This window comes from Erinaceus europaeus, chromosome 1, assembly GCF_950295315.1.
Source record: "Erinaceus europaeus chromosome 1, mEriEur2.1, whole genome shotgun sequence".
Lineage (NCBI taxonomy): Eukaryota > Metazoa > Chordata > Mammalia > Eulipotyphla > Erinaceidae > Erinaceus > Erinaceus europaeus.
Window position 1 is genome coordinate 41,439,704 of NC_080162.1, and position 72,089 is coordinate 41,511,792.

Genomic DNA, 72,089 nt, shown 5'->3' on the forward strand with positions numbered 1-72,089 from the left:
ATTTGTCTTGCTTTTATTCAAATGTGTCTACACAGCACTTAAAGCTTAGACTTCAAGTTTTAACTTTTGCCCACTTATTCATGACTTATTCATAAAATAACTCATAAACATCAACTTTCTTTACTACCACCAATGGTTTTTTTAAAGAAAATTAAAGTAAGATACACATAATACATAAAAGTCTATGAATGTTTTAACTGACTGGAATTATTGTAGAGGATCATTTCTTACATATCAACACATCAACACAGCCACCTTAGCATCAGATAACTCTGTACTGAATTCATTTTCATTTACATCTTAGTGGAGAATTTTGGTTGCTACTTTTTGAAAATAACTTACTGTTTTACTACCCATGGTATCATAAATTAAAAGCAAAAATAAAAGTCTTGCTAAAATGAAGCCTTTAAAAGGTACTGTAATCACTTTTTACATTAACAGACTCATCTATCAAATTCTATTTATATTAGATAAAGGATCCATAAATGTTAATGCTTTAATGGGAAAAGAGTAGTATTAATAGTTATTATTTTGATGGAAATTTAACCCCCAAGTATTTTTTTAATTTTGCTTGAACTAGATATGCTATTTAAAATCAATTATTTTATTTACAAACCATTAAATAAAAAGTCATACATTGAGATAAAACAAAAATGCTTAGGATGGTATTCAATTGATTTAAAGTGTCTACTCCATAAACCATGTTAGTTTAGTTAGTAGAAAATAACACACAAAGAAAAAAAAAGTGTAAATGCATTTACTAGGTAGAAGGCATCATATGTAGGAATATAGGATTAAGTTTTAGGTACAATTTTAGTTAATTAAATGTTTAGTTATTTTACTTGCTACTTAATATTTGTTTGAAATGTATTTGATATCAACATGTCAAGTTCCTCATAGTGTATATGAGCTCATAGTCTATGAACTTCATCAATAGATATGTGTGCTATAGTTTTGATTTAAAATATTTACTATATATGAGGATATTATGTCACATCTTACATTCTTGTGGATCTGGGTAATACTTTAATTGGACAGTAGTCAACTGATCATATTTACACAGAAATGCATTTGTTTATAGAGAAAGAATAATGTTCATTACGCATACATGTTAATGATATGAGATATTATGATGATGCACTCACTAGCGTTAAAAGAAGCATCTAGAGAAAGAAAGTTGAAATTAGACAAAGAAGAATGAATGAAGAAGGTGGAGGCTAAGAGGGTATTAAATGGACTGGCTGAACAAGAGAAGTACTGGTATAATAAACATATTCACATTAACTTAAGACACTAACAGACAGTACATATTACTAGCTATTATCAAAATTTAGAACAGATAATTGAAAGACTCCAGGTTCCAAGTTACCAATAGTGATTTCCTCCCTGCATATGGAATATATGATCAAATTCCTATTATGCCACCACTGGGGAAGGAAGAGAAATTGACTACTGACTAGTTCACCATTCATTCTGCCTCACATTCTGATGTTGAGCCAGCCCATTGACAACAGAGAAGACCAGGATAATTGACCACCACATTTGTATCATTGATCCAGATCTGGGCAGTATCAGAAACTTAGCAGACCTTCTGCTGAGGAGTAGGCAGGAATGTAGACTCCCTCTGCTCAGCAAAGCCCTATTCATCTCCATTGTTTTGTACAATTGTGTATTCTCAGCTATACATTTGGGATAGTGGTCACTAATTTACTAAGTCTAATTACTGATTCTGAGGGTTAAGGTTCAGCTCCATTGATTTGATTCTCCCAGAAAGATAGTTTTTAAAATAATTTCATTAGAGTATTTATAATTATTTATAATATTATCAAATAACATGTTATAGTTTTACATCATCCCCACCAGCAAAGTTAAATGTCCAGCTCTAAGGATAACCAGACATAAATACTCTTTTCACAGGGCTTACTATACTATTGTGATGATTAGAGCATCAGATGACTCTTCCAAGTGTTGGGAATGGGTGATCAAATGGATTCTAGTAACTCTACTCTAGTTTGGGAATCCAAAAATATTCTATATGCCTGCTTCCTTCAGGTAGAGAACTAGAAATTATCTCTTACCTCAGGCTTTCAATATTGCCTGACTGACAAATTGAAGTACTACTCATGGCAGTTGGACAGGAAATTTTTAAAAAATTCAGAAAGAATTTTGGAACTCTAACCCTTCCCTTGTGCAGCAATTGATGAAGTAGAAGAGAAATGTTCTAGTAGATCAGACTAAAACTAAGGACTCATTGACCAAAACTAATCAGACTAAAACAAAGGATTCATTGACTTTCAGTTTAAGTACAGTTCTATGTCAAATCATTTTCTCTCACTGTAAGCCATATTTTCTTGGATTGTTGACTAAAAGTCAGGTTTATAGTGAAGATCATTTTTTGCCTGTTCCAAATACAATTTCTGCTATGGTCTTCTTTAGAAACCAAATGCAATATGTAAACCTAGAGAACTAATGCCCATTTCATTTCTTAATTCTTGAATTCTATATATAGCCCATATTCTTGTTTCCAACTTTTTGAAACATTTTATGCTTGTTTTATCTAGCATATGCTTAGTTGTAGTGGGGAAGTCTTGAGAATAGTGAACTACAGTATGTTGGCAGATTTAAAAACTACCTCTATCTCTGTTAACATAATTTCCCTCTCCCACACAACTTTATACCTAAATTATTGTATATAATGCTCATTATCTTACGGAGTTTCTCAAAGACATAAAGTAGGTGATTACATCACTATGATGATATTTCACAAATCTACATACCCCCAGATTTTCCTAAAATATGCAGCTTGACTTAAAGACTTTATTAGATTAAAACTTGAGAATGTGGTTAATTTACAGTTAGATAGAAAAATTATCTGGTTGATACTTAATTAACTCATGAAATTAGAAAAGAAACATCGGGTATTATAAAATGTTATCCCAGTTTTATCATTACTCTTTAGTCAATATTATATAAAAATAATATTTCTTCATCTCTCTTTTGGTTATCTGAAGATAGCCCAAGATAGATTTTCTCACATTTTATAACTGTGCAGTAATTTCATTTTGTAAATACAATTATTTAACAAGTGTCCTAAGGGACTTCCAGAGGAATGACTATTAAGTAGCAGCAACCTCATTTTCCTCTCCCCATCAACTGGGAAATGCAAAAAAATTACCTGAGAACTCAATAAAATACAACCAGGATCTCTTCAAAAACTCACCAAACCACAGGTCAGTATAGGCTCCTGAACACAAAAGGGTTGAGGGATCAATTACCAGTACTAAACACCAGTACTCAGAGGCAGCAGGCACCAAATTAGATCTGCAGCTTAGACATACCACTTCTGGGCTCAAATTTTAGCAACAAAAGACTGTTAAAAAGAAAAAAATCACTTAAAAGATCACAAATTTACAACTATAACTTCTTGAGTCTCCAATGCTGTTGCTCCTTATAGAGGCTGGAACAGCAACAGAAGGACCCTATGTTGACATCAAGGTAAAAGAACCTGCCTGGTGGTAGCTGGGCAGTTAGTGCGGCACGTTAAGCACAAATGGCACAAAGCACAAGGACTGGTGTGAGGTCCCAGTTTGAGCCCCTGGTTCCCTACCTGCAAGGGGATCACTTTACAAGTGGTGAAGTATGTATTCAGATGTCTATCTCTCCCTCTCTCTATCTTCCCATCCTCTCTCCATTTTTCTCTGTCCTATCCAACAATGATGATATCAGTAACAACAATAATAACTACAACAATAGAACAACAAGGGCAACAAAAGGAAATAAAAAGTCAGAACCTGAAATGGAATTGGTGTATTGCACCAAAGTAAAAGACTCTGGGGTGGGTGGGTGGGGAGAATATAGGTCCAAGAAGGATTCAGAGGACCTAGTGGGGGGTGTATTGTTATATGGGAAACTGGGGAATGTCATGCATGTACAAACTATTGTACTTACTGTTGAATGTAAAACATTAATTCCCCAATAAAAAAAAATCAGGAAAAAAAAAAGATTTGGCCTATGGTCTGTGCATTAAAATTTTTGAGACATTCAATCAATTTTCCCCTATCATATTAATTAATTAGTAATTTATATGACTATGAGTTAATAGGAGTGTACATAAACACCATTCCCATCACCAAAAGACTATGTCCCATTCCACCCCATGCCCTCCTCCAGTGAAGCTGAACATTCACCCTTTCCCTCAACCCAGAGATTTTTATTTAGTGCCTTACTCCACACTCAGTCAAATTCTGCTTTGAGTTTCCCTTTCTTTTTTTTTTTTGTAATAAATATTTATTTATTTATTCTCATTTGTTTTCCTTGATTCTTATTGTTGTAGTTATTATTATTGTCATTGTTACTGGATAAGACAAAGAGAAATGGAGAGAGGAGAGGAAGACAGAAAGGGCAAGAGAAAGATAAACACATGCAGACCTGCTTCATCACTTGTGAAGTGACTCCCCTAACAGATAGGGAGTGGGGGCCTTGAACTGGGATCCTTACATAAGTCCTTGAGCTTTGTGCCACCTGTGCTTAACTTGCTATGCTACTGCTGAACTCCCCCCTTTCTGTTCTTTTTTCTCAGCTTCTGTTTATGAGTGGGATAATCCTATACTCATCCTTCTCTTTCTGATATAGCTCACTAAACATAATTCCTTCTAGCTCCATCCAAGATAGGTCAGAGAAGGTAGGTTCACTGTTCTTAATAGCTGTGTAATATTCCATTATGTATATATGCTACAGCTTTCTCAGACATTCATCTGTTGTAGGGCACCTGGATTGATTCCAGGTTTTAACTATTATGAATTGTGCTGCTATGAACATAGGTGACTAGTCAACAATTTCTTTGGCTATATATATATTCTTCTTTCAGCCACTGTATTCCAGATGCTGCCATGACACCAACTGGACTTCCCTGGGCATATGGCCTCACCAATGTGTCCTGGAGCTCAATTTCCCCAGAGTCCTGTCTCACTAGGGAAAGAGAGGGACAGGCTAGGAGTATGGATCAAACTGCCAAGGTCCATATTCAACAGGGAAACAATTATAGAAGCCAGACTTTCCATCTTCTGCACCCCATAATGACCGGGGGTCCATATTCCTAGAGGGATAATGAATAGGAAACCTATCAGGAGAGGGGATGGGATAAGGAGTTCTGGTGGTGGGAATTGTGTGGAGTTGTACTCCTCTTATCCTATGGTTCTTGTCATAAGTTCTTGTCATTTTTATTTATCTTATAAATAAAAATTATAAAAAATAAAAGTAAAGCTAAATGAACACATTCATTTAAAAAATCAAGGAAATAGAGGTCTTAAATGAAGTCATAGATAAGATAAGCTTAAAAGATAATATCCATAACCATTCATCCCACCCTCCAAAAGAATAGATATTCTTTTAAGTGCACATAGAACATTCTCATAGATAGGCCATGCATTGGGATACAATGACAGCTTTAAATACTGAAATGTTGGAATAATAAAATGTATCTTTTCTGACCATGAGGTAGTGATGTTAGAAACCAGCTACAAAAAGAAACAAAGAAATACACACAGACTATGTAGACTGAATAATAGACTTCTGAATAGTAGCTGGGCCATTAAAGAAATCAAAAGAGAAATTAAAAATTACTTGGAGCAAAAAGAAAATGTAAGTCCAACTACCAGAAAAGTTGCCCTAAGAGGAGAAATTCATAGCAATATAGGCTCATATTAACAAGCAGCAAAGATCTCTAGTAAGCTACTCAACATCATATATATATGATAGTCAACCTATACCTGGAGCCTTGGGAGAATCACTGTAGTTGCCAATGGAGAGAATGGGGATACTGAACTCTGGTTGTGGGAATGGTGCAAAATTGTTCCTATTATCTCATAATTTTGTTAATAAATATTAAATCACTAATAAAAATAAACTAAAAAAGAGAGGTGGAGAAGAAAATGATGAGCATGGTGATAAAAAGAAAACAAAAGAGTTTAAGAATGATTGTAAAGAAAATATTCCAAAGGAAAATTCAAGAGAAGGAATTTCCCTCAAGATAATTAAATTTCAGAAACAGCTTAGTAAGTATCAGAAACTCAACTGAGATTATTAGTAATTTCATTCTTTACATACGTCTTTTTGTATCTATAAACGTATCTTTAAAGAAACTCCTGGAGACTGAAGAATGATAAAAGGGAAATAGGTAACCAGTTTGTTAAAATATATGCAAATAATTGCAAAGACTATTAACTGCCAGGATAATCATGATTCAACAGACTAGTGATATTTTTGTTTTTTTGATTAAAATAAAGAATACTGTCATTTGTATTTGAAATTGTAGGTAATGTTTACTCTATTAGATTATTCTTTTGGACTAACTGCATGGAACGTAGCACTCAAAAAAAAAAAATACAAGTAAGCATAAGAAGCCTTTCCAAGATGATTTTTTTTTTTCCTCCAGGATTATTGCTGGGACTCGGTGCCTACACTATGAATTCACTACTCCCAGAGGCCATTTTTTCCCCATTTTATTGGCTAGAACAGAGAGAAATTAAGAGAGGAGGAGAAGACAGGGGAAGAGAAAAATAGATATCTGCAGACCGGCTTCACTGCCTGTGAAGTGACCCGCCTCCAGGTGGGGAACCCATGGCTCCAACTGGGATCCTTACACTGGTCCTTATACTTCACGCTACTGTCTGGCCCCTAAAATCACTGCTGAATAAAATGAAGCCTCCCTGTTAGTCTCTGACATGTAAAATATGTATTAATTGAATCAGCAATCCAAAATTATAAAAGAGGTATCTTTAGTTGCCTAAATTTGACCTAAAATGTAAAATGTTCAGTCAATAAATACTGGAGCAGAGCAGGCACTAATCCTTATCGCCATTTTTTTAAAAAAGGTTTTATTTATTTATTAATGGGAAAAGTAGAAGAGAGAGACAGAGCAAGAGCAAGAGCGAGAGCGAGACAGAGAGAGAGAAAGAGAGAGAGAATCAGACATAACTCTGGTACATTTAGTACTGGGAACTGAACTCAGAATCTCATGCTTGAGAGTCCAGTGCTTTATCTCTGTGCCACCTCCCAGATCAATCAGTAAATATTTATTAACTGCCTGTTCTGAAGTAACAGACTAATGAAGAATCACAATAAAAAGGGTCCTGTTTATGGAATGTACATTTAATGATGAGACAGACAAGAAAATAAACAATATAAGAGATGATAAAAAGAAATTGGAGCAAAATTAAGTATATAATGTGATAAGAAATGGCAGATACTGGAGATTTCATTCTATAAAGTGGGATACAGTCAAACTGCCCAAATAGTTTTTCCTCCTCTGTCACAGAATTCCCATTGTTAAGCTTTAGCCTCTGTAGAGAAACAATTTCAAAATTTAGTCCTGTTTACTTTAAAAATAAAATGATATAATATTAATAAAACTTATTTTTGAGCTTATCTGGAAGAGAGCAAATGAACACTAGATTTAATCTACTGAGTTTTATTTTCAGTGAATTGCAACATTGCCACTTTATTTATTTACAATAAGCAAAGTGAACAAGTGAGGAAGGAAGCTGGTCTGTCTCAGTTGATAGGGTAAGACACAGACAAGGTTGCTCAAGGACAGCTGTAGATTATACCAGGAGAAGCTTTCCAGTGACAGGCCAATCACAGTCACAAAACTGAGCTAGAGTTGCTCTTGGTTTTCTTGGTTTGTTTTTAGGTTTCTCCTCCTTTGCAGCCTCAGGCTGCTGTGTATTTCAGATGACATATTTGTTCAGATGCTTGCCTGCTATCAAGGAGAATTTAGTAAGCTCACAGTTGGATCTTTGGCTCAACTTGATAACCTAGGAGTCATACTTTATTTAGATTTTTCAGTTACACTCCTCAGTGGTGTCTTGGAATACTTAAGAAATGATTTCTCAGCAATTAGTCATTATTAATGTTACTGCATGAGAATTTATATTTCACCAATAAAATTGGGGAAAATAAGTTTTAAAAGACAATAGAAGGAAGCCAAGCAGATTTCTTTTCTGGTAAAAAAAAAATTCATTCTGATATTTCAATAAAACAATTTTTTTTCTGCTCTTTCATTTTAGAGATCTCCTTTTTGTAAGTAGTGAAAAGATAGCAATCAGTGCTTAATGGTTTTTGCCAAGTATTGATCCCACTTTGACTACCAACAAATTTTGTCTTCTTGAATGCTTCTTAATAAATGACTTGACCAGAAGTCAGGCGGTAGCAGCAGGTTAGGCACACTTGGCGCAAAGGACCGGCATTAAGGATCTGAGTTTGAGCCCCTGACTCCCCACTTTCAGGGGAGTAGTTTCACCTGACGTGAAGCAAGTCTGCAAGTGTCTAAAACAACAAGGGCAACAAAAAAGAATAAATAAATAAATGACTTGACCATACTTGCTAAGTCAGAAACCAGGAATAAACTTTGGCATCCTCTTGGGAAACACCAGACTTACCCAATTCTTTACAAAGTCTTGTCATTCTTTTCTGACAGAACGCTTTTAAGTTATCTGAATTTGTGTACGTCCCCATCAACACAATTCTTTTTTTATTATTATTTATTTTCCCTTTTGTTGCCTCCCCTTTTTAATTGTTGCAGTTATTATTGCTGTTGATGATGTCATCGTTGTTGTATAGAACAGAAAGAAATGGAGAAAGAAGGGAAGATTGGGGGGTTGGGAAGGGGGGCATAGACACCTGCAGAACTGCTTCACCTCCTGTGAAGGACTCCCCTGCAGGTGGGAGTCAGGGCTGGAACCTGACACTGGACCTTGCTCTTCTCGCCATGTGCGTTTAACCTGCTGTGCTATCGCCTGACCCACCCCACCAGCAAAATCCTAATCAACATTTCTTTATTAGTATTATTTTATTTATTTATTGAGTAGAGACCGCCAGTAATAGAGAGGGAAGGGGGGTGATAGGGAAGAAAAAAAAACAGAGAGACACTCGTAGCCCTGCTTCAGTCAAGAAGCTTTCCCCCTGTAGGAGGGGATCCAGGGGCTGGAACCTGGGCCCTTGCGCACTATAACATGTGCGCTCACCCAAGTGCACCATTACCCAGCCCCTTTAATCAACATTTAGCTTGTGGTTTACTTGTTAGAAACTGTAATTTATGGGATTCAGGCGCGAGCGTCAGCTCAGCAGCTTAAGTGCCTGTGGTACAAAGTGCAAGGTCCTATGTGAGGATCTGGTTAGAGCCCCCGGCTACCCATCTGCAGGGGAGTCGCTTCATAGGCAGTGAAGCAGGTCTACAGGTGTCTTTCTCGCCTCCTCTCTGTCTTCCCCTCCTCTGTCCATTTCTCTCAGTCCTATCCAACAACAATGATATCAATAACAACTACTACAACAACAATAAAAAACAAGGGCAATAAATAAATAAATAAATATAAAAAAAGTGCAATCTGTTATAGTCCTTCTGATCCACTATTACTCTAACACTAGAGGTCTTTTTTAATAATCAAAACTAATTATGTCAAGTATTTAATGTATTTTTCCCCTTAACCTTGTTTAAAAATAAACATGCAAGTTGGTGAGATACAGCACTTGGGAAGGTAACTGCTTTGCCATTCATGACCCCAGCTTAAGTTTGTGTACACTACATGAGAATACTTTACCAATGGAAGAAACTTCAGTGCTATCTTTCTCTCTCTCTTTCTCTGAACATGTATGCCTGTTAAAGCCCTGCTAACAGCAAAGAGTTAGTAAAAGTAATAGAATTATACTTTTACCTATCATAGATTTTTCAAAATATTTATTTATTTTTTTCCCTTTTGTTGCCCTTGTTGTTTTATTGTTGTAGTTACTGATGTTGTCATTGTTGGATAGGACAGAGAGAAATGGAGAGAAAAGGGGAAGACAGAGAGGGGGAAAGAAAGATAGACACTGCTTCACCGCCTGTGAAGACCTGCTTCACCACCTGTGCCACTCTCCTGCAGGTGGTGGTGACAGGGCTCAAAATGGGATCCTTACACTAGTCCTTGTGCTTTGTGCCAAGTGTGTTTGCTTAACCCACTGCTCTACCTACTGCCTGACCCCCACTTCCATAGGTTTTTATTGCTTTTAATTAGAAAAGAAAACACCCTTATTATAGACATACAAAATCCTCCTCTGCTGACTCGTCAAACTTTCCATCTGTCTCTGCAGGCTAGCTCCTCTCTCCAACAAACTACTATCTTTGACCATAGGGTCTTTGCACCAGTTATTTCACCAACACCTAATAGTTTTCCTTTTCTTTATCTCAAACATCTTTCTAGGATTTCAAAAATTTTGGAAGTCTTCACTGTCTTGTGTATCACAGTAGGAATCTTAACACCAATTCACATCTAAATGAATGATAATAGACATTGTGTCCACTGCATCCTCAGCAATTTTCACCTCACAGAAACTCCTTGTGCTTAAGTTGCTTCTTATATAAATTAAAAATAATGGTATGTACTTTTTCATATGGTTTCTTTAATCATTGTTGTTACTGCAGTTGCTGCTGCCTGCTGCAGTTGTTGTTACTGGGACTTTACTGTTCTGGGCAGATGTTTTCAGACAGAGAGGGAGAGACCAAATCCATAACACCAAAGTTTTCCTCAATGCAATGGGGACCAGGTTCAAATATAATGTCACACATGGCAAAGAAGGTGCCCTTCCTGATGAGCTATCCTGCCAGCCAAGGTTTCTTTAAGTATTAAAGCTGATGCATCAGCTTCTTAGAATGGTTCCTAATCGGGCTGGGGTAGATAGCATAATGGCTTTGCAAAAAGACTCTCATCCCTGAGGCTCTGAAGTCTCAGGTTCAATCCCCTGCACCACTATATTCCAGAGCTGAGCAGTGTTTTGGTAAAAAAAAAAAAAAAAAAAAGGAAAAAGAAAAGAATGGTGCCTAATCTACACTAAAACATGTATTTGATCCCAGAAACTGCCATTGTTGTTTTACAAATGCTATTCTCTAGGATGTGGCAGTCTGCAAACAGTGTTTGCCTCACTTATCTCAAGGAGAATGTAGGACTGAGCAGTTTTTTAATATAGATGCCAGATGAGGCAAAGTTAAATCAGCCTTTCACAGTTGAATTGAAAGTTTGGTTCTGAACATCACACCTAATTGCATAGCCATTCAGAACTCTTGCCATAGGTTTGCTTTCTAAGTACTATTTAGTTGTATAGCATTTCCCCCAGAGGCTGACAGAGAGGAATTCAACTGAAGCATAAAACTTTAAAACAACTTTATTATTTAATGGGAAATGCTGCATTGCTGTTTAAAATGTCCTCATGACTGACAATCCCAACATATCATTTCAGGGCATCATGACTAATCCCAAAGACAATAAATGATCAATGACATTTTCAAGCTGAGAAATTATGACCTTTGTTTGGAGCTTCCTATTGTTTTAAACTCAAATTGAGTCATCTTTAGGAGTGAATTAAAAAAAAAAACAGTTACAAATTGGTAGCTGTCTAATTTGCAGGGAAATTTACTTTGCAAATATGGATGTTCTTACAATCCAGCATGGCTAATGGCTGGAAAATCAATGGCAAAAACAATGCACACTATATGTAGATCCCCTTGGCCAGCTGGGTGTTCCCATCTCCAAGTTGTAGGGTTTCTAGGTCCTCACAAGTTACAGTTACAACTTTCTCAGGAAAACTTCCCTGGGTTTGGGAGGAATGATCCCACTGGAAACAATCTGACAGATCATCTGTTTCCTTTATGGAAGATTCACAGTCCCTGATAACCATTACATGTTGTGAAAGCAGACCTTTCTTTCCTTCTTTCTCCTTTCTTTCCTTCCTTCCATCCTTCCTTCCTTCCTTCCTTCCTTCCTTCCTTCCTTCCTTCCTTCCTTCTTTTCTTTCTTCCTCCCTTTCCTTCATTCCTTTGCTCCTCCTCATCCTCCTCATCTTCCTCATCCTCCTCCATCTCCTCCATGTCCTCCTTCTCCTTCTTTTCCTTCTTCACCAGAGTACTGCTCAAGTCTGGCTTATTGTGGTGCTGCAAGGATAGGGGTGGAGGTGGGGTAGGAAGGGGGTAGACAAAGATTTTGATGCCTCGGGCATGAGAGTCTCTTTGCATAACCATTATGCTATGCTCCCTCACCCCAAAACTTCCCTTCTCAAACTAGGGCTGAGTAGTGTTAATTCTCTGAGTTACCTGTGGGGTTATTATATTGGTTCAATCTCCAGAATCACTATAAACCAGAGCTCAGCTATGCACTGATAAAATAAATAAATAAATAAATAGCCATGTTTGTTTAGTTTTACTCTTTCCTCTGTGTTGTCTCCTTCATATCTTTCTGGGTTTCTCCTTCTCAATAATTCAAAATGGGTCTCTGACACAAATTCTTTTATTATTATTATTATTATATTTATTTATTTATTTTAACCAGAGCACTTCAGCTCTGGCTTATGGTGGTGCGGGGGATTGAACCTGGGACTCTGGAGCCTCAGGCATGAAAGTCTGTTTGCATAACCATTATGCTATCTACCCTCTGCCCTCAGATACAAATTCTATGGTGTGCAGAACATGTGCCTGAAATTCCATTGAGATTATTTCAGTTATGTATATCTGAACAGTGTAACTATGAAGTATGGGCTCTACATTGGTTGGGCATGTGTGTGCTGAAGGATTCAAGCCAAACACAAGTGAAGAAACAAAACAAAAGAGAACATAGACTTTTGGTCAGCGTAATGCAATACCTGCCTGCTTGATCTAGTTCTGGTAGTAAGAAGCAGAAAAATCTCTTTGAACTTTGAGATCTAAATATTCATATTGTCTAGATTGTTTTGCAAATTTGCCTAAAGAAAAAAAAATGCAGCTATTTTTATGGTCTAGATACTCCATGCTTAGACTGAAGAATCAAGAAGTCCCTGGAGTAATGAAATAGGAAAAGAGACAATACAGGTGACCATTTGGGACTGCTTCAGCAAAAGAATTTTTCCTGGATTGAATCAGCAGAAAATGATCATTCACAAAATCTGACAGATACAAAGAAACTCTGCTGAAAGAGCACAAAATAATTTTCAAAGCACAAAAAGTACAGTAGGAAAAAAAGTCATTGGAAAACTAGCTTCTCAGGTACTGGTGTTTGTACATGTTTAAGCATTTTATCATTATGATGATGCCTTGAGCATCTTCAAATAAAAAAAAAACTTCGTTCCATACTTCAAGGGATATTTTCATGTGTATGAAATCATAAAAATTCATTTAACATTTAATTTTTTTGAAATTATGATTCTCAGTGAATATTTTTATTTTGCTTGTTACTTATTCTCAGTAATTGGAAACTAGAAATTTAAAAGTAGGTCTGCAAAAACAGTATTTCTTTCCTATAGGCAGAAGCAAAAGTCAAGCTTTAGCTTCTAAACAATGTCAACACCTACACTTTATTAGAAGCTAGAAGAACTATTCAGAACATGCTAAGCATTTTAGAAGCATTTCCTGTGTACAGGGAAACCTGGAAGAGACTTTTAATTTTTAATATGTGCTTTCAGAACTATAAATATTTAGGAGAAAAGTATAAGAATAATACTAATTAAAAGAAGAAGTAATGTTTATAAAATCCAGTATAGTACTTGAGATAATAACTATATAATTATGTTTACTCACTGAGCATCTAACTAGCTTAGAATATTTCATATCCAGAGAGTTCATAACTAATTCAATTTTTTAATGTTTTTTTTGGTAAATATTTTATTTATTATTAGATAGAGACAGAGATAAATTGAGAGGGAAGGGGGAAGATAGAGAGGGAGGGAGACAGAGAGACACTTACAGCCCTGCTTCACCACTCGTGAAGCTTTCCCCCTGCAGGTAGGGACCAGGGGCTTGAACTCAGGTCCTTGTGCGCTATAATGTGAGCACTTAACCAGGTCCACCACTGCCTGGCCCCCCCTTTTTTTTAATATTTATTTAATTCCCCTTTTATTGTTCTTTTTTAAAATTTCTTTCTTGGGGAATTTATGTTTTATATTTGACAGCAAATGCAATAGTTTGTACATGCGTAACATTTCCCAGTTTTCCACATAACAATACAACCCCCACTAGGTCCTCTGTCATCCTTTTTGGACCTGTATTCTCCCCTGCTCCATCGACCCCAGAGTCTTTTACTTTGGTGCAATACAGCAATGCCAGCTCAGGTTCTACTTGTGTTTTCTCTTCTCATCTTGTTTTTCAACTTCTGCCTGAGAGTGAGATCATTCCATATTCATCCTTCAGTTTCTGCCACATGATTTTTTCAAACTCCACTCAGGATAGGCTAAAAACAATGAAGTCACCTTTTTTAATAGCTGAGTAGTATTCCATTGTGTATATATACCACAACTTGCTTAGCCACTCATCTGTTGTTGGACACCTGGGTTGCTTCCAGGTTTTGGCTATTACAAATTGTGCTGCTAAGAACATATGTGTACATACAACTTTTTGGATGGGTGTGTTGGATTCCTTAGGATAAATCCCCAGGAGAAGAATTGCAGGGTCATAAGGTAGGTCTATTTCTAGCCTTCTGAGAGTTCTCCAGACTGTTCTCCACAAGGGTGGACCAATTTACATTCCCACCAGCAGTACAGGAGGGATCCTTGGACCACACAACCTCTCCAACATTTGATGCTGTTACCTTTTCTGATGTATGACATTCTTACAGGAGTGAAGTGGTATCTCATTGGGGTCTATTTGCATTACTCTGACAATCAAAGACTTGGAGCATTTTTTCATGTTTTTCAGCCTTTGGATCTCTTCTGTGGTGAATATTCTGTCCATGTCCTCTCCCCATTTTGGGATGGGGTTATATGTTTTCTTGTTGTTGATTTTGGCAAGATATTCATATATTTTGCTTATTAAACTCTTGTCTGATTCATGGCATTTAAAGATCTTGTCTCACTCTGTAAGGGGTCTCTTGGTTTGGGTAGTGAATTCTTTGTTGTGCAGAAGCTTTTTAATTTGATATAGTCCCACAGGTTTACACTTGCCTTAGTTTTCTTTGTAATTGAACTTGTTTCACTGAAGATGTCTTTAAAATTTATGTGAAAAAGGGATCCACCTATATTTTCCACTAAGTATCTGATATTTTGTGGTGTAACATCCAAGTCCTTGATCCACTTGGAATTTACATTTGTGTTTGTTGAAATATAGTGGTTCAATTTCATTCTTCTGCATGTTTCAATCCATTTTTTCCAACTCCATTTGTTGAGTAGACTCTGCTTTCCCCATTTTATAGTCTGTGCACCTTTTCAAACATAAGATGTCCATAGGTGTGTGGGCTTACTTCTGGGCTCTCAATTCTATTCCACTGGCCAGTGTGTCTATTCATGTCCCACTACCAACCAGTTTTGATTACAGTGGCCCTATAATACAATTTGAGATCTGGGAGTATGATGTCTCCAGTTCTGTTATTTATTCTCAAGATTGTTTTGGTAGTTCTAGGTCTTTTCAGGCTACAGATAATCATTAGTAGCATTTGTTTTATTCTCCTAAAACATGTGGTTGGGATCTTGATGGGGATAGCATTAAATTTGTATGTGGCTCTGGGTAGTATTCATTTTGATGGTGTTAATACTTCCAACCCATGAACATGGAGTATCTTCCCACTTCTTTGTGTCTTTTTTCTATTTCCTTGAGTAGTGACTCATCATTTTCAGTATACAACTCTTTCACTGATTTAGTTAGGTTTATTCCTAGATATTATTTTTTTTATTTTTGCTATAGTAAAAGGAATTGATTTCTGGATTTCAATTTCTTCTTAGTGTTTGCATAGAGGAATGCCACTGACTTTTGAATGTTAATTTTGTAGCCTGACACCTTACTATATTGCCTGATGATTTTCAAAAGCTTCTTGCTGGATTTCTTAGGTTTTCCTATATATACTATCATATCATCTGCAAGTAGGAGAGTTTGACTTCTTCTCTTCCAGTTGGTATCCCTTTAATTCCTTGCTCTTGCTGGACTTCTATGGCAAGAACTTCCAACAGTATGTTGAATAATAATGGTGATAGTGGGTAGCCCTGTCTAGTACCTGATCTGAGAAGAAATGCTTCCAGTTTTTCACCATTGAGTATGATGTTGTCTGTAGGTTTGCTATATAGAATCCACTATCTTCAGGAATTTTCTATTTATTCCAATTTTTGTAGTGTTTTGATCATGAAGGTATGAAATATTTTGTCAAAGGCTTTCTCTGCATCTATTGATATGACCATGTGGTTTTTGGTCTTGCTTTTATTGATGTGGTGGATGACATTGAATGATTTACTTATATTAAACACACCTTGCATGCCTGTGATAAACCCCACTTGGTCATGATGAATAATCTTTCTAATATACTGCTATATCCGGTTGGCTAGAATTTTGTTCAATATGTTAGCATCTTTGTTCATCAGAAATATTGGTCTGCAGTTTTCTTTTTTGGTTGTGTCCCTGTCTGCTTTTCATATCAGATTGTTGTTGACTGAAACAACAGAAGTTGGAAAGGAGTATTCCAGTGACTTAACTCTTCTGGAAGACTTTTAAAAGTAGAGGCATTAGTGCTTCTTTGAAGGTTTTATAGAATTTATTTGTAAAACCATCTGGTCCAGGACTTTTATTCTTGGGAAGATTTTTGATAACTGTTTCAATTTCATTAGTGGTGAAGGGCCTGTTTATATTACCTAATTCCTCTTTATTTAATTATGGAATTTTGTAGGTATCTAGGACGTTGTCCATTTCTTCCAGGACCTCTAGCTTGATGGCATAGAGTTGTTCATAAAAGCCTAACATGATATATTGAATCTATTTTGTTACCCTGTTCTGATACTGTTTTAGCTTGTTCTTACCTCAGCTATTTCAGCTTTCAGCTCTCTAATAACCTTGAGGTAATTAGTGTTTTCTTCCAGAGTCTCATTAGTTGTTTCTGCATTTCTCATGACAATTCTTTCAAACTCTTTACTCATTCCTGTGATTATTTCCTTAACTAGTGTTTGGATGTTGACCTCACTATTTTGTGATCCAATCTTTTGGGGGCTTTTAGCTGGACTCTTGTCCTGGTTCATTTCTCCAATATTTCTTCTCGTTGGTTTAACCATTCTACATAGTATTTTATGAGGACCTTCTGTCAGTGCTTTCCAAATTACTGATCACTATAGCCTGGATTGACTTGTGTCTAAGTAAGGTACTTAAAGTTGTGGAAATTAACAGTTGTTTCAATATTATTTTAATCCCTGAGTTGGAGTATAGTGGCTTTAAAAGCCTCTTTTGTTCTTTTTCTTTCTTTAGGCTATGGGAGCATGAGGACTTTTAAACTAAAGGTAGGCTTCTTAGCTTAATCCTTTACTCTTGACCAAGATATTATCTCTCTCCCACACTAAACTGGGTACACTACCTAGCAACAAATTGTTTCTTTCTAATTATTGGTTTCTTCTTCCTCAAGGAATACAGACACATTCATTTTTAGTAAGGTATACAACCTTCTACAAACATCTTTCTTAAGAAAATATATTTCCTTATTACTCACCTTTGATGCTGAGGAATTATTCTGATGCAGTCTCCGCCCCCAGGTTTTACCACGCCCTGCAGTATCCCCTTCAACCAATCCTGCCCCCACACGTCACCCCTGGTTATTTCCCAATAAAACCCCCCTGACCCCCACCCCCGCTCTCTCTGGGCTCTCCGCTCCCTCTCTCCCTCTCTCTCTCTCTGGGCTCCTTTGGGTCATGCTCTCTCTCTCTCTCTCTCTCTCTCTCTCTCTCTCTCTGCATGGTGAGGTAGTGGGGATGGCCATTGTCGGCTGATTCCAAGTGGCCTGAGCCACCCCCCCATCCTATAATAAAGATTTGTGTATCCCACTTGCTCCAGACCTCCTCCTCTCTCTTCTCCGTGGTGCAGCCCAACACCTGGCAACAACAACATCTGGTGCACGCCCCTGAATGGTACAAATTCGGGGCCTGAGATTTTGTGGACCACTCCTGTTTTAGAATGAGGTCACCCTTCTATGACAGTCAAGATTGGCAATATTCCTTTTAAATTTTTGATTGACACGGGGGCAGAAAAGATGATCTTAAGGCAAGAAGAGGTTCCCCAAGATTGGGAACTGCTCCCTGGATCCAGTATACATAGAGTAGGAGGGGTGACTCCATCATTTCGCACACGAGATTCGCTTGTGTGGGAAGACCTGGAAGGCTCTACCGGACACTTCTGCCCTTTGGTAGCTGATATTAGCACCAACCTACTGGGCAGAGATCTTCTGGAATGTCTTGATGTTAGGATATCCACAGATGCCTCTGCAGAGTGTAACACTCCTGTGAGACCAGATCTAATCAGCACCCCCAATACTAGCTGCCACTGTACATATGCAAACTCCCTGCTTAAGGCTGGCTTTCTAATGAGCCTGTCTGGGTGGAACAGTGGCCTTTACCTAGGGATAAACTAGAAATTTTAAAAAAGCTCGTCCGAGAGCAGTTGTCCTTGGGACACATTCGTCATTCTCGAAGTCCATGGAATACTCCTGTCTTTGTGATTAAAAAGCGCTAGGGAAAATGGTGCCTCCTTCAAGATCTCCGTGCAGTAAATAAAACCATGCAGGTCTGGGGCTCCCCCCAAAGGGGTTTGTCTCTTGCTCCTGCAATTTCCACAGGAATTCCAATCATAGCTATTGATATACAAAATAGTTTTTTCTCTATTCCCTTGCATCCACAAGATTGTAAACTTTTTGCCTTCTCTTTTCCATCTATTAATAACACCAGCCCTGCTGATAGATTTTAATGGGTGGTGCTACCCCAGGGTATGGCCAATAGTCCTACAATTTGTCAGGAGGCTGTTAAATCTGCACTTTTCCCATATATTCATAAGGGCCCTAATGTTTTTCATTATACAGATGATATTTTAATGTGGGGAAAATCAGATACAGATCTCTATGCCTTACTTGATTTTCTCATTCCTGCATTAAAGAAAAGCGGCCTTAATGTAGCTCCTGAGAATATACAGCTAATTCATCCAATATCTTTCCTAGGTTCAGAGATTTCTCTAATGCAAATTTGTCCCTTAAAACCTAATGTCACCTTTCCTTCTAACGTTACTCTTGCTTCTTTACAAAGCTTTCTAGGAAATTTAAATTGGCTTAGGGAGTATCTCTACCTGCCTACAAGCTGCCTCCAACCACTGTTTGACCTGTTGAAAGGGAACAAACAGCCCTCCTTAAAATGTAAGTTAACTCCTGAGGCCTCCTTGGCACTGGAAAGGGTTAACCAGGCCCTCCAGGACATGCACCTTGTTCTATTCTCCCCCTCCTCTCCGGTAAACCTTCTAATCTTTAACTCCACCCCCACAGTAGTAGGGGTATTGTGGCAAGACCATGGGGTCCTCGAGCGGCTTCACATGCCAGTAGGAGGAGCTCCAAGACTCATCACTGAAATAGACACGTTAGCATTCATGGTTCGCCAAGGGAGAAATTGGTCTGTGCAGGTCTTAAGGAAAGAACCAGATTTAATTATCCTGCCCTTATCTCTCACAGATACAGAGTGGCTTATACGCCATCATTCCCATTTTGCCATAAGCTTCGTGGGGTTTCCAGGACAAATAGATAACCATTTTCCTTCTAATAAATTGATAGCTTCTTTACCTCTTTTGCCTCTACTAGCACCTAAACTTTTCTCTCAGGATCCATTCCCTCTGATCCTACAGTCTTTACTGATGGCGGAAAAAGGGGAGCTGCTGCCCTTATATATTACCCAGACAAACAATCTCCTAAACCTCTCTTTACTGAGCTTCCTGAGAATTCCCCTCAGTACAAAGAACTTTATGCTGTTTTCCTTGCTCTAAAGCTGTACCAGAATCCTTCCACCTTTTTTCTGACAGTGTGTATACTGTTAACTTACTTCCATGGCTTGCTCGTTCTTATGTGAAAATTGATGACAACCCACTTTCCCCTCTCTTGATTCAAATTGCCTCTATGCACCTTCATTCCCACAGCCCTCTTCCTGGTTCCCTGTCCGAAGGGAATGCTGCAGTTGACTGCCTTGCCTCCACAGGAACTTTCCCAGTCTCTGTCTCTGATCGTGCTAATTTTCATTCTCTAACCCATGTTAATCTTAAAGGCCTTTGAGCTCAATTTCCTTATGTTTCTGTACCACAGTTAAAATATATCCTCACTACATGCTCTTTTTGTGCAAGTCTCATAAAGACACCTGCTATCCAGACCCTTGGTGTTAACCCCCGAGGCTTAAGAGTTAATGCTATTTGGCAAATTGATGTCACCAACATACCAAACTTTGGCAAACAAAAATATGTCTTTGTCTCAATTGATACTTTTTCTAAATTTATGTTGGCTACAGCTTAGACAGGAGAAAGTGCTAAAAAGCTTGTAAGCCATATGCTCTCTTGTTTTGCTGTTATGGGGGTCCCATTATTTTTGAAAACATACAATGCAGCTATGTTTACAAGCAAACAATTTAAAGATTTTTGTTCCCTCTGGAATATTACTCATACCATGGGCATTCCCTACAATCCACAGGGACAAGGCATTATCGAGAGGGCCCATCAAACTCTGAAGGCTCAATTAAATAAAGATAAAGGAGGAACATATCCCCCCAATATCCAGCTAGCAAAAACCTTAACTACATTAAATCTCTTTAATATTTACAATAATTCGGACCTACCTCCTATCATTCTTCACTGGCAAACACCATCCATTAAGGTCAAATGGAGAGACCCACTCGATAAAATTTGGAAAGGGGTTTCGCATGTGTTTTCCCTCAAAATTTCTCTAAACCTGTCTGGGTTCCTGCCCACCATATTCCGAAAATACCCACAGGATGGCGCTGTTATCCCTGAAGAACAAGAAATACTACAAGAGGACCAGATGCAGGATACATCCCAGGATCCGTAATACGACATGGCAGAACCTACAAAATCTGGCTCACAGAGACCTCTCTCCTACCTTTTTCAGTCTTATGTTATAACTGGCCAGTTGTGTTTTGTGAGTGAGTGTGTTGAATGACAAAATTTTTTTTTTTTTGCATGACCCATCTGCTCGGAGTACTCTAAAAGGTAATTGGCTTTATATAAAGATGCTGGACGCAGCCAAAGTTTCTGGAGATGTCCAGAAACATTCCAAAATTTTTGTTTTTCTCCCTCTTTTTATTTTTATATATAGTTTTGGTATATATGTACTTGTTTAGTCTTAAACTGTGTGACTAATGACAGATATAAATTTGTTTTTAAAATGATATGTTATTATAACAAAAGTTCTTTTTCCTCCAGTGTGTTATAACTAAATGTTTATGGGTATGTCTCAAGTTTGGTAACACTAACTTAATGGACAAAAGTGTAACCCTACAGCTACATTATTACCAGATAAGGTAAAAATTAATTTGCTAAGGTAACTAACTATTTAAGGTAAAAGTCTAAATGCTTAACGTGACTATACATTCCCAAAACTAAAATATAAATTCTCTATACAGGACACCTTTGGAGGGCCCCCAAAAGTGCCTTGTAAACTATCTTGTGGAAATTAATCCACAACAGATCTGGCATCAATCTGGCACTGTAAATGTTAAAATCATTGTCATGAAAATGCGTTAACTCTCTAAGCAATTTGAGTCTGTTTAAAATACATATTTTAACTAAAATTGGTCTCAAGATCCTGCTGCAGAGACTGCTACAGAGGTCACATTAGATGACCTTTAAATAAAATCATAAAGATATTTAAACCAATTATAATCATCGAGGTATCAACTATAATAAACCTCTAACTTGTTACAAGTTCAAATTAACCACGAGAAGCAGATTGTGTTTCTTTCACAGGAATCCCGGAAAAACCTTCTGAACCCCTGCACACCCTGACGTCACCCACTAGACGGCACAACTACAGTGACACACCCCCAGAAACCCTAGATATCACTCAACGCGATCTGAAGAACCTGATACAGTTCCAATGACAGAACTTTCTTAATACCTGCTTGCCTTTCCTGCTTCTGATTTTCCTGTCACATGTTGGCAGTTCCAGCTGGCTATCTATAGAAAAGCAGAATTCCAGCGGCTGACTTTCCTCATGCAGTGTCTCATCCCCTGCCAATTCTTCCCCTAGCCATCTACTTTGGACTGAGACTTGTATCGGACTTGCTGGCATACCCTATAGACATTTTACACAATTTTGAAGCAGCTTATTTCCCTTCATGCTGCTGGTTTTTATAGACTGATCCTGAGTAATTCATAGACTTTTATAGACTGTTTCCTTGAGGACTATACAATGCCAAATAGCCCCTCTGTTTGGTGGGTCATGCCCTCCTGCCTCCCCCTCATTATTTACCTTCGCCCCTTCTCCCCCCAAGCAGGGAACTTTCCTTTTCACACCAACCCTTCCCTTCACATCACACTGACTTTTACTACTCCCCTACTTGTCCCTTCCTGTTTTGTTATATCATTTAGGTTTATGCCCAAATGGTTTCTGCTCCATGATAGTCTTTTACAGACTTTGAACCATCTTATGCTATTACTAGGTAGAAAGATAGAAAAGATGTAGAGATATTGTGAAGAGATGGTTGAGCAGGCTGTGCTTAAACCTATGAGATGAGTCCCTCCAGGTAAGTCTCTCTCTCTAAAGAGGGGTTGAGCACAGGAGGACACATAAATCTCACAAGGTTAGCAGCCATTTAAGCCTTCCCTCCTCCACAGAAAGTCCTACATCTTCCCACCTGAGCACGGCACTCCTTAATAACATTTAAGCCTGCTCCATTCCATTTTTCTTTACTGTGTCCTTTTAGATATAAAGGGAAAGGAAGAGATGTTTCTGAGGAATTATTCTGATGCAGTCTCCACCCCCAGGTTTTACCACGCCCCGCAGTGCCCCCTTCAACCAATCCTGCCCCCACACGTCACCCCTGGTTATTGCCCAATAAAACCCCCCTCACCCCTCCCACTCTCTCTAGGCTCTTGACTCCCTCTCTCTCTCTGGGCTCCTTCGGGTCATGCTCTCTCTCTCTCTCTCTCTGTGTGTGGTGAGGTAGTGGGGACGGCCATTGTTGGTTGACTCCATGTGGCCTGAGCCACCCCCCCATCCTATAATAAAGATTTGTGTATCCCACTTGCTCCAGACCTCCTCTCTCTCTCTTCTCCGTGGTGCAGCTCGACACCTGGCAACAACAACACACCTCCATGATATTTGCTTTAGATTAATATTAATTATGCATTGGAAAGAAGAGGGAAACTTCTTTTTTAAAGAATTTTATTATTACCTTTACTTATTTATTGGATAAAGACAGCCAGAAATCTAGAGGGAAGAGGGTGATAGAGAAAGAGAGAGACAGAGACAGAGAGACACCTGAAGCACTGCTTCACTACTGTGAAGTTTCCCCCTGCAGGTGGAAACCAGGGGCTTGAACCTGGGTTCTTGTACATTGTAACATGTGTGCTCAACCAGGTGTGCCACCACTTGCCCTGGGAAACTTCGTTAATCATGCCACGCCTGATAAGCATGCCAACTTCTCTGGCATAGTCTATTTGCTTGCTACCTAGGCAGTTTCCCTTAATCTCAGTCTGTGCTGACTTCTGGCTTCTATAGATTGCCTGCTTGTTCATTAAAAGTTAAAATTTTTCTGACATTGATAATAACCCTAATGTTAATGATGTCATAGCTGCTTTATATTTATAAGAAGCTTTTGAAATGTGATTTTTTGCATTGGCAGGCATATTAGTAATTTCTTTGTTTCCACAACAATAGGAAACCCCAATAAAAATGTGGGCCAAAGAACTGAATAGACAGCTTTACAAAAGAGAAAGATGACTGTGATTGTAGAACAAAACCATGAGAATTCTTTGTGTTGGTGATTACACTCAATTTTATATCAACGTTAGATACATTGCACATGTGAAAAAATTGCATTTAATCTAATACAAGCACACACAGAGGCACACATACCAATGAATTCAAGTAAAAATGAGGGTATTGAAATAAGACTGGAATATTGGAAAATAATCACATAAAAATTATCAAATATCTGAATGCCAGAAACTCTAAAATTCATAGGAGAAAATATTGGTGAAACACTACAAGATCTTACCATCAAAGATGTATTTAGATATTTGAGCTGTGGGCATGTGAAATGCAAAAAAAAACCAACCCAGCAAATAAATGAGATTATATCAAACTAAAAAAGCTTCTACACATTGAAAAAAAGCTACACAAATATAAGTAGGAAACTCAGTAGCTGAGAGAAGGTATTTGTATATCACACATCAGACAAGTGATTGATATCAAACATCTGTCAAGAACTGGTATAGTTCAACTAAAGAAAAAAAAAAACAGTAAAATGTGGCCAAAGAACTGAATAGAGGATTTTCTTTAAAAAAAAATAACACATGACCCACAAACATAAGAAGAAATGTTCTACTTCACTTATTATCAGAAAAATGTAATTTCAAACTATACTGAGATTCCACTTCACACCTACATCAACAAATCAGGAAATGATGGGTGTTGGAGAGAGGAGACTCTATTGCACTGCTGGTGGGAATGCAAACTAGCACAGCTTCTCTGCAAGACTGTATACAGAGTATTTAAGCTAGTTAAAAAAATAGGAATTTCTTTATGCTCCAGGTTAATACCACTCTTAGGTATTCATCCAAAGGACACACACTAATTCAAAAGGACATATACACTCCTATATTCATAGTTTCATTGTATATAGTAGCAAGAAACTGGAAGCAGCTTAAATCCCCATTGACAGATGACTGGTTAAAGAAGCTTTGGATAATATACTCCATGGAACACTAATCTATAGTAAAAATTAAAATAAAGTGATATTGTGTCTTTGAGAACAAAGTGGAAAATTAGATGCAAGTGGAGGTGAATATGTTTAGCAAAATAAATAGATGAAAGGAAACTACCAGATGGTTTCACTCATATGTGGAATGTAGAAAACTAGAGATCTGCAATACACGACAAACAACAACCAAAAAAAAACAGCAAGAAAGAAACTGTCTCTAAGAATTTTTTGTGGTAAATATAGTGGCTACCATTTGGAGGGTGAGGGCACAGAATTTTGGCAGTGGGTGTAGTACAGAACTATACTTAGAATATTGTAACTCACTATTAATAAACAAATCACACACACACATACACACACAACATACATTAGTTAAATTTTTTGAGTCCCGTAAAATTTTGAGTATATTATTACTAGTCCAATATAGGTTTGAAAATAGATAAATATGGTGGATAATTGCGCAGCTAGTGCCAAGAGTTTCTTTTGCTTAATATGAAGAGAAAATATCATAAACTCATTACTTCAGGCACTTCTAAAATCTTACAAACTGTGAATAACTTTTATTTTTTATTTATAAAAAGGAAACATTGACAAAACCATAAGATAAGAGGGGTACAACTCCATACAATTTCCACTACCAACTCTCTGTATCCCAGTATCCCATCCCCTCCACTGATAGCTTTCCTATTCTTTAACCCTCCGGGAGTATGGATCCAAGGTTATTGTGGGTAGCAGAAGGTGGAAGGTCTGGCTTCTGTAATTGCTTCCCCGCTGAACATGGGCATTGACAGGTTGATCCATACTCCCAGCCTGACTCTCTTTCCCTAAAGGGGCACGGTTCTGGAGAAGCGGAGCTCCAGGACACATTGGTGGGGGTTGTCTGTCCAGTGAAGTCCAATTGGCATCATGTTAGCATCTGGAACCTGGTGGCTGAAAAGAGAGTTAACATACAAAGCCAAACAAATTGTTGAGCAATTATGAACCTAAAGGTTGGAATAGAATAGTGCAAATGAAGTGTTGGGGGTGGTCCTCCATTTTGTAGATAGCTAATAGGCACATTTTAGTTATATTCCAAAGGGCCTGTGGCTATACTAGGTTTTTTCCTGATCCTGAAATCTGATATACATTAATGGAGACAACTGCAGATCTGCTTCACCACTTATGAAACCTCTCTCCTGAAGGTGGGTAGCTGGGATCTCAAACCCAGATCCTTGGGAGGATTCTTACATGTAGTACTATGTGTACTTGACTGGATGCACCACCACCTGGCCCTTAAATAAATACTCTTTACAAGGAAAAATGATAATATATGTATCAGATAGAAAATTTAAACAAATAGACCTATTAGGTGATCCAGGAGATGGCGCAGTGGATAAAGTACTGGATTCTTGACCATGAAGTCCCAAATTCAACCCCTTCAGCACATGTATCAGAGTGATAACTGGTTCTTTCTCTCCTTCCTATCTTTCTAGTGAATAAATAAATTATTTTAAAAAATTGACCTATTAGTATGTAATATATTTTTACACTCTCTCAGAAAGTGATAAATCATTTCATGCTAAATCTCCATTGATGAGATTCTTTTTTTTAAAATTATTTATTTAAGAAAGGATTAATGAACAAAAACATAAGGTAGGAGGGGTACAACTCCACACAATTCCCACCACCCAATCTCCATAACCCACCCCCTCCCATGATAGCTTTCCCATTCTCTAGCCCTCTGGGAGCATGGACCCAGGGTCGTTGAGGGTTGCAGAAGGTAGAAGGTCTGGCATCTGTAATTGCTTCCCCGCTGAACATGGGCGTTGACTGGTCGGTCCATACTCCCAGTCTGCCTCTCTCTTTCCCTAGTAAGGTGTGTCTCTGGGGAAGCTGAGCTCCAGGACACATTGGTGGGGTCTTCAATCCAGGGAAGCCTGGCCAGCATCCTGGTGGCATCTGGAACCTGGTGATTGAAAAGAGAGTTAACATACGAAGCCAAACAATTTGTTGAGCAATCATGGATCCCAAGTGGAGAGGAAGTGTTAGGGAGGTACTCACTGCAAACTCTAGTGTATTTCTGCTTTCAGGTATATATTTTGCAGTAGTTTATGGATACGTGTGCACATAAGCTCTCTCTCACAGAAACTGGTGTATATCTAGGTTATGGGACTTTGTTAGAAAATGAACTACCTGAGATGAAATTAGAGTGTACTATAAAAGGAAAGGTCTCACCCGAGTAATGAAGCTGAAGCATTGTCATTCCACACGTGAAGTCTCTGGACACAGTCTGAGGTGAAGCATGTTGAGGTGGCAATCGTTGCGTTGGTAAGGTTGTGATCGGCGGATGCAATATTATTTGGTTTGGATTGAGAGATGCATACGGGAAAGTGGGCCCTATCCAAGGGTTCCAGGACTGGGGGAAGTAGGGGCTCTATAGTGGAGTTATGTTATATAGGAATTATGTTAAGTGAACTAAGTTATATAGGAATTATGTTAAGTGAACTAAGCCAGAAAGATAAAGATGAGCATGGGATGATCCCACTCATCAACAGAAGTTGATTAAGAAGATCTGAAAGGGAAACTAAAAGCAGGACCTGATCAAATTGTAAGTAGAGCACCAAAGTAAAAACCCAGTGGTGAGGGGTAGACATGCAGCTTCCTGGGCCAGTGGGGGGTGGGAGTGGGCGGGAGGGATGGGTCACAGTCCTTTGGTGGTGGGAATGGTGTTTATGTACACTCCTAGCAAAATGTAGACATATAAATCAGTAGTTAATTAATATGAGAGGGGGAAAATCAATTGTATGTTCAAAGTTTCTCAAAACACAAACTGAATCCTTTTAATATATAGGCTGTGTATTTGATATGCGGACTCTCTCAAAAGCCTAGACCAAGTAGATTAGAAGCATCCAATAGCACAGCTATATACAAGATACTGGATACTGTACAGCAAACCCTAACAAAAGGACTTTTCAAAGTTAACCCAATTACCAAATAATGTGATGATAACATTAACTATCGATTGTCTTTTTGAACCCTAAGACAGCAGGAACCTCACATCTCCACTATAGAGCCCCTAATTCCCCCAGTCCTGATGAGTTTCTTTTAAAGGTTTTTTATAAAGTTAATTATAAAACTTACACATGTGATACTGGAAATAGTGCACGGGATAAAGCATTGGACTCTTAAGGATGAGGTTCATCTCATTCTCCATTCAAGGCATTGTATATATCAGAGTGATGCTCTGGTTAGCTTTCTCTCCCCTTCTATTTGTCATTAATATTAAATTAATAAATTATTTTATAAAGAAAACATTAAGAATATCTAACTAACCTTACTATAAAAATAAATAAATATGTTTATTTTTTAAATTTTTTTATAGTCTTTATTTATTAAATGGGTAGAGACAGCAAGAAATTGAGAGTGAAGAGGGTGATAGATAGGAAGAAAGACAGAGAGACACCTGCAGCCCTGCTTCAACTTGTGAAGTTTTCCCCCTGCAGTGGGGGCTAGGGGCTAGAATTTGGGTCCTTGTGCATTGTAACATGTGTGCTCAACCAGGTGTGCCACCACTCGGCCCCAGAACAAAGATATGTATTAGAGACAGGCAACATAATTAAAATTTTGGTAACTAAAATTATATGATTTCTTGAATTTAAATATGTGTCTACTAGTTAACTTTTCATGTTGGCTTATAGGGTAATAGATAGAAAGTAGAACATTATAAAGTAAAAAGTAAATAAAGAAATAAAATAAAATGAAACCCAAGGTCAACTCCCCAAGCCCCTGATGCAAGAGTTCTGTGAACAATGGAACGGTACTTCAGGTATCTCCTTTTCTCTACTTTCCTATTTATCTTTTTCTCTATCAGGGAAAAAAATAATAATAAAAGCATGTAAAAGAGAAAAAAGGCTGCTGGGAATGGTAAAGTCATTTGTAGGCTCTGAGCCTCAGTGATAATCCTGGTGGCAAAACAAAGTCAACAAAAGCCAAATCAAAAAAAAAGGGGAAATCTTTGTACTGGAAACTGGTCAAGGGGCTTCATATTTTCTCATATAACTTCATTTGAATCTAAAATCATATGAATAATATTTTAATTAAAATTTAATTAGGAAGCAGAAATATGCCTGAAAGTGCTGGAGCCCAAGGGATTAATGACAACAGCCATAGAGATTCCCGGTTCAATCCCTGACACCAAAACCTCCATGGGCAAAGGAATTGGCAGTACTCTGGTCTTTCTATCACTATCTGTGTCATAAAAATAGATAAATTATAAAAAATTAAATAGGGGTTGAGGAATTTGCACTAGTGATAGTGCAATAGATTTTTATTTTGAGACACCAGAGATAGCACTACTGTTAGGAACACATTATTATTGATGATAAGCAAAAATAATCATGGGCTATGTATATAATTAGCATACTGCCAACACATAAGCTTATGATAGACCTATAGCAAAGGATGTAAACTCGAGAGTGTTTGTGGGTATAAGAGATTACTTATGCAGCTGGAAGAAGTTCAGCCCTTTTCGCTTTTTGCCTTTTGCTCCCTTTGTCTACTGTTTCTGTCTCTTCTCTTGAAACTAACTTGATGCCATTTCTCCCAGGACTAGTGTGTGCTGTAGTTGAATGTTGGAGAACAATGCTTAAGGACTGTGGCCAGTACCACATGGATGGTTGGTCTTTCCCTGTTTACCTATTTTGCTATCATGGTGAACTAAATTTAAGGACTATGAATCCTGCCACACATCTAGCTAGTATTTTTCTCCTGACTATTTTCCCATCATGATTTTTATATACCAAATAAACCTGTCATTTTTATAAACCCCAATAAAATTTCCCAGAAGTTTTTACTTTTTCTATAGCTAAATAGTGCTCTGGTTAAAGAGAAAGAGGGGTAAATAAAAGAAATTAAAAGTGAAATATAAAGTTCTATAGAGGAAAAGTAAAGTTAGTGTAAGATGGGAAAATGGGGAGAGAGAAGAGAAGAGGAATGGAAAGGTAAGGAAAACAAATAATGGAGACAGGAAATACAGAAGCACAGGAGAAATTAAAGAAGAAATAATAAAAAGAGGAAGAGACCAAAGAGGAAGTGGAAGGAGATTAGAAAAGAACAATAAGAGGTGACAAGTGAGATGAAAAGGAGAGGTAGAGGTAGAATATGAGGTAGAATATGAAGGAATTTAGTGGGAGTTGTGCGGTAACACAGCGGGTTGAGCGCACCAGGTGCAAAGCACAAGGACTGGTTTAAGGATCCTGGTTCAGCCTGGAGAGCCAGGCGGTGAAGCAGGTCTGCAGGTGTCTATCTTTCTCTCCCTCTCTCTGTCTTCCCCTCCTCTCTCCATTTCTCTCTGTCCTAGCCAACAACAATGACAACAATAATAACTACAACAACAAGGGCAACACAAGAGAATAAATAAATAAATAAATATTTAAACAAATAGTAAAATAGGAGAAAGAGCAGTGTGGAGTGTTTTTGATGACTGTAAGTTTCAAAGGAGAAGTATCACAACTCAGAAGAGTCCTTCCTGGTTACTTAATCTCATCATCACTCAATACATTATCCATTTGGAACATACAATACTCCTTAAAATGGGGGTTAAAAAATTGCAAACAAACAAAAGAAACTCCACTTCCATAGTTAAACATGCTTCAGAAATACGTAACCTAAAATGGAAGACTGGCATTTCGATTGCAGTAGAGTCATTTGAATAATGGCTCACCTCTAGAGCTCTAGAATATAATGACTATTTCTCTGGGGTCTTTAAAGTGAAATTCAACACAATTAATCCAAAAGGGAGTTAATACATTCATAATGTTTTTGAATACTTGGATAATCCTTTGTCTGTTTGCCAGCCCTCTATGTGAAAGGGCAAGCTAATTATAACCCAACTAGTTCTTCAGTGGGTACTCACTAATTTGAAAACTTTGTTGTCTAATGAAGGAACCTACTGCTATTGAACTGAGTGACTACAGGTAGAGAATTTGACCATTTGGAATCTGGTAACCTGCTTTTGTCATCATGATGGCAGAGTGGTACAGTTTATGAAAGTAATGCTTTTAGAGTCAAGCAGATAGAACTTTAATTATCATTAGAAGGAAAGTCACTTGACCTCAGGAGTGTAGACACTTTATTAATGGGAATTAATATTTCCTACATTTTAGAGCCATTACAAAAATAGAGTATTGTTGGGGTTGGGTGGTGGCACACCTAGTTGAGCGCTCATGTTACAGTGTGCAAGGATGAGGGTTCAAGCCCCCAGTTCCCACCTGCTGGGGGAAAGCTCTCCAAGTGATGAAGCAATAAAAATAGATTATTATTATACATGGGGACCCAAATATATGCAATTTTAACAAAAGATGACTTGCCCCATTTCTATCTTGAAAGGAGTTGTACTAATAAAGCTAGCTATTATAACCAATTAGTATGGGACTTAGAGTGACAGGTACAATATGAAATAAATAGTTCATCCTCACTGTACTTCATTTTATCATTATGAAACTGAGGTTTAGTAAATTTTCTAGGATGCCACAGGATGCATGCTTGAGAAGTTATTTGATATCTATATCTGTTTTTGTAAAGCTATACAGACTTTCTAGTGAAGGTCTACTTGCCTTATTCTCTGGTTTGCAAGAAGAAATGAATAGAAGGGTAGAAGGTAGAAGTATGGACGGAAGGAAGGAAGGAAGGAAGGAAGGAAGGAAGGAAGGAAGGAAGGAAGGAAGGAAACCATGAAAGAGAAATACATATTTCTTATTACTCTATGCTAAAGTATTAACTCAAGTCTGCTAGCTATGGTTATAGAAATAACTTAGCCGTGCTAAATTAACTACTAAAGAATGTTTTGACATAGGTGGTGATTCTCAGAGGCCAGATTAGTCCTTTTAATCCTTTTTCATTCTGAGAGGGCTGGCTCATGAAGAGCAGCAATCAGGGAAAGAAATCCAGCATTCAGGCAAGATAATATTCTTCATCATCCAACAACCAGAAAGTTTAAATGACTGCTTCTCTTGTTTCTACAGTTCACTCCAGGTTCTGTTTTAACAAATGTTTCTAGGAGTGAGACTGGACAAAACAGATGGATACTACAAACCCTCCACAAACTGTATTCACTTTATTCTTGAGGATTCATATTATGAGATTTTTTTCCATTTTCTTTTCTGACAGCTCTGATGCCCACTCTAATTCGTCTTCTCCTTCTCCTCTTCCTCCTTTTTTTTCTTCCTCTTTCTCCTTCTCCTTCTCCTTCTCCTTCTCCTTCTCCTTCTCCTTCTCCTCCTTCTTCTTCTTCTTCTTCTTCATTTTTTGTTGATTCATTCCTAAATACATTTGCCTCTATCAGCTCTTTTGGTGCCACAAATATATTTAATTTGGGATTGTTTCAGGCAGGTTTTTCCCCCTCTTATTTCAACATTCCTGTAAGATATTAGACTTTAACTCTCCTTCTTTTCTATTTTCAACAATGATTATAGAGTGGTGAGACATAGTGGGTATAAAGTTATATTTTTGTACCAAATATAAGAACCTAGTTCAATTATAACTATGTTGACATATGTTTTCAAACCATTTCACAAACACACACTAAAACAGAATTCAGCTCAATAGTTAAAAGACTATGGATAGATATATTATGAAATAATGACTACATTATTAATGGATAATAGAACTATACTTGCTAATATTTTGGTAAATATAAGAGGATAGTTATTTCCTTATTGATAAATTTTGTTATCTAGCACAGTCTATAAAATCAGTCAAACGTATACTAGGCAGTATTAAAATTTTTATAATACCTTGGTCATAACTTGAAGGTACCATGTGAGACAAGCCAGAAAGCAAAGACCACTACCAGATGACTTCATTCTTAGGCCAAACCTCAGAAAAAAAATGACAGTAAACAAAAACATAAGATGAAACTTGGACTGGGTGTGGTGTATTGCATCAAAGCAAAGAACTCTGGGGATGGGATAAAGGGACAGTGAAGTCCTGCTGTATGATGGGGGAAGGGTCCTTCCGTTGTGGGGAGGGAGCGTCTATTAGACCTATCAAGGGGAGATGAGAAGTTGTGTTTATGTGACAAAGATTGTACTGTTAACCATTAATCCCCTCAATAAAAATAAAATAAAATCATTCAAATTTTAGAAACTGTTCATATCAACTCACAGAATAATGGAAAGCAATACCTCTTTTTTTTTCATGTGCTATCATTATTATCAGGGATGACTTCTTTAAAACATATTCTAGAAATCAGTAAGATATGGAACAGGTGGTGGGAATGGTGTTTATGTACACTCCTAGTAAAGTGTAGTCATATAAATCACTAGTTAATTAATATGAGAGGGGGAAAATTAATTGTATGTCTCAAAGTTTTTAAAACACAGACTGAGTCTTTTTAATATATAGGCTGTGTATTTGATATGCGGACTCTCTCAAAAGCCTAGACCAAGTAGATCAGAAGCAAACAATAGCACAGCTATATACAAGATACTAGGTACTGTACAGCAAACCCTAACAAAAGGACTTTACAAAGTTAACCCAATTACCAAATAATGTGATGATAACATTAACTATCCTTTGTCTTTTTGAACCCTCAGACAGCAGGAACCTCACATCTCCACTATAGAGCCTCTACTTCCCCCAGTCCTGGAACCTTTGGCTAGGGCCCACTTTCCCATATGCCTCTCCCAATACTTATAAATAATATTGCATCTGCTGATCGCAGCCTAATCAACACAACGATTGCCACCTCAACATGCTTCAGCTCAGACTGTGTCCAGAGACTTCACTTGTGGAATGACAACCCTTCAGCTTCATTACTCGGGTGAGACCTTTCCTTTCATAGTATTCTCTAATTCCATCCCAGGTGGTTCACTTTCTAACAAAGTCCCAAAACCTAGATAAACACCAGTTTTGGTGAGAGAGAGCATAAGTTCACATGTATCCATAAACTAGTGCAAAATATATACCTGAAAGCAGAAGAAGACTAGAGTTTGCAGTGAGTATCCCCCTAACACTTCCTCTCCACTAATCCAAGCTTTGGGTCCATGATTGCTCAACAATTTGTTTGGCTTTGTATGTTAACTCTCTTTTCAGTCACCAGGTTCCAGATGCCACCAGGATGCTGGCCAGGCTTCCCTGGATTGAAGACCTCACCAATGTGTCCTGGAGCTCAGCTTCCCCCAGAGACCCACCCTACTAGGGAAAGAGAGAGGAAGGCTGGGAGTATGGACCAGCTAGTCAACGCCCATGTTCAGCGGGGAAACAATTACAGAAGCCAGACCTTCCACCTTCTGCAACCCACAACGACCCTGGGTCCATGCTCCCAGAGGGATAGAGAAAGGGAAAGCTATCAGGGAAGGGGTGGGATATAGAGATTGGGTGGTGGGAATTGTTTAGAGTTGTACCCCTACTACCCTATGGTTTTGTTAATTTATCCTTTCTTAAATAAAAATAAATAAATAAATAAAAATAATTTTAAAAGATATGGAACAAAATTTATTTAGTTTTGTGAGACTTTATTTTCACAAGAATACATACCTGTGGTACAGGAAGATCTCATTAAAATTTTATAAGTGGCCCTAAGGTAAATATTTAGGTTGATTTTATGAAGCTTTCAGAAAATAGTTATTAGAATTTTCACTACATGATCACAGTCAAAATGATAAAGTAAAATAGAGATTTTTCTTAGTACCCCTCACAACATGATCAAATTGAAATTTCCAGTCAAACATTCCTATGTAAAATCCATTTTGATTTCTCATTTTCTATTTTATACTTGGACACTTTTTCTGAATAGAGCTTAAAAATAATTTTGGGGTGTCAACTTCCCATCTTAATATCACAAATTCATTTATTTTACTTTGGTTATATATTTTTCATTGCTTATAGTAAGATCCACTTATCAGTTATACTTTGTAAATGAAGAAAATTGTTGAGAATATTATTAATAACTTCAATTATCCTCACTAAATTCTAAGGAAATCATTTTCCCAAAATAGTGATAATTACAAGATAATACCCATAAATGTTGAAATAGAAACTGAAAGAAAAGTGGGAAATCTATGCTAGGCATTGTGTGCTTTTCATAGTGCAACATACGTAATACTTGATAATCAAAAGTCAATTAATAGGCTAACATTTATAAATGCACACTTTAATTAAAGTATGAAGTACATAAACAATTAGGTAAGCTTGTGGATAAGCTGACCAAGATACATAAATTAGGAGGTGCAAGTGTCCTTCTCAATTTTCTCTGTTTCCTTTTTACAAAATATTTATTAAAGTTACTTAATGTATAATTTGTCATTTGGAAGTCCTTTATGATAGACTGTTCTTTTGTCTGATGACAGACAGCAGCCACATGTCATTGATTATTCTAGGCCTCCACGTTGGATATATTCCCTTTCTTCTTGAGACACAAGTTTCCTTCTGTATTTTTGAGGTAATGTTTTTAGTATTTCTGCAGTGTCTGGTGGACCCTGGTGCATCAACCAGTCAGATGTTTTACTTCCCTTAGAATGCTGTGAAACTGAAGAGTGAGATGGCAGTCCTGCTGCTCCCAAAACTTCTGACACATTGGGTTTAGGATTGTCTCTTCTATCAGAAAAACCTTATTAATGGAGTATGTGGCTTGACTACCTGAATGACCTGGCTGGCAGATGCCATCTTGCTGCCCATCATGACCCCCCAAAAAGGGGGCAGCTTGCAATAGCTTATTTTAAAATATTTTATTGCCACTAGGGTTATCTCTAGGGATAATTTTTTCTTTCTTTTTAAATTTTTATAAAGACAAATATTTAGAGGTAAGGGGGGAAGGCTAGGAGATAGCATAATGGTTATGCAAACAGATGCTCATGTCTGAGGATCTTGAAGTCCTATGTTCAGTCCTAAGCAATACTACAAGCCAGAATTGAGCAGAGCTCCAGTCTCTCTCTCTATCTCTCCCTCTCTCTCCCTCTCTTCCTCCCCTTCACCCCTCCCCCCTCTCCCTCTCCCTTTCTCTCTCCCTCTCCCTCTCCATCTCCTTCTCCCTCTGTCCCTCTGTCCCTCTGTCCCTCTGTCCCTCTCCCTCTCCGTCTCTCTCTAGGGGTTATTGCTGGGGCTCAGTAAGGGTACTATGAATCCACTGCTCCTGGTGTCCACCCCCACCTTTTTTTCCTTTTTTATTTTATTATTATTATTTTTGATAAGACAGAGAATCTGAAAGAGGAGGAGAAGATAGGCCAGGAGAGAGAAATGTTGATTGATAACTGCAGACCTGCATCATCACTTATGAAATGTTCTCACTGCAGGTGCGGAGTGGGAGCTGGAACACAAGTCCTTGAGTGGGTATTTGAGCATGGTAATATGTGTGCTTAACTAGTTATACCATCGCCCACCCCACCCCTCTCATTAAACAAAAAAAAGAGGCGAGAGGGGAACAGAAGAGGAGAGAGACACATGCAGCACTATTCATTGCTTGTAAAGCTTTCCTGCAACAGGTTGAAACCAGGGGCTTGAACCCAGGTCTTTTTTGCATGGTTATATGTATGATTTACACCTGGGCATTTAATCTATTTCATTTATTTATGTTTTATTCAATAAATATTTACTAGTCCTCTATTGCCAAATAATATACAGGGGAAAAATATAGTGCCAGTCCTCAATTATTTATAGTAAATAGAGAGAAGACAGACAAAACTGAAAATAAACAAGGATGTATTTACACTCTGTCTACTCTGGATAACAGGACGTTTACTGTTTCAGAAGTCTGAGAAATCTACAATTATGTATGCTTTTCAGGTATATTAACTTAAAAGAAAGAATTTTTTCTCATGCTGTTTGACTCCAAATCAGTCCCATTTCTGCAGTAATGCCAGGAAAAAAGAAAGCATTATTGTCAATGTTTTATTATAGGCAGAAACATTGCTGTTTTTCATTACACAAAGCACTTGGGGGTACCTGAAGTATGAATGCTGACAAAGAGAAGCCAATTCTATTCTCTGTTCCATTGATCTGCAAGGAAAATAATTCCAAAGATACGCTAGTTGGGAGGAAAATTGAACTTCCTGGGTTAGCTTTATAATGGCATTTCTAAATAGAGCCATCTACATAAGCACTGTTTCCCAAGATGGATTGACTCACATTTCCATGATGAAGTACACTTTCTTTGAGAGTGAGAATATGGTCCTGAGAGCAAAGCAGTCTTTAGAGGTTGTAACCTGATTGTTAGACTTTCTTTTCTCCTTGAATACTTTGAGACACACAAAAATCACACTGCATTCAGGACAGACGTCTATGTTACTCCTATTTATATTGAAATCATTATTTATTTTAAAACTTTAAATTAACCAATAATGTAAAATATTACTTGATTTTCTAAATATATATGAACAAAGATATATCAACACATTAATACTTGAATATCATGACTATGTATAACATGTATATAATGAATTTCAAATTAGTGTGCTTAAATAATTTTGATTCAAAGCATCTTAACCTAAATTGTCCACAATTATAGGTTAATAAAAACATGACACCTATCAATAACTATGATAACCTATTAGGAAACTCATTTTTAATTATGTCTGTGCATATTATCTTTGGGCTTAGTTATTAAAACATTTATCTTAGTTGGTATTTTTTTAATTATCTTTACTTATTTATTGGATAGATAGCCAGAAATCAAGAGGGGAGATGAGGCAATATAAATAGAGAGAGATCGAGAAACACCTGCAGCATTGCTTCACCACTTTTGAAGCTTTCTCCTGAAGGTAGGGACCATGTACTTGTACCTGGGCCCTTGCACATTGTAACAAGCACACTTAAACAGGTGTACCATTCCCCAGACCCTATCTTTTCCTCTCTGCCTCTATCTAAAAAAAATGCACCAAAATTTCCAAATGAGGAAAATGAATCACTTTCTTGTGACCAAGGTCACTTAGTGGAATCACTGTTGTGTGCCAGGGAATAATCATTCACCCTCTTAAATTCTTTTACTAGAAGGACTGGATAAATAATGCAAACGATGTTATGCAAACCAACAAAGAAAACCAAATCTCATTTTAATAATAATATGCTTGGAAGGATTTTCCATGAAATAGGGAAGTGAGGATATTCTCAAAATTGTGCCTTTAGGGTTCTGTAATTTTATAGGGGAATGGGGATTAATAAAGAAGTGAAAAGTAATCAATGATTACTGTCTATTAGAAACAAATAATGGCTAGGACTTGTTAAAGAGACGTTCACTTTTGTAAAAAGGAAATAAACTCAGTCTGGAGAATCTAGAGGTCTGCTCTGGGTCTGTATTTTTTATCTTAAATAGCCGACATATCATAGAAGAGTTTCTTGAAAACATCTGTTTAAGTCACTTTCATCAAAAATTGGGCTGCATAAATTCCTTGGTTTGTGGCTTCCCTTTGCTCCAAAGAAAACTTTGCAACTGTGTGAATATTAAACTGTAGGTATATTTCTACACGTAAAGATAATAATAATGAGGAGGAGGACAACAACATAGGAACAGGAGATACTGTCCTTTGGTTCATGGGATGATTTCAATCAGGACACACATTAACTTAAAGAGGCCATTGTAGCTTTGTCATTCTTTATCACTGTCATCTGACATTCGTTCATAAATAGTGACATGAACAATCAGGAGCAGCTTTGTGGTTGAAGAGAATGGAGGGACAACCTGGGACAGTGCACTTGATCAATGTCACTACTGGTGTCAAGAGATGGTCATTACTCTCAGGCAGATTTATTGCCCGGGTCAAAGCAAATTACTTTCTCTTCCTCTAGCCCTGGCTGTCTAGATTTTTAATCTTTCTCTTGTAGCTTGCCTTCTTTCTTGCTTGAGGCCTGACTAAGGGCATCACCACCCTTTTTCTTTATTAATTTGATCGAGGGCTGTCAATGAACTTAATATTAATATGTTATTAGTTATATACAGAGTTCATGAAAGTATAAAAGTTACCCAATTAAATGATTAAAATTCCTAAAATTAACAAAAAGTTCTCTCCCCTACTCAATCATCTCTATAATTTTTAGTTACCCATTTACTGTGTATTCATTATAAATTGATATTGTCTGTTTCTATCACCAAGATTCAATGTTTAGTCATCATATTAAGTACATACAAATATTTACCAATGAAGTATTTTATATTAATTTGGTCTGTATCTATTTCAACACTACTGGTTCAGTAATAAGCTTCTAGTACATACAGACTCTAGCTTAATTATTTTTCCCCACAGGTGTTATTCCATAAATGTGGGCATCTGATGACTGATGTGATCTAAGACTTCCTGAACCAGAGTACAAAAACTCAGTTACCCCACTTGCAGGGGGAAAGCTTCACAGGTGGTGAAGCAGGCCTGTAGGTTTCTGTCTATCTCTTCTCTATGTCCTCCTCCCCTCTCAATGTCTCTCTCTCTCTCTCTCTCTCTCTATATATATATATATATATATATATATATATATCCAATAAATAAAAAATTAAATATTAAAACAAACCTCAGTGACTAGATTTACCAAGTGCCCCATAAATGAGTGACTTGACCTTAGTAGATAGAATAGTAATCATTACTTAAAAGAGAACATAAACATAATCTTATGGGTATAGTCAGCTTCAAATTATATCCAGAAACTAGAACCACCATATAAATATATAAATGTATTTATATTATATATATATATTAATGTGTTTTATCCGCTTAATTTTATTGAGAGAGACAGAAAGATACTAGAGAACTGCTCATCTCTTGTTCATGGTGGTGAGGATGACTGAACCTGGTGCTTAGAAAGTCTTTTTGCATAGCCATTATGCTATCTCCTTCACTTAAAAATTTATATTAATAAGTAAAATTATAATTTTAAATCATCAAAAGCATTTAATGAATCACACAAGTTAGCCTAACTTTTTCAGGGGAAACTAGTTTTCTGTTACTCAACTATTACTCCTTCTTCCATTCCTTCTTTCCTTCCTTCTTTCCTTCCTGCCTGTCTGCCTGCCTGCTTGCCTTCCTTCCTCCCTCCCTTTCTTCCTTCTCTCTTTCTTATCTTTTTATTAGATAAAGATAGAGAAGGAAAAGAGGGAGAGAGAGAGCGAGAGAGACCACACATCAAAGCTTTCTTTAATGTGGTGGGGTCTGGACTTGAACCTGGATCATATAGAAGCAGAGCAGTACACTAGCTAAGTAAGCTACTTTGCAGGACCTATTTTAATTAATTATTTTTAATAGCTCTTTCTTCAGTCATCCCATGACTGGTGACTCTGGAATTCATTTCCTTCTAAATCTGAAATCAGTGCTCAAGAGTTGATCATGATCTAATTAAAGGTCATAGGACTAAGCCAAAAAGAGAATGAATACTGGATGTTTTCACTCATAGGCAGAATTTAAGAAATAAGGACAGATAGAAAACAAAAAGTAAAACTCAGACTGGGTTTGATATTTTGCATCAAAGCAAAAGATTCAGGTGATCAAGGGCAGGGCACAGATGGGGGTTGGGAGTGGGGTTGGGGTCCGGTTTGGGATGGCAGAAAAGTTATAGGCAAGCGTGTTTTACAGACACATATCATGGGGAGATAGGACACTGTACTCATGTGTCAACAACTGCACTATGAATCATTAATCCCCCACAGAAAAGTCAGCTCTCAATTATTATTTTTAAAATTTTATTTTTTAAATTATCTTTATTTATTTGATAGAGACAGCCATAAATTGAGAGGAAGATAAAGATATAGAGGGAGAGAGAGAAACATTTACAACACTGCTTCACCCCTTGTGAAGATTTGACGCTGTAGGTGGGGACCAGGAGTTTGAACTCAGGTCCTTGCACACTGTAATGTATGAGCTCAACCAGGTGCACAATCACCCAGCCCCTCAGTTATCTACTCATAATGTTTCTTAAGCACATCATGTTTCACTCACATGCTATGTCCTGTAAGTACTTTAATATTTATGTGCTTGTCTGCCTGTTCTCTTCCTTTACTAGAGAGCTCAGTCATTATTCTTCTTCTTCTAGCGTTTGCCCTTCTTCCGTAGCCAGTCAACAGCGTCAGGTTGAAAGCTGTCAGGAGCTGCTTGTTGCTGGCTTTGAAAGTGACTGGGATCCATGTGGATTCAGTTGGCTAGGAAGGATCGTCAGTTTCCCCAATGAATGGGTACTCACGGGATGCACCACGAGAAGGTCGATCCAATGCATCCCGGTCATTATGATCAGATAATCAGATATTATTTACCTCTATAGATACATGAACCTCTCTGTAGTTATGAACATTAAAATCAGTTAATATGCTCAACATGAAGCTACAGAGTTCATACTATGAGATAGATATAGTTATTTGTGCTGTGTATGGAGCAGAGAGTAAGTAGAATGAATTCCACATTTGAGTCAAGTAAGGGAATAAAATCAAGGATGTAGCAAACTTAAAAAGCATAGTCTCCACACTAGTCCATAATAACAAAATATTGTCTTCAACATTTATTATTCTTTTACACACATGGCCAATGAACAGAAAGGGTTTGAGTAGTCACGTTGCTTAGAGGATCCATGATGTCAAAGAAACAGAAATAAACCACCCAGCAGCAGTATCATTGAAGGTTAGATGTCATTCCTTATTTCATTTTAATCTTCTTTAACATTAAGCAGTTTTTATAACTAGCTACTTCTTAGTGGTGATAACTTGAACTTATATAACTATTACCGGCAGTTCTGAAAGCACATTTCCTTGCATGATTTATTTTGACTCCATTAAAATACTGTGAGTGAGTTAATATGATCATATAGGTCTTTGCAGATGAGAAATTCAGGTTCAGAGGCATTAAGTGGCTTACTCAGAGTCATATGGCTTGTCTGGCAATAAACCAATTCCTAATTCATGACCCAGCATTTCACCACAACACTCTATTACCTCAAATTGCTATTATGACTAACCCAAACCACTTCCTATTCAGGTGTGCCTCTTCATATGGGAATTACTGCAGATGAGTGATGCAATCGCATACTGTAATTTATTCTACCCATCATTAATCAACATTAATTTATTTTTCACCATGTTTATTTTCTGTTCATTCTGCCTTTTTAGCCCCCCAAACCTAGTTATCTGATATAATATTTATTTTCTTTCATTCAAATATTTGTCAAGGAAGTACTTCAAACAACATAAAAATGCATTTCTTAATACTATGAGTTCCCCAAATGGTCCAGATTTACAATTAAAAAGGTCAGCAACTATTCCAGGTCAATGCATCGTGCAAAAGGTCTAGAAGATAATGTCTGAGAATCTGAATTTTAAGCACTTTTCCCTAATAACTTTAATGCAGCTATTTCACAGAGGAGCCTGTGTGTAATGGTTCTTGAATCATTCATTCATATGTAGCATCATTTTCTTGAAATGCCAAGGTTCTCAAACTAAGGACCTTATGCTAATGAGGTTATAAAATATTCTGTATTTGTGACTGAAAACTTTTGAAATTTTTAAAAAATTATTACATATGCATATATACTATACATACAAATTATATACAAAATACATTTGTTTATATATGTTCATACGCATATTTGTGAAGAAAGGCAGTTCTAGAAAGTCAGGATACTTAATGCCTGTAACTTAAAGAGTGGATTCTGTGATGTGAATGATAGGATCTAACACTTGTCTAGATAATATTTTTCTGCTCAGGAGGGAAAAGAGGAAGGATAAATCTTATTAGATTGTATAAAGGAAAATAACATTTCTTTTGCCTTTTTGACCAGGTCTCAGGAAGAGTCCCATAAATATGAAAGGTCAACTTATCAACAGTAGAAGTCCAGGAACAGACAGTTTTACAAAGGAATACAACAAAACCTTTAAGGAAGAGTTAGCACATACACTTTTTTAAAGCTTTTCCGAAAGATTAAAGGCACAAGAATACTTTCTTTCACCTTCTATGAAACCAATATCACTCTGATACCAAAAGTAGATAGGGACATGACAAAAAAAAAAAAGAAAGAAAGAAAGAAAGAAAAAAAAAAAAAGAAAGAAAACTACGGACCAATATCTCTGATGAACACAGATGCTAAAATATTGAACAGAATCCTAGTCAACTGTATATAGCAGTATTAAAAAGATGATACATCATGACCAAGTGGGATTTATCCTAGGAACACAAGGCTTGTTCAATATATAAATCAATAAGTGTGATTCACCACATCAGTAAAGGAAAAATAAAAACCCATATGATTATCTCAATAGATGCAGAGAAAGTCTTTGACAAAATAAAACATCACTTCATGATCATAACAGTGCAAAAAAATGGGAACAGATGGAAAATTTCTCAAGATGGTGGAATCCATATACAGCAAACCTACAGCCAACATCATACTCAGAAGTTGGAAGTATTCCCACTCAGATCAGGTACTAGACAGGGATGCTCACTACCACCATTAATATTGAACATAGTTCTCTCTGTAGCAATCAGACAAGAACAAGGAATTAAAGGGATACAGATTGGAAGAGAAGACATTGAACTCTCACTGTTTACAGATGCTATGATAGTGTACATAGAAAAACAATAGTAGAGAATGCTCCATCCTCTGAAGGGAGGCTGGACAACACTCTGTGCTACACTTGAGGAAGATGGGTTTTGAAATTGGGGAAGTCTGGAATGTTCCTACTGATGACCACAGAATGTGAGCTCGGATCTACAGGGATGCAGAGGTCACATAGGCTCCTAAGCTGAATATGGGCCCCAGAACACATCAAACTGATGGGGTTTACAGTCAACAATATTTATACTCCTTTCCCATATTAGCGAGCTACACTCTTCCCTGATCTAGCTTTCTGGTCCTTTTTCCAAACATGACATCATCTCCCCAGACAATAACTAGGACCCACCTGCATATTAAATTTCAGGCTCAGGGGGGAAAAAAACAACTAGTATAGCCACAGGCCCTTTGGAATTTAACTAAATTATGCCTACTAGCTATCTACAGAACTGAAACACCCCAACTCTTCATCTGCACTATTCCAGCATTTAGGTCCATGATTGTTCAATAGTTTGTTTGGCTTTATGTGTTAACTTTCTTTCCAGCCACCAGGTTCCAGATGCTAGCATGATGCCAACCAGAATTCCCTGCACAGACAACCCCATCAATGTGTCCTGGAGCTCCAATTCCCCAGAACCCTGCCCCACTAGGAAAAGAGAGAGGCAGGCTGGGAGTATGGATCGACCAGTCAATGCCCATGTTCAGCGGGGAAGCAATTACAGAAGCCAGACCTTCCACCTTCTGCATCTCACAATGACCTTGGGTCCATACTCCCAGAGGGATAAAGAATAGAAGCTATCAGGGGAGGGAATGGGAAATGGAGTTCTGGTGGTGGGAATTGTGTGGAGTTTTACCTCTCTTATCCAATGTTTTTTTCAGTGTTTCCTTTTTATAAATAATAATAATAATAAAAAAGAAAAACCTAAAGAATACAGCATAAAGCTCTTGGAAATAGGCAATACAGTAAGGTGTCAGGCTACAAAATTAACATAAAAAAGTTGTTGGCATTCATTTATGCAAGCACTATATCAGAAGAAAAAATCCAGAAGTCAATCCTATTTATTATTGCATCCTCGAGGAAACACTCACGAAAGACATGTCTCTGATATCTGATTACTGTTAAAAAATGGTGACTAATCCCTAGCACTGCAAAAACGGTATCATCTGTTTTCCATCTACACCATGCCTCGGCCTCACGTGAGCTTAATGTGCAGCTTGACGATACGAGAATCCGGCATGAAGCCCAGCCAGTCTATCTTGGCGTTACTCTCGATCGCACTCTGTCATTTCATGAACATCTCATAAAAACTGCAGCAAAGGTGGGCACGAGGAATAACATCATTGCAAGACTGGCCAGCTCCTTATGGGGCACGAGCGCTTCCACACTATGATCATCATCTCTGGCATTATGCTATTCCACTGCAGAATACTGTGCCCCAGTATGGTTCCGTAGCCCCCATGTCCACTTGGTCGATTCCAAATTATACTCCTCCATGAAGATAATTTCTGGAACCATCCGTTCCACCCCGGTTCCATGGCTGCCAGTTCTTAGCAACATCGCCCCGCCAGATATTCGGGATGCGGCTTCGTCTAAGTTCATTTCCCACGTCTATGCTCTACTGGACCTGCCAATATACGCGGATATCTTCTCCCACCCTGTCCAACGCTTGACGTCTCGTCACCCAATCTGGTCCCCTACGCCTACACTGAACTTCTCTGTTACAGACTCTTGGAAACAGAGTTGGCAGTCAGCTGAGGTAAAGAACAAACACCTCATCACAGACCCCTGCAAGCATCAACCCCGCTTTGACCTAGCACGTTATGATTGGGCCCTCCTCAATCGCTATCGAACAGGCCATGGCCGGTGCACCGCTATGTTCCATCGCTGGGGAGCCAGAGACGACCCGAACTGCCCCTGCGGCTACAGACAGACTATGACCCACATAGTCAACGACTGCCACCTCTCCAGATTCAAAGGAGGTCTCGAAACTTTACATCAGGCTCAACCTGACGCTGTTGACTGGCTATGGAAGAAGGGCAAACGCTAGAAGAAGAAGCTGTTAAGAATTATGAATTCACCGTCTTCACCTTGTCTAGGTTGGAGCTTGAAGGAATCAGGTTAAGTTAGATAAGTCAGAAAGAAAAAGATGAATATGGGAGGATCCTATTCATAGACATAAGTTGAGAAAGAAGAACAAAAAGGGAAACACAAAGCAGAAGTTGGGCTGCGTTTGGAGTATTGCACCAAAGTAAAAGACTGGGGGAAAAGTGGATTTTCAAGTACATTGTAGAGGTGTTGGGGTGGGTACACATGACTTTGTTGGTAGGAACTGTGTTAACCCATACTTCTATGAACTTATATTGTAAATCAATATTTATCCAATATGTCAGGGGAAAAGTAGATTGGCTATGTCTTAAGTTTGTTAACTGCTTAGATTTCAATTCTGACTAAATATTGCTTTAGTCTAAGCATTTATGTTTCAGATTTGTAGGCTAAATACTGACACTGAGCTTAAATTGTTAAAGCATTTCTAATAATAACTTTTTGTCCCCAAATTCTAATTCTCATTTACCTATAGCATTATCAGATAGATCTATGGGTAAAATAGCTAATTGTATTTATATACTTTCTTCAAGTTTGGGAGCTACTTTCTACCCTAATCCAGCTTTCTAGCCCTATTCTCAACTCTGACTTCATCTTTCCAGACAATATTTTTATGTTTTAATATTTATTTATTTTATTCATTTTTGTTGCCCTTGTTTTTTATTGTTGATATTACTGATGTCATTGTTGTTGGATAGGACAGAGAGAAGTGGAGAGAGGAGAGGAAGGCAGAGAAGAGGAGAGAAAGATAGACACCTGCAGACCTGCTTCACCACCTGTGAAGTCACTCCCCTGTAGGTGGGGATCCAGGGGCTAAAACCAGGATCCTTATGTGGGCACTTTATGCCACATGCGGTTAACCTGCTGCGCTACCACCTGACTCCCACCAGACAATATTTTTAGTCCACCTCCATATTAGCTATTGAACTCATGCAAAAGTTATTTAAGTTTATGGGCCCGTTGGAACCTAAAATTGACTCCTAACTTCTTCCCACCCCAAGATTCCTATTCTTATCTACTTTATTCTGGCTTTGTGGTCCTTATTGATTGAATATTTTGTCCCTCTTTATATCTTACAGCTTTTCAGCCACCAAGTTTCAGACACTTTTATGATTCTATTCTGACTTCCCTGGGCAGAAAAATTCACCAGTGTGTTCCAGAACTTCTCCAGAGTCCTACTCACTAGGGAAAGATAGAAACAGGCTAGGGATATAGATTGACCTGCCAATGCCCATGTTCAGTGAAGAAGCATTTTCAGAAGCCAGACCCTCCACCTTCTGCACCCCATAAAATTTTTTTGGTCCATACCCTTACAGGGGAAGAAATGATAAGATAACCATAGGGCTGTGAAATCTAATTTCATCAAAACCCAGAAAGAGAAGAAGGGAAAATGAGGGATATTCAAAAGTAGTGATAGGTGTATGTATCACTTAGAAAGAAAGGGAAGGCAGGGTCATAAAAAGGGTGCATGGATATGGATATGGATAGAAATAATAGTTAACCCACATCTTCCATATTGGGAGAACTAGTGCAGTTTCCAATGGAAGGAATGAGCACAGAGAATTCTCATGATGGGAACAGTGTGAAATTATATTCCCCTTATCTCATAATTTTGTGAATCAATGTTTAATCACTACAAAAATGGGGTAAGGTACACCTAAGATTGATTTCTCATTGCTAGAAGCAGAATTATTGTAATTTGGATTAGTATAATTCAGATCAAAAGATAAAACTCCCATGATGATTATGACCAGTCCTAAACTAACTATGACAGGATCATTTCTATTAATGGGAGGAGAAAAAAGGTAAGGAATTTTAACTCAAAGTGCATCAGAGAAAACTACCATATTCCAGGGAGGAGTTGAGATTTTTGAGACTCTGGAAGAAATAGCAACATATTCTCCTACCCAGCCCCTTTTGGTTGCAAGTAACAGAAACTTAACTGAAAGTTGTTTCATCAAAAATTGGAACATCGTATAACTGGGGAGTAATTCTTATGTTCTGTCTCTTCCAACATCTAAAAAATATAAGTATATTTTTCTTCTATTCAGTATTAGTCCTGCTTTACTTGATCGATGTGACTCGTTTTACTATTAGAAGTCTTTCTCTAAGTCTTCAAACACAGATGTTATATACATGATGCAAGAGTTAAATATAATACTCATATTTAATTCTTACATTTCACTTTGTAATGTTCTAAATACACCAAAGGATTGATTTGGGCTGCTTGTCCAAGAAATGGCTCAATGCTTTCCCAGTCTACAAATTCTAAGCAACTCTTGTGCAGTTCATTAGGACCATATGAAGTGAGGGGGGTATTTACATAAATAAAATATAAGAGAAAAAAATCTGGCAAAAGTAACTATACTTTTGAAAAAATCTAGTTAAGAACACCTAATTTGTCTTAAAAAGCAATAGAAACTGAAAGTGTATGCACAATTTGAGCTGCTTTTGTCTTTATATTCTTTTTTTTCAATAGATGTTAGATATTTTACAAGTTTTTTTCCTGCTTTTGTTAAAAAAAATTAAAAAATGGAAACAGAATTCAGATGTGTTGGAATAATAAAACTTACTGAACATGGGCATTAACTTTTTTTTACTGCAGCCGTGCTTCCCTAACCTCTCCCCCACCCCCATGGGCAGCAAGCTGTATTCATACCTACCGTTTTGGAGGTGGTCACAGTGCGAGTAGAGAGTAGAGGAAGTGGGCAGTCCCCAAGTTCAGCCTCATACCAACACCTGCCCCTCATATCTGCCTCCCCTTCCTTCAGTATGAGATCTGTGAGGGGAAAGACCACTTCTTTGTTTCTTGAGCAAAAAGAAGAAAATAAACCTTTTAATAGGCAAAAAAAAAAAACCACAAGAAACAAAAACTATTTTTGTAAATAAATCCTGTGTGTGAGTATATATATGGATACAGTTAAATGAATAGAATAATAGTTATTTCTAGTGCTTTGTTTTAGGTAACTATGATATTTAATTTTCCCAGTGAACATATATTTATCAAATAAATAATGTAAGTATGTTAACAACAACTAATTTGAATTCCTACATTATCACTGAAAAGATTAAATTCAATTTAATTTTGCTTCAGATAGAATCAATAATTTGTTTCATGCTTCTTATGCTATGGAAAAATTTTATGACATGTAAACATACCAGTGATTATTTCTCTTCTATTTATACAACTAACATGTTTAAATAACATGAAAAATACTGATTGCATAATTAAAAGATTTCTTGAAATATTTTTTAAAAATATTTATTTATTTATTCCCTTTTTTTGCCCTTGTTGTTTTTTTATTGTTGTAGTTATTATTGTTGTTACTGATGTCACCGTTGTTGGATAGGACAGAGAGAAATGGAGATAGGAGGGCAAGACAGAGAGGAGGAGAGAAAGATAGACATCTGCTGACCTGCTTCACTGCCTGTAAAGTGACTCCCCTGCAAGTGTGGAGCTGGAGGCTCAACTGGTATCCTTATGCTGGTCCTTGAGCTTTGTGCCACTTGCGCTTAACCCACTGCACTACCACCCAACTCCTGAAATAATGTTTTAATAGTATATCCTGCTCATACAAATGCCTAAGCAGTTATATTGATCTTTTTTTTTTTTCTACACCAGAGTACTACTCAGCTCTGGCTTATGGGGGATTGAACCTGCAGCTTTGGAGCCTCAGGCATGAAAGTCTCTTTGCATAAACATTATACTATCTACCCCTACCTAAATGTTTTCTTTTTTTTTGCCTTTATTTTTAAAATTTTTTAAAAATATTTATTTATTCCCTTTTGTTTCCCTTGTTATTTTATTGTTGTAGTTATCGATGCTGTCCTTGTTGGATAGGACAAAGAGAAATGGAGAGAGGAGGGGAGACAGAGAAGGGGAGAGAAAGATAGACACCTGCAGACCTGCTTCACCGCCTGTGAAGCAACTCCCCTACAGGTGGGGAGCTGGAGCATGAACCCAGATCCTTAAGCCGGTCCTTGTGCTTTGCACCACCTCCTAAATGTTTTCTTAATATCAAAGTAAACCAACGAATAATAAATTGTCTTACTCCTGAGAGGGTTTTTTCCATCTTTCCTTCCTTCCTTCTTTCCTTCCTTCCTTCCTTCCTTCCTTCCTTCCTTCCTTCTTTCCTTTCTTCCTTCCTTCCTTCCTTCCTTCCTTCCTTCCTTCCTTCCTTCTTTCCTTCCTTCCTTCCTTCCTTCCTTCCTTCCTTCCTTCTTTCCTTCCTTCCTTCCTTCCTTCCTTCCTTCTTTCCTTCCTTCTTTCCTTCCTTCCTTCCTTCTTTCCTTCCTTCCTTCCTTCCTTCCTTCCTTCCTTCCTTCCTTCTTTCCTTCCTTCCTTCCTTCCTTCTTTCCTTCCTTCCTTACTTCCTTCCTTCCTTCTTTCCTTCCTTCCTTCCTTCCTTCCTTCCTTCCTTCTTTCCTTCCTTCCTTCCTTCCTTCCTTCTTTCCTTCCTTCCTTCCTTCCTTCCTTCCTTCTTTCCTTCCTTCCTTCCTTCTTTCCTTCCTTCCTTCCTTCCTTCCTTCCTTCTTTCCTTCCTTCCTTCCTTCCTTCCTTCTTTCCTTCCTTCCTTCCTTCCTTCCTTCCTTCTTTCCTTCCTTCCTTCCTTCCTTCCTTCTTTCCTTCCTTCCTTCCTTCCTTCCTTCCTTGCTTCTTTCCTTCCTTCCTTCCTTCCTTCCTTGCTTCCTTCTTTCCTTCCTTCTTTCTTCTGTTTGTTCTTTCTTTCTAAATATATTTATTTATTAGATAGAAAATGCCAGACATCAAGAGGAAAGGAGGGGATAGAGAAGGAGAGAGGCTCCACTACCACTGGTAGCTTCCATAAGGAACATCTTGTGGGCCCTCTCAGGACCTTGGCTCTACCATAAAGCAATGACAGTAGGATTACCCCAGTCTCTGAAGGAAGGCTAGCAGTATCCCACCATACCACTTGACAAAAAAAAAATAAAAAGGTCTGAAATGAGTGCAGCCTGCAATGTTCTTCAGATGTGACCATGAACTATAAGCTATGACCAATAGGGACTTAGAGGTTAAAGAGACTATGGCACTAAATATAAATATGCATTTACATATGGGCCCTGAAGCAGGTGGATGGAGATAAAGACTTAATGTTATTCCCAAAATTATTTTTTATAAGAATGGGGGCTACTCCCATCCCTAATCCAACTTTCTAGCCCCTTTCTCCACTCTCACACCATTCTCTCAGACAATATTCTCACCCAACCTCATAATAGCTACCAAACTTAAGCAAAACTATTATAGTTGTATGCCCCCAGGAACATGCCTAAAATGGTTCTCCTAGCTTTCTTCTACCCTAAAGTCCCTAATCTCATCTGCTCTGATCCTACTTTCTGGTTCCTGTTCATTAACCTTATTGTCTCAACTTAGGTGATGTCACCTTCCAGACACTAGGCTGCAAGTCATACCAAGACCCCACCCCAACTTCTCTGGGCAGATGACCTTACCAGTGTGTCCTGGACACTCACCTCTCCAGAGCCCTGGTCCACTAGGGAAAGATAGAAAAAGGCTGGAGCTATGGATCAACCTGTCAAAACCCATTCTCAGTGGAGAAGCAGCTACAGAAGCCAGAATTCTTACCTTCTGCTCCCCGTAAACAACTTTGATCCATACTCCCAGTGGGGGAGAAGTGATAGGATGAAGATAAGAAGACTCTGCACTCCAGCTCCATCAGCACCCATAGAGGGAGAAGGAAAAGGAGAGGGACATATGGAGGTAGTTATGATGTCATTAATAGCTTAGAGGGAAAGAGAAGAATGAATCAGAAAAAGAAGGGGCAACTCTGTATAAATGTGGACAGATAGTTATAGAGAAGATGGTTGGCACCTGTCTAAAACTTTAGGGGTAAGAGTGATGGATTGCAATGGGGAGAGTGAAGATTCAGAATTCTGGTGGTGGGAATGATGTAGATTCTAACCCCCCATCAACATGTAATTCTGTAATATAAAAATATAAAAAATAAAATAAGAGAATAGGGAAACTTCCAGTGGAGGGGATGGGATATGGAACTTTGGTGGTAGAAATTTTATGGAATTGTCTCCCTTGTATTCTACAATAATGTTAATTATTATTAAATCAGTAATTAATAAAAAAAGGCCTAAAGCAATAAACACAAGGATAAGAGAAAGAAAAAGAGAGAGAAGGAGAGAAGGAGAGAAGTATAGAGACACCTACAGCACTACTTCACTACTTGTAAAGCTTTCCCCCTGTAAGGGGCAATCAGAACCTTGAACCCATGTTTTTGCATATTTTAACATGTGTGCCACCACCTGACCCCTACCTTTATATTCTTTAAATTCATGATATAAACAGTACTGAGCAGTTGATGTGTATAAGTTAAAGGTGTATAAATAATAGTGGCATTGTTTTAAAGAAGAGTTAGATAAATCCAAAAATTGGAATGGGCCAATTTCATTCTGTTTCCTGTGATTATTGAAGGGCACCCACTGAAATTATATACTACCAACATAAGAAGGGAATTATCATTGATTTCTGAGTTTATTTATTCACTGAATATATGTTACAAATATATTCATTAAGTAGTGTGGCAGGAATTCACTACTTTTAGTTTATGAATCATTCACAAATGTTGAAAACTTTAAATATTGTGAGGGAGCAAAAATATGTTTTCCCCTACTATATATCTTTGGCAATATGTTAATTTAATGGGATAGGCAGAACAGAAATTTCTTTTGAAAAACAAGGATAATTCTTAGAGAAGATCAAATCAATGAAGGAGGCAAAACTAAAATCTATATAGTTTTGATTTATTGTAACCATTATTAATAATTAACCTTTTCTATGTTAGGAAGCTACTCTCTTCCCTGAGCCAGATTTCTGGTCTTTTTCCCAGCCATGACATCACATTATCTCCACAGATAATAATTAGGATCCACATGCAAATGAGATTTCAGGCTCAGGCAAAACAAACAAACAAACAAAAAACCCACTAGTATAGCTACAGGCCTTTCAAACTATAACTAAAATATGTCTACTATCTATCTACAAAATGGAGGACCCCCCTACACTTCATCTGCACTGTTCCAGCCTTTAGGTCCATGATTTTTCAACAATTTGTTTGGCTTTGTATGTTAACTCTCCTTTCAGCCACCAGGTTCCAGATGCTAGCAGGATGCGACCAGACATCCCTGGACAGACAACCCCACCAATGTGCCTTGGAGCTCCGCTTCCCCAGAGCCCTTCTCCACTAGGGAAAGAGAGAGACAGGCTGGGAGTATGGATCGACCTGTCAGTGCCCATGTTCAGCAGGGATTCAATTACAGAAGCCAGACCTTCAACCTTCTGCATCCCACAATGATTATGGGTCCATACTCCCAGAGGGATAGAATGGGAAAACTCTCAGGAGAGGGGATGGTTTTCGGAGGTCTAGTGGTGGGAATTGTGTGAATCTGTACCCCTCTTAACCTATGGTTTTGTCAATGTTTCCTTTTTATAAATAAAAAAATAAAAATAATAATTAACCTAACTGACCATCCCTTTCTATTTTCCACTGTTTTTCTGTGAGATAAGCTATTTAAAGATAATGATGAGTTAGCTTTGTTAGACTTTCTCTTGTGCACATGAGATATACATGTAAATAATACACTATTTTTCTATTTACACCAATCTGGGTCACATCTGTTTGGTTATTAACCCAGCCTCTGAAGAACTCATAGGGGTGAAGGGTGGCTTCTTTTGTACTCTATCACCATAATTAACAATAAAATTAGAATTGCAGTAAAAATCGGGCAAACTTATTATAAAAAGAAAGCAAAATTTCAAAAGACTATGAAAAATAGTTTTTATACCAGAATTTCACTTTTACATTTAATTCAGGATACTATGTCCACCCTGGATGGTCCCCCTTTTACAGCACCTCTTAGACACTTATGTTTAGATCAGATTTCACAGTGTCCTCAATTGTTCCCTTTTTTTTTTTTTCTTGGAAAAGAAATACATTACAGAATGACCCATTTTTATCAGTCTCTGTTTATCCCTAAGTAGAATTATTCACTCTAGTAAAGGTCTGGGGAAGATGGACTAATTCTCTAAATAATAAAACCTGGCAGTCTTTTTCTCTGACAATTCCCATAGTGCTGAGCTACAGAGAAGTTACTGTCAGGAGGAGCCAGAAGATAAGGTCATACACTGGCATTTATTCATGAAAATAGTAGCAAGATGGTAAGGATTTATTATTTTTTAAGGTGCCTTGGAAAATGCATGACAATACTTTTAACAAGCATTCTACAGAAGAATGTCAGTACCACATTTCCAAGGAAAGCAGTTTCTGTTTCAGGAGGTGTTTGGGGGAGTCTATAAAGCTAATGGCTTAAGTGCAATTCATCATTGAATGAGAGGCTGCTGGCACTGCTTAACAAAACTCAAGCTCCAAGGAAGAAAGTCTCCTGTTCAAAGACTTTCCCTTTTCCTGTTATTATAAATATGTACATAGTCTTTAGAGAGCAAGGGATAATCTATGGAGTCTTACAGTGCTTAAAAAGAGTAGCATTTGCTGGAAATGTTCTGTAAGAGGCATCGGAATTTTAAATGTGAATTTCTTCTCATGCAAAATAATAATCACCATATTTTTCTTTATTTTTGGTGTGTATTTGTATAGAACTTTTAGACAAAGAATCTTTAAAAACATGAAGTTCAGGGATTTAACCACAGTGAAACTTTGTATCTTGGTATTTTAGGTCTTATTCATGCTTAGAGAATGCATTGAATAGTGTATCTTGAATGTTTTGACAAACTACTCCCAACAACTCACAAAGATTGATCTACACAAGCCATGGAACCTGGAGAAAATAATGAAAAGCATGTGCTATTGACTAGAAAAAGAAAAGATAAAAGTTCCTCACTTATGGGCAACTGGAAAAGAATTTTTGAAAAAAAAAAAGCTTTATTTTTATGAAGTCTAACAAAATGTCAGATGAACACGTGCAGTTCCAGCATAAATACTTTCAGTGGCCTGTGTGGTTGTGCAGTGGGTAAAGCATTGTACTTGCAAGCATGAGATTCTGAGTTCAATTCTAAATACGACATAACTGGCCTCTCTCCTTTTCACTCTGTCTCTTTCTTCTTCTCAGTAGGTCTCCCTCACGTGAAACAATTAAAATAAAAATTTAAAATAGAATGGAAATGATAAAAAGTATACTTATAACATTTTTTTTACTAACACTAACAGTTTATCATACTAGGAACTCCCCAAATATCATCTACTAGGAGTAAGAAATCATACTATATACTTTCTGGCATTATTATACAATTCATTTATTGGAACTTCCACTCAAAAGGTGAGGTGGGAAATGTAATTTTTTTAACAGACAGATACTAACAATCAAAAGTTCCCAATAAGATTCTGTTAGATTCTCAGGCATCTTTAGCAAAGGGAAAGATTATGATGAAAGTCTAAATGGCATTGGCATCTGGAGATAAGCGAATGTAATTGTGCAGTCTCAAGGTGAAGACATGGATTTGGCTGGTTGTTGAGAAAGAGATACCAAGGTTGAGAGTTAAAATGTCAAAGAGCAAGATCTGTTGGAAAACAAAGCCCTCTTAATCTTTCTTTTAGTGGTTATGTTTCCTCTTGATTCACATATGCATGTTAATTTATAAAGCATACTCCTTAAGAAACAGACATCACCATGGAGACAATTCATAGAAACTGTTTTTATCTATGTCACTAAGCCATTGCTTTTCTATCAATTTAAGACTGCTGTGTGTGTGTGTGTGTGTGTGTGTGTGTGTGTGTGTTTGCTAGCAGATATTCAGGTGTGCACAGATGTATATGTGTATCAAAGTTCAGGGGTTTTTTTGATAGAAAAAAATGCATCCCAAAAGTATATTACTGATAAAAGTTCATCCAGATTCTAATAGATGTGTACTTTGACTATCAGAATTGTTTTGTGGAATTATTTAAGAGTTTGCCTCCATTTGATATGATAAAATAAATCAAGGAAGAGCAAGTTCAGTGTTCACAAAATCCAGATAAATAACAAATTATCAAAATGACTCTGGACAGGATAACGGAGACTTTCAAATCCACATTTTGTATACAGAAGGCAGTCACTATTCAGTCCAATATTCTATAGCCTTGCCATAATGCATTTCCAATATTTAATATTCCAATAAGACTGATTTTAATATATATACACATATGTATATGTATATATATATATATATATATTAAAAGAAAATATGTATGGAATTTTCCTTGTCGATAACTAATTCAAATTTTTAAACAGTTGTCACATTCACACGCCAGGTTTTATAACTTTAGGCTGATATTTTCTATCAGAAATTGATCTTCCTACTTCATCAAAGGAACAAGTGCTGTTCCAACACAGAAGAGGTGAAGTCATGTGGTGACTGGTCAATGGCAATCAAAGATTGTTCTGCCATAAGGTGGCAATTAGACTAAGAAACCAAGAAAGCCAAACATAAACAAGAACAATACAACTCTACTTTTATTTATTTATTTATTTATTTATTTATTTAAGAAAGTATAAATTAACAAAACCATAGGGTAGGAGGGGTACAACTCCACACAATTCCCATCACCCAATCTCCATATCCCATCCCCTCCCCTGATAGCTTCCCCATTCTCTATCCCTCTGAGACCATGGACCCAGGGTCATTGTGGGATGTAGAACGTGGAAGGTCTGGCTTCTGTAATTGCTTCCCCGTTGAACATGGGTGTTGACTAGTTGGTCCATACTCCCAGTCTGCCTCTCTCTTTCCCTAGTAGGGTGGGTCTCTGGGGAAGCAGAGCTCCAGGGCACATTGGTGGGGTCGTCTGTCCAGGGAAGCCTGGCCGGCATCCAGATGACATCTGGAACCTGATGACTGAAAAGAGAGTTAACATACAAAGCCAAACAAATTGTTCAGCAATCACAAAGCTTGGATTAGTGGAGAGGAAGTGTTGGGGGATACTCACTGCAAACTCTAGTGTACTGCTTTCAGGTATATATTTTGCAGTAGTTTATGGATACGTGTGAACATATGCTCTCTCACAGAAACTGGTTTATATCTAGGTTTTGGGACTTTGTTAGAAAGTGAACCACCTGAGATGGAATTAGAGTATACTATAAAAGGAAAGGTCTCACCCGAGTATGATGCTGAAGGGTTGTTATTCCACACGTGAAGTCTCTGGACACAGATTGAAGTGAAGCATGTTGAGGTGGCAATCATTGTGTTGATTAGGTTGTGATCAGCAGATGCAATATTATTTGATATGGATTGGGAGAGGCATACGGGAAAGTGGGCCCTATCCAAGGGTTCCAGGACTGGGGGAAGTAGAGGCTCTCTAGTGGAGATGTGAGGTTCCTGCTGTTTTAGGGTTCAAAAAGACAAAGGATAGTTAATGTTATCATCACATTATTTGGTAATTGGGTTAACTTTGAAAAGTCCTTTTGTTAGGGTTTGCTGTACAGTACCCAGTATCTTGTATATAGCTGCAACTCTACTTTTAAGTCAAAAGCTAGTAAATATATTTTTTATAAATTCATAGAATTGATATTTCTTTTATGAATTCATTTAATTTTTTTGATACTTTGAACTTTACTTAGAAAAATTGAGAGCATTCATATGTTAGGGCATGAGAGAAAGAGAGAGAAAGTAAAAAATCCAATTTACCACTTACACGATGGTACCAGCAGAGACAGTGAGAGCTCACAGATTCTAGGAGTTAAAACTCAAGGCCGGGGGATTCCAGAAGATGGTGGAATGAGAAGCTGCTAGTGGCTTGAGCTCCAACCACATCTACTGGAAAAGGTAGGATTTTTTGCCTTTAGTAGGCCAGTCAATAAGGGGTCAATAAGGGGTCCTAGCAGTGACACCAAGGAGGTGACTATAACTCAATTTGGGATAGAAAGTAGAGTAAAAAGAAAGGGAAAAATTTTTCTTTTAAATTATTATTCCCAAAGCACAACTCCCCCCCAGCATAACCAATCCCTGGGGACCAGAGATCTGCTCCTAGCAGACTCCCCTGCTGAGCTTCTTTCTTTACCAAGATTCTTGTCCCACCAGGGGGTGCCATTCATTCTAATTCTATTCTCTTCTGAAACCTTTGGCCTTTTTTCTTTCTAAGTAGCCAATCAGTTGCCTCTGCTCAGGGGGCCTGAGGCAATCTGAAGCCATCCAAGCTGAAGGCAGAACAGGGTTTTTTACTCTGTTCTATTTTTTTGTCAATATAAGATAAATGCATACCCCTTTCCCACCCTCCTTCAGGTTGACCAGAATTAACTCTTAGTGTATTTTCCATTGCTAGTGGACTGGGTGTCTTATTCACTGCTAAAATAACTTGCTTCACTTTTCCTACTGCCCCTACCCATTCTCCCCCCCCCCGCATATTATTAAATAATAAATAAATAAATAACTCTTTTCTTTCACTGCTCTTTTATTACTGTTCTTTTTCTTATCTTTTCCTTTTTTTTTTTCTCTCTCTGTTTTTTTCTTCTTTTTCTCATTCTTGTCATCCATCCTTCCTCCTTCAACTTTCTGAATTCACTGATACACGTTTGGGAATTATTTTGGGGAAGAAATCTGAGAAGGGACTCTCTGTGTGCATCTCTGCTCTACTTCCTTTTCTCCTTTAACTACCCCTAGAATATACAGTGGATAGTAGATTTGCATAACTGTCTATTCCTGCTCTTCTTGTCTAGTCCTGAAGGGTTTTTTTTTTTTTTTTCTTTCTTTCTTAACAATCAGCTGCCTCTGCTCAGGAGGCCTGAGGCACTCTTGGACAGGTTTTTTACCCTGCTCTATTTTATAATTAATATTATATAAAGGTGTATATCTTCCCCCCCTCCTTTAGGTTGACCAGAATTAACTCTTAGGGTATCTTTCATTTCTAGGTGACTGGCATCTTATCCATTGTGAGAGGAACTTGTCTCATTACTTCTACCTCCTCTACAGACACTCCCCTTCTCCCTCCTCCTAGCTAATTAAAAAAATAAAATAAAATAAAAAATAAATTAACCAATTTAAAAACTCTCCTTTCACTGCTCTTTTATTACAGCTCTTTTTCCTATCTTTTTTCTTTTCTCTCTCTTGTTTCTCTTTTTTTTTTCTTGTCTTCCATTTCTTCCTTTCACTTTGTCTTTCTGAATTCAATGATATTCATTTTTGAATTATTTTGGGGAATAAATCTGACTCAGAGTGGACTCTCTATGTGTGTATCTCTGCTCTAGTTCCCTTTCTCATCTTGCTACCCCTAGAATATACAGTGGATAGTAGATATGCATAATTGTCTATTCTTGCTATCCCTTCTTTCCTTTCTCTTTCTTCTTCACTTGGACTTGGTTGCTATTTTTTCACGGACTGGAGAAATTGTTCGGCTAACTGGTAGTGATTAAGCTGCTTCAATCCTTGATTCAGTTACTGTTGTAATTCCTGAAGTTGGTGATTGCATTTGTCATAAAGGTATATAGTACAGTGTTGCTTGTACTCAAAACACAACAACTGAGGAACAGCAGAACATAAAAATAAGAAACACATACATCAAAACCATGGGAAGATCAAAAACAAATAAAACTGCTACTCCAATGAATGAAGACAAGAGACCAGAAGAAACTACAAATGAGCCAGAAGTAACCATGGATAAGAAAAATATGTAAGCAATAAAAAACTTATTAATCACATAAATGAAAACAACTTTGGAGGAAAGGAATGGCAACAATTAGGGAAACAACATTTGAGACCCCAAGGAAAATACTGATTATCTAGAGGCAATTAGAGAACTGAAAGCTGAAATAACTGAACTGAGAAAAGAAGCTGAAGGAAGGGAAAGCAGACTAACAGAAGCAGAAAACAAAATTAGTCAGACAGAGGATGAGATAGAGAAAACTAAGAAAGATGTGAAAGAGCTCAAAAAGAGATTGAGAGACACTGAAAACAACAACAGAGATATACAGGATGATCTCAAAAGAAGAAACATTCATATAATTTGCCCGCCAGAGGAAGAAAGAGAGGAAAGGGAAGCAAACATTCTAGAGGAAATAATAGAAGAAAACTTCCAGGACCTGAATAACAGAAAGGACATCAGGATTCAAGAAGCCCAGAGAGTTCCAAACAGAATCAACCCATACCTGAAGACACCAAGACACATCATAGTCACAATGAAAAGAAGTAAGGATAAAGAAAGGATACTAAAGGCTCCAAGAGAAAAACAAAAAGTCATATACAGGGGAAAACCCATAAGACTATCATCAGACTTCACCACTCAAACTCTAAAAGCCAGAAGAGAATGGCAAGATATCTATCGAGCCCTGAATGAAAAAGGGTTTCAACCAAGATAATATATCCTGCTAGACTTTGATTCAAATTAGATGGAGGGATCAAAACCTTCTTAGACAAAAAACAGTTAAAGGAAGCAACCATCACCAAACAGGCCCTGAAAGAGGTTATAAAAGACCTCTTATAAACAAGAACATCACTATAATATTTGCAATATATTAGAGCAAACAAAAATGTGTTGAACAATGGCACTACATTACATTAAATCCATAATATCAATAAATGTCAATGGCTTAAACTCACCCATAAAAAGGCACAGACTGCGGGGATTGATCAGAAAACATAACCCAACCATATGCTGCTTGCAAGAATCCCATCTGACACAACAAGATAAACACAGACTCAAAGTGAAAGGATGGAAAGCTATCATACAGGCTAAGGAACCACAAAAAAAGGCAGGAACAGCCATTCAATCTCAGACACAATAGATTTTAAATTAAATAAAGTAATAAAAGATAGGCAAGGACATTACATAATTATTGGAGGATCAATCAGCCAAGAAGACTTAACAATTATTAACATCTATGCACCCAATGAGGGACCATCTAAATACATCAAGCACCTACTGAAAGAGTTTCAAAAATACATCTATGGTAATACAATAATAGTGGGAGACTTTAACACCCCACTCTCACACTTAGACAGATCAACAAAGCAGAGAATCAACAAAGACACAAGAGAATTAAATGAAGAGACTGACAGACTAGACGTCTTGGACATTTTCAGAGTCCTTCACCCCCCAAAACTGGAATACACCTTCTTTTCAAATCCACATAACACATACTCAAGGATAGACCACATGTTAGGCCACAAAGACAGCATCAATAAATTCAAGAGCATTGAAATCATACCAAGTGTCTTCTCAGACCACAGTGGAGTAAAACTAACATTTAACAACAAACAGAAAATTATTAAAAGACACAGAATTTGGAAACTAAACAACATACTACTTAAGAACCACTGGGTCAGAGAGTCACTCAAGCAGGAAATTCAAATGTTCCTGGAAACAAATGAAAACGAAGACACAACCTATCAAAATATTTGGGACACAGCTAAAGCAGTACTGAGAGGGAAACTTATAGCCATACAATCGCATATTAAAGAACAAGAAAAAGCTCAAATGAACGATCTTACTGCACACTTCAAGGACTTAGAGGAAGAGGAACAAAGGAACCCTAAAGCAATCAGAAGGACAGAAATCATTAAAATTAGAGCAGAAATAAACAACATCGAAAATTAGAGAACCATACCAAATATCAATGAAGCCATATGTTGGTTCTTTGAAAGATTCAACAAAATTGACAAATCCCTAGCCAGAATCACCAAACAAAAAAGAGAGAAGACTCAAATTAATAGAATTGTAAACGATGGAGGAGATATGACAACTGACACCACAGAAATCCAGAGAATCCTGCGAAACTTCTATGAAGAACTATACGCCACCAAGCTAGAGAATGTGGAAGAAATGGAGCAATTCCTAGAAACATATGTCCTTCCAAAACTGAACCAAGAAGAACTACAAAATCTAAATGTACCAATTACAAAGAAATTGAAACCGTTATTAAGAGTCTCCCCAACAACAAAAGTCCTGGACCAGATGGCTTCACAAATGAATTCTACAAAACTTTCAGGAAACAGTTAATACCCATACTTCCTAAACTTTTCTATTAGATTGAAGAAACAGGAATACTCACCTCCAACTTCTATGAAGCCAACATCACCCTGATACAAAAATCTGATAGGGACACAACAAAAAAGGAAAACTACAGACCAATATCTCTGATGAACATAGATGCCAAAATATTAAACAAGATCCTGGCCAACCAGATATAGCAGCACATGAAAAAGATTGTTCATCATGACTAAGTGGGATTCATCCCAGGAATGCAAGGATGGTTCAACATCTGTAAGTCAATCAATGTCATTCATCACATCAATAAAAGCAAAGCCAAAAACCACATGATTATCTCAATAGATGCAGAGAAAGCCTTTGACAAAATCCAACATGCATTCGTGCTCAAAACTCTACAAAAAATAGGAATAGATGGGAAATTCCTCAAGATATTGGAATCTATATATAGTAAACCTACAGCCAACATCATACTCAATGGACAGAAGCTGAAATCATTCCCCCTCAGATCAGGGACTAGGCAGGGCTGTCCACTGTCACCGTTACTCTTCAACATAGTATTGGAAGTTCTTGCCATAGCAATCAGGCAAGAGAAAGAAATCAAAGGAATACAGGCTGGAAGAGAAGAAGTCAAGCTCTCACTATTTGCAGATGATATGATAGTATACATAGAAAAACCTAGAGAATCCAGCAGAAAACTACTGGAAGTTATTAGGCAATATAGCAAGGTGTCAGGCTACAAAATCTATGTACAAAAATCAGAGGCATTTCTTTATGCAAACACTAAAACAGAAGAATAAAACATCCAGATCACTCCCATTTACTGTCTCAGCAAAATCAATAAAATACCTAGGAATATAGTTGACCAAAGAAGTGAAAGACAGGTATACTGAAAACTATGAGTCGCTACTCAAGGAAATGGAAACTGATACCAAGAAATGCAAAGATATCCCATGCTCATGGATTGGAAGAATAAATATCATCAAAATGAATATTCTCCCCGGAGCCAAATACAAATTTAATGCAATACCCATCAAAGTTCCACCAAGCTTCTTTAAGAGAATAGAACAAACACTACAATCATTTATCTGGAACATGAAAACACCTAGAATTGCCAAAAACATCTTGAGGAAAAGAAACAAATATGGAGGCATCACACTCCCAGATCTCAAACTATATTATAAAGCTATCATCATCAAAACAGCATGGTGATGGAACAAAAATAGGCACAAAGACCAATGGAACAGAATTGAAAGCCCAGAAATAAATTCCAACACCTATGGACATCTAATCTTTGATAAGGGGGCCCAAAGTATTAAATGGAAAAAGGAGGCTCTCTTTAATAAATGGTGCTGGGAAAACTGGGTTGTAACATGCAGAAGAATGCAATTGAACCACTTTATCTCACCAGAAACAAAAATCAACTCCAAATGGATCAAAGACCTAGATGTCAGACCAGAAACAATCAAATACTTAGAGGAAAACATTGGTGAAACACTTTCCCACCTACACCTCAAGGACATCTTTGAAATATCAAACCCAATTGCAAGGAAGACTAAAGCAGAAACAAACCAATGGGACTACATCAAATTGAAAAGCTTCTGCACATCCAAAGAAACTATTAAACAAACAGAGAGACCCTTCACAGAATGGGAGAAGATCTTCACATGCCAGACATCAGACAAGAAACTAATCACCAAAATATATAAAGAGCTCAGCAAAGTTAGCAACAAAAAAGCAAATGACCCCATTCAAAAATAGGCAGAAGATATGAACAAACATTCACCTCAGAGGAGATCCAAAAGGCTAACAAACATATGAAAAACTGCTCTAGGTCACTAATTGTCAGAGAAATGCAAATTAAGACAACATTGAGATACCACCTCACTCCTGTAAGAATGGCATACATCAAAAAGGACAGCAGCAACAAACGCTGGAGTGGCTGTGGGGACAGAGGAAGCCTTTTACATTGCTGGTGGGAATGTAAATTGGTCTAGTCTCTGTGGAGAGCAGTCTGGAAAACTCTCAAAAGTCTAGACATGGACCTTCCATATGATCCAGTAATTCCTCTCCTGGGGTTATACCACAAGGACTCCATAACACCCAACCAAAAAGAGGTGTGTACTCCTATGTTCATAGCAGCACAATTCATAATAGCTAAAACCTGGAAGCAACCCAGGTGCCCAAAAACAGATGACTGGCTGAGAAAGTTGTGGTATATATACACAATGGAATACTATACAGCTATCAAGAACAATGAACCCACCTTCTCTGACCCATCTTGAACAGAACTAGAAGGAACTACGTTAAGTGAGCTAAGTCAGAAAGATAAAGATGAGTATGGGATGATCCCACTCATCAACAGAAGTTAAGTAAGAAGATCTGAAAGGGAAACTAAAAGCAGGATCTGACTAAATTGAAAGTAGGGCACCACAGTAAAAACCCTGTGGTGAGGGGTAGACATGCAGCTTCCTGTGCTGGTGGGGGGTGGGGATGGGTGGGTGGGATCGGTCATAGTCCTTTGGTGGTGGGAATGGTGTTTATGTACACTCCTAGTAAAGTGTAGTCATATAAATCACTAGTTAATTAATATGAGAGCGGGGAAAATTAATTGTATGTCTCAAAGTTTTTAAAACACAGACTGAGACTTTTTAATATATAGGATATGTATTTGATGTGCGGATTCTCTCAAAAGCCTAGACCAAGTAGATCAGAAGCAACCAATGGCACAGCTACATACAAGATACTGGGTACTATACAACAAACTCTAACAAAAGTACTTTTCAAAGTTAACCCAATACCAAATAATGTGATGATAACATTAACTATCCAATGTCTTTTTGAACCCTAAGACAGCAGGAACTTCACATCTTCACTAGAGAGCCTATATTTCCCCCAGTTCTGGAACCTTAGGATAGGGTCCACTTTCCCGCATGCCTCTCCCAATCCATATCAAATAATATTGCATCTTCCGATCGCAACCTAATCAATGCAATGATTGCCACCTCAACAGGCTTCAGCTCAGACTGTGTCCAGAGACTTCACGTGTGCAATGACAACCCTTCAGCTTCGTTACCTGGGTGAGACCTTTCCTTTCATAGTATTCTCTAATTCCATCCCAGGTGGTTCACTTTCTAAATAAGTCCCAAAACCTAGATATACACCAGGTTCTGTGAGAGAGAGCATTATGTTCACACTTATCTATAAACTAGTGCAAAGTATATACCTGGAAGCAGAAGTACACTAAAGTTTGCAGTCAGTACCCCCCTAACACTTCCTCTCCACTATTCCAAGCTTTGGGTCCATGATTGCTCAACAATTTGTTTGTTAACTCTTTGTATGTTAACTCTCTTTTCAGCCACCAGGTTCCAGATGCCATCAGGATGCCGGCCAGGCTTCCCTGGACTGAAGACCCCACCAATGTGTCCTGGAGCTCTGCTTCCCCAGAGATCCACCCTACTAAGGAAAGAGAGAGGCAGACTGGGAGTATGGACCGACCAGTCAATGTCCATGTTCAGCGGAGAAGCAATTACAGAAGCCAGACCTTCCACCTTCTGCAACCCTTGGTCCATGCTCCCAGAGGGATAGAGAATGAGAAAGCTATCAGGGGAGGGGATGGGATATGGAGATTGGGTGGTGGGAATTGTGTGGAGTTGTACCCCTCCTACCCTATGGTTTTGTTAATTTATCCTTTCTTAAATAAAAAATAAATTAAAAAAAAACTCAAGGCCCACCTTCACCTTTCCAATCCATACCTGTAACCACTCCCATTTTTTAGTGGTACTACTCAAAAAGGAGTAACCTTCCAGGTACTCCTTGTCCTTCAGTATTTCCCTCTCTAGGAGTATGAACCCAAATTCTTTTAAGTATATTGAAGAACGGAGTTTCGCACTTCTTTAATTACTTCCTGCTGGCATATGGTCAGTTTTCTGGTCGACCCATACTCCTAGACAGACCAGTTCTGTCCCTAATATTTCCCTAGTAGGATAGGGCTCTGGAGGGATGAGGTTTTCTTGAAACTTCACCATGTGGTCATCTGTGCAGGGAGGTCAGGGTGTGGTCATGGCAGCACTGGCACTTGATGGGTGACAGTCTGGGCAGACAGCTGACTTAATAATTATTTATGGAATACCCAGATTAAGGTGGAACTTGGAGACAAAAGAGATGTTTCATTGATTCACTGCTAATATGAAGCCTCATTTCATGTTTGCAAACTAATGGAAGTTATCCTGCTGTACTGAAAATAAAACCATGTCTTTGTTCAGCCAAAACTGAAAGACCTGTGAAGCACGCATGCTTTCAGAGTACTACCCCTTCCCCGCTTGGGACATTATTGGGTTCTATTTCTGAGTTTTCTCATGGAGAGGGGCCTAGGGCTCAGACTATGGATAATCTTTTCTTCCTCTAGAGCTCTCCACTCTGCTCTCTCTATTGTTCTGTATTTGGTTAAATCATTTTTGTCAGGATAACTGGAGTTTATAGAGTTTGGTGCACCAATTTTAGGTTAAAGGGACACATTTACTTTCTCACATAAAGCACATAGATCAATTTTCCCCAGCAAAAGTCTGCTAATAAAATATTTTCTCCAGTCACTAAATGCATGTAAATACTCATAAATACTTCTTGAGCAGTAAAAAGTTAGCCCCTCCTCTCATTTAAAGGCACGGGACTGGAGGGAAGTGTGTGCAGAATTAAAAGAGATGTAAAACTGATAGAAAAAAGTTCTAAAGGAGACTTTCTTTGAAAGCTCACTTTTCCCATCTCCCCTGATGTCATTCTCTTTCTTCCCTTTCTTTCTTTCTTTCTTTCTTTCTTTCTTTCTTTCTTTCTTTCTTTCTTTGCCTACAGCATTTTTTATTAGAGATGGCAGAGGGAAAGTTGGAGCTTATACCCTGCACACAGATAAATAGATGATGAGCACAGGAGCAGGCATTTTCATTTGTGGTAGCTGGATCTTTAGAATCAGGAAAACCCTTCCTTTGCCACAGTAGTATGCAGATGTTAACCTCTTCCATGCATATTTGTTTAAAATACATACAAGATGACCAGACTTTCCTGGACAGACAACCCTACCAATGTGTCCTGGAGCTCCGCTTCCCCAGAGCCCCACTTCCCTCTCCACACTACTAGGGAAAGAGAGAGGCAGGCTGGGAGTATGAATCCACCAGTCAATGCCCATGTTCAGCAGGGAAGCAAATACAGAAGCCAGACTTTCCACCTTCTGTATTCCACAATGAACTTGGGTCCATACTCCCAGAGGGATAAAGAATAGGAAATCTATCAGGAGAGGGGATGGGATACGGAGAGCTGGTGGAATTGTGCGGAGTTGTACCCCTCTTATCCTATGGTTTTGTTAATGTCTCCTTTTATAAATAAATAAGTAAATAAATAAATAAATAAGGAACACAGGCTGGAGATCAGACAGCAGGAAAGTACAGAGATCTTTCCTTTTGGAGACTCATCGGGAAATTTCAAAACAACATGTATAAAAGCAATAACTTTAGATTTCTGCCTTTAATCATTGGGTCTTCAGAAATATCCCCTTAATAAATATAGAAGCTGAAATTAAAAAAATAAATAAATTAAATAAAATACATTATTATAAAGCTTACAGAAATGTTAAGGGAGACCCAGATAAAACTAGGAGATATTACTTTTAAAGTTGATAAAGGGAATGGGTAGCGGCATGCCCAATTGAGTGTATATATCACAATGCACAATGCTGGTCTCTACACGTAGAGGTGAACCAATGTTGCAAGTGTCTGTCTTTTTCCCTATTACTACCTCCTGCCTTGATTTCTTTCTGTCTCTAGAAATTAAGTAACTAAAATATTTCTAAAAGTACTGGTTTTACTGAGGCAAACAACACACTACTATTGCTTATGTTGTCTAAATAACTCTCATTAGAGTAGTCTGGTGTTGGGCTCATTTTTATAACCAGCATGTGCACTGAAGTATTTTTCTTCTATAAGAATAAATTTCTCTATAAGAGGACTCTTGTATCACTTTTAGTTTAACTCTTAACTCAGACATTTTCTAACTCTAAAAAAAAAAGTCTTTCCTCAAGTTATATTGAGAAACTTTCTAAATAAATATAGGTAGCTTTAGTTCTATGATCTTTTAATGGTCAATTATAAGGAAATTTGAATGAAAGCAGACCAAGCATAATCTAATGGAGGGTGTGTTTTAATGGGTTGATAAATATGATTTGCAGCATAAGCCCAGCTTCTTTGTAGAGATAGAAGAAGTAGAAATAGAATCTAGTTATTATATTAGGGTACTCATATATTAAAACTCAAACCTGCTTCCAAATTAAGTCTGTTTTATGTTATTATTAAAAATTGATAGTTATCAGCAAAAATGGATGAGTGCTTATTGCAGGTTGAATTCTGGAGATTTTAAAAACTATAAATAGTGACTACATATTTATCACTTACATATTGACAGACATATATTTTTATAACTATAGCAAAAATAATTGGGATATCATACGTAAGAAACTCACTATGTAGTTAAACGGTAGAAGGCATATAAATTCATTGCAATGTTTTTGATTCTTACTAAGCTTTGGCCAATTTTTGCTGTTATAATTTTTAATAAAAATGATGGTGATGCAAATATAGCTTGGAAATAGAGATTTTATATATACTCATCAGAAATTAGATAACATCAAAAATCCAATAGAAGACACAGTGGAAAAACGTGAGGAGTATGTTACCACATTTTTCTGGCCTATAATTTACAAATGCAAGTGTGTGCCTAGCAACATAATAAACTGTACAGGGACATACGTGCATACATTAATATACATATGCTTACATTACATAGGAAGCCTCAATCATAAAATAATGTTTTCTGAGCCTATTTTATGACAAAGTATGCAACTAAACAATAACCCCAACAGGAGTTTACTTAATGAAAATGAGAAGTCACAGGTAGATCTGATAGTCAGCAGAACGTATATATCACAAAATTCTAAAGTTTTAAAACACAAATATATTATTTTAAACATTTATTTATTTCCTTTTGTTGCCCTTGTTGTTTTATTGTTGTAGTTATTATTGTTGTTGCTGTTGATGTCGTTGTTGCTGGATAGAACAGAGAGAAATGGAGGAGGGAAGACAGAGAGGGGGAGAGAAAGATAGACACCTGCAGACCTACTTCACCTGTGAAGCGACTCCCCTGCAGGTGGGGAGCTGCAGCCTGGAACCGGGATCCTAATGCCAGTCCTTGCACTTTGTACCACATGCTCTTAACCCACTGCACTATCACCCGACTCCCCACAAATATATTGTTATGGTCCATCAGTGATTACTAGTACTAAAAACTCTCTTTTTTTAATCTGCTACCATGAAAAGGCAGCAAAATATATTACCAATCTGTTATTATGATTTTATAACACTCCAGTTTTTTTTTTTTTTTTTTTGCTTCCAGGGTTACCACCGGGGTTCAATGCCTACACTACGAATCCTGTGCTTCTGGAGGCCTTTTACCCCCATTTTTGTTGCCTTTGTTGTTATATTGTTATTGTTGTTATTGATGTTATTGTTGTTGGATAGGACAGAGAGAAATGGAGAGAGGAGGCGAAGACAGAGGGGGGAGAGAAAGATAAGACACCTACAGATCAGCTTCACAGCTTGTGTAGTGACACTTCTTCAGGTGGGTTCCGCGGGGGCATGAATCTGCCAATGTGCTTCGCTCCATGTGCACTTAACTGACTGCACTACGGCCTAGCCCTATTCCAGACAGTTTTAAAATCTCACATAATAAAATAATTGTAATTGCAGTAGTACTTGTTTTTTTAAAGAAAGTGCACTTTTCATTTTACATAAATGTGTCTTACAGGCTGATGAATATGTTATTTACTAACTTCAATCTTAATTTTACTATCTGTTCAATGAAATGCCACTTACTGTCCTTGTGTGAAGTAGAGGTGTGATAATGTGCACGATTCTTAATAGAGGTGTGATCTAGTCTTCACAGATATTTTAAGGATCCCTGATTCCTCTGATCCTCTGAGTTTGTTATTTGTATATCTACCATCCTCTTTAAGTCAACAACACCTCACTATTCAACACTCTGAAGTTTTATATTTCAACTAGCAATAAAATGTGTTAAGGAGATATTTTCTCTTCTCTCTTCTCTCAATAGCAGGCTCATTGCCTATATTAGTAACAGGACGTCCAGCGAATTTATTTTTCATGCATCATTCTCGGTATGCTGTGTGAACAAGTGTCAGCTGACTCCGTACATTCCAAAGTAAAGAAGTGTCTCTCTGAATACAAAGTTGGGATCTAAATCTCTCAGGGCAATGAATTGTGGATTCCCACTTTTATCAGTCTCTTCTACCAGCTTATTTTTGTGCAGGAGAATTTTTCACCGGTAATGACTTTCCCTTGAAATTTCAAAGATCTGAGTATTTCTCTTTGGCAAGAATCTGTTTCAGCAAATGAGGATTTCGCATATGTCTTCTTTTTGTTCCCTGCCTTCTTTGGAAAACAGGGAACAAGGACTTCTATGTCTAAAATTCCTCTAATTGTGTTGTGCAATCATCAGGTGGCTCAGCATTCTTATAGCTGCTTATTCATAAAATATGATCTTTGTTTTCAAATACTGGTCAAAAGAAAGAAAGACTGAAAGTAGAGAGGGGTTAAAGAGCAAGGAAGGGAAGGGAGAAGGGAGAGATAAAAACAGAAAATGGGGTAAGACAAGCAGAAAAGAAAGAAGAGTAGGAGGGAGTAAAGAAGACAGAAAGGGAAGGAAATAGAGAAGGAGACAAGTAGGAGAAATAGGAATGCTACATATAAATGAACTAGACTGAATTTAGAAAGAACTTTAAACTGTGATTCCATGGCTTCACTTGAACATTAGAAGCAGATTTCAGACAGATTCAATGTCTACTTGGAATGTAATTATAATCGAAGAGATCTTCCCAGTTTTTTTTTAAGCTGTGAGAAATGACAGAAATAATTCAGAACTTTTATGGTCAAGGTACAAACTATAGCAAAAAATAAGGGGGGCGGCAGTGGCAAACACAGTTAAGCACACACAATAATAAGTGCATGGACCTGTCCAAGGATTCGGTTTCAAACCCCTGACCTTGCTCTCCACCTGTAGAGGGGATGCTTCATCAATGATGAAGCAGGTCTTCAGGTATCTCTCTGTCTCTCTCCCTATATATTCCCCTTCTTCTCTCAATTTCTCTCTGTTTTATAAAGAAAAAAAAATGCTCACCAGGAGCAGCACATTCATAGTGCTGGCACCAAACCTCAGAAATAACTATGGAAGCAAATAAATAAACAAATAAAAATAAAATGATACCATTTGCTTTTGTTTCTCAGACACCTTTTGAGAAAAGAATGGGCTTATATGAAAACACAAAAGACTAGAAAGTAGAACACAGAACAGAGCAGTTTGATTACATATCAAAGTGCAAAATCACTGGTAAAAAAAAAAAAAGAATCCAGGGCCAGGTGTTGGCACACGTGGTTAAGTGCACATATTACAGTGCAGAAGGACATATGTTCAAGCTCCTATTCCCTACCTGCAGAGGGAAAGCTTCTTGAGTAGAGAAACAATACTGCAGGTGCATTTCTTTTCTCTTTCCCTTTCTATCTCCCCCACTCTTTCAATTTATCTCTGTATCTATCAGATAAAAAATAAGCAAAACTTATTTTTAAAAAATTGAATCCGTATACATAGTCATACTAGGAAGAAAGAACATATTAATATTAATCACAATTATATGTACATACAAAGATATATTCATTGGTTGCAATCTACCATGCTTTAGAAAATTAAATCCATGTCCTTGGTACGATATGCCTATTGATATTACTCTGATTACTACAAATAGGAAAGACTACAGTGAATATATTTTAAGAGAAGATTATGAAATTTCACACCAATAGCTATTAAAGTACTTAGAGATAAAAACCCAATGATTAATAAAATCAAGATTGTAGTAGAAATCTAAAAGTAATCTCAATATTTCAAATTAAAATAAATTAAAAATAATAAATTTCAATGTATATGTATGTATATTTCCAAAGCCATTATCATTTAATAATTAGATAGAATATTCTCACTTACATTCGATTTTTAGTAGAGAAAGAAATTAATTGAAACATCATAGTTATGATTATTATATGTACCCTTGAATCTTCAGTACCACACTCACTTTTGCTATCTTGTTTTGAATGAATTTGCAATGATTTTGAAAAAGAAAATCTTTAGCAGTGGCAAAGATTAAATCAAATACTAAAAGAATAAGAATTATATGTTTAGTATCAGTAAAACTCTTACAACTAAATTTACAAAGACTATTTTTAAAAATTTTTTTATATTTATTTTATTTATTTATTCCCTTTTGTTGCCCTTGTTGTTTTATTGTTGTAGTTATTATTGTTGTTGTCATTGTTGGATAGGACAGAGAGAAATGGAGAGAGGAGGGGAAGACAGAGAGGAGGAGAGAAAGATAGACACCTGCAGACCTGCTTCACTGCTTGTGAAGCGACTCCCCTGCAGGAGGGGAGCCGGGGTTCGAACCGGGATCCTTATGCCGGTCCTTGTGCTTTGCGCCACCTGCGCTTAACCCGCTGCGCTACAGCCCGACTCCCCAAAGACTATTTTTTTAATGCTTTAATTTATTTTTGAGAGAGATGAAGACAGAGACACACACAGAGAAACAGGAGAGCACTGCTCAGCTCTGGTTTATGGTGGAATAGGGGATTGAACCTGGGACTTTGGAGCCTCAGGCATGAGAGCCTCTTTGCATAACTATTATGCTATCTCCCCCACCCTATAAAGACTACTTATGTTCAACACTGTAATCTCTTTCCTGTCTGCCCTGGAAATGT

The 72,089-nt window shown here is 37.6% G+C and overlaps 1 pseudogene; it reads right to left on the reverse strand.

Annotated features, from left to right (window-relative positions):
• Nucleotides 1–35,039: 35,039 nt before the first annotated feature.
• LOC103122665 (alpha-ketoglutarate dehydrogenase component 4-like) lies at nucleotides 35,040–35,349 on the reverse strand (annotated as a pseudogene).
• Nucleotides 35,350–72,089: the final 36,740 nt, after the last annotated feature.